At 30.5% G+C, this 65,520-nt stretch overlaps 4 protein-coding genes across 6 annotated transcripts; 2 read left to right on the top strand and 2 right to left on the bottom strand.

Annotated features, from left to right (window-relative positions):
- Positions 1-19,631: 19,631 nt before the first annotated feature.
- Positions 19,632-20,727, bottom strand: LOC107929210 (ethylene-responsive transcription factor ERF027). The gene has a single exon (XM_016860587.2). The coding sequence runs from the start codon at positions 20,581-20,583 to the stop codon at positions 20,053-20,055; it is 531 nt and encodes a 176-aa protein (XP_016716076.1). The 5' UTR covers positions 20,584-20,727; the 3' UTR covers positions 19,632-20,052.
- Positions 20,728-38,652: 17,925 nt separating this feature from the next.
- Positions 38,653-40,713, top strand: LOC107929234 (protein DETOXIFICATION 49). The gene has a single exon (XM_016860610.2). It carries the CDS (start codon positions 38,897-38,899, stop codon positions 40,457-40,459), a length of 1,563 nt encoding a protein of 520 aa, XP_016716099.2. The 5' UTR covers positions 38,653-38,896; the 3' UTR covers positions 40,460-40,713.
- Positions 40,714-51,196: 10,483 nt separating this feature from the next.
- LOC121202942 (scarecrow-like protein 28) lies at positions 51,197-54,400 on the bottom strand. The gene is made up of 2 exons (XM_016860703.2): positions 54,255-54,400; positions 51,197-54,007 (listed from the first exon to the last, which is right to left on the bottom strand). Exon 2 carries the CDS (start codon positions 53,440-53,442, stop codon positions 51,514-51,516), a length of 1,929 nt encoding a protein of 642 aa, XP_016716192.1. The 5' UTR covers positions 53,443-54,007; positions 54,255-54,400; the 3' UTR covers positions 51,197-51,513.
- A 5,776-nt stretch (positions 54,401-60,176) lies between these two features.
- On the top strand, positions 60,177-65,147 carry LOC107929212 (putative disease resistance protein RGA3). Of its 3 annotated transcripts, XR_005911530.1 has the most exons (3): positions 60,177-62,949; positions 64,213-64,281; positions 64,437-64,794. XR_005911530.1 is itself a non-coding variant. In XM_016860591.2 (2 exons), exon 1 carries the CDS (start codon positions 60,386-60,388, stop codon positions 62,942-62,944), a length of 2,559 nt encoding a protein of 852 aa, XP_016716080.1. In that variant the 5' UTR covers positions 60,177-60,385; the 3' UTR covers positions 62,945-62,949; positions 64,213-65,147. The 3 variants fall into 3 exon arrangements, 2 of the variants coding, with proteins under 2 accessions (XP_016716080.1, XP_040946436.1); XM_016860591.2 differs by having other exon boundaries at positions 64,213-65,147; XM_041090502.1 differs by lacking the exons at positions 64,213-64,281; positions 64,437-64,794 and adding an exon at positions 63,375-63,511.
- Positions 65,148-65,520: the final 373 nt, after the last annotated feature.

Raw genomic sequence — 65,520 nt, 5'->3', positions numbered from 1 at the left:
TGGCGGCCGTCGACGGTTGCGCGCTGGATTTCTCCATTCTCTAGCTTCCGGCGGTGGTTGTTCTTCCTCCGGTGGTGATTGTGGTTCTTCCGATTCGGCATCTGGTTGTCGGATTTGGGACGATGATCCACCTTCAAAGAATAGTGTATGTAGAGGTTTTTGTATCATGAACGGCGACGGTGTTTGAAAGCCATACGTTGCTGGCGATTGGTAAAAAGGAGAGCTCCTTGAAGGCATGTACGATCCCTCCTGTGCCGCTGGCCTAGATATCGACGGTCCGCTCGGCATAACAAGAAATGGAGCTGAACCGGGCATTTGGCTCCAACCTGGCATAGTATTTAGAAAAGGAGAGCTCTCCAACGGCCCCCCTTGCGATCCCTCCTGTGCCGCTGGCCTAGATATCGACGGCCCGCTCAGCATAACAAGAAATGGAGCTGAACCGGGCATTTGGCTCCAACCTGCCATAGTATTCGGAAAATGATACATGTAAGGGTTATGGTACATATAAGGGCTAGGCAACACACCTGGCATCATAGGGAAAGGCGGTTGCGTGGGTATCATCTGTTGAATTGCTGCGTCAGGTGACTGCGTCGGTGCTCTCGTTGGGGCCGGTGATTGCATGCCTGCTGATGATGAGCCGGGTGACTGTCTGGGCCTCGTTGAGGGGTTGCCTTCGAAGTCTTCTCATCTTGGATTTAGAGGCCCGCGTCTTTCTCTTCCGAGTCGTAATTGCCGTTGCCTCTCCTCTGGCATAAGTAAATACGGCTTGCCATGGATCCTAAACCATGGCATGTATTCTGGAACGCACGCTAACTCCGGAACAATGATTTCTTCCCGAGTAGGTAGATATTCATGCCGATTTTCCCACATTTCCGTGTACTCAGACCAGTATCTAGGCCAATCTGTACCTAATAGCCAAAGGTCGATTTTGTTGTGCTCGTCAAACTCCTCAGGGTCCGCAAGAATCGGTTGTTTACATCCAAACTGTAGTAGCACCCTGCCTGTCTGGTGAGGCTCCACGGTTGCATAGTTGATCAACACCACTTTCACGTGCCAAGCGTTCGGATTTTGTAAAAACTCATCCGGGATTACTGCCCGAATTGCCGGATCCTCATATGGTGTTCATTGAAACTATATGAACATGATAGAAATAGTAGTTATATACATAATACTAAATACTAAATATCAATCGACTAGCGATTGTATGGAAATATCTATTTGCAATAATACTTACTTCTGCTTCCGACCGTTGGTCCAATAGAAGCCGTATATCTTCAAGTTCAGACGGTAATCCACGATAACTTGCTGGATGGTTCCACCTAATTAAATAAATTTTTAGCATACTTTTATTCTTACAAAATCTACATTATAATTCTAAAATGTAATATAAAATTTACCTCGTTACGAGTGGGAATGTATATGGGTGGTTCACTCGAGGACGTAGAAATGGAAAGCGAAACCGTGCCCATGATTGCAGTAGTGACAGGCAACCTCTGATGTTTGCTCTCCTCGGCCGCGTCGCCCCACAAATCTCTCGATATAATGTTGCTAAGACGGTAGACCCCCAACTAAATTCACCGGCTCTTCTAAAATCAACGAGTTTTAGCAGCCACCTTAGATGTACACGGCTCCGTAACGTGTCCGGCATCAGATAACCTCTAATTATTTGAAGAATGTATGATTGAACATATCGGATTCTTTGGATTTCGGTTGAATTTGCATTCGGATCGGGGAAGGTGGCACGTAACCAGCCCATCTCGACCTTACCTCCATCCATTTTTTCCGGAATAGCGCCCAAAAGCTCGTAGCTCACCACCTCCCAATTGCTAGATTGGGCAGACCCGGTGACTGGGTGCCCGTCCACCGGCAATCCCAACTGCATGCTGACATCTTCTAGAGTGATAGTGCACTTTCCACATGGAAGATGAAATGTGTGCGTCTCGGGTCTCCACCTCTCGATCAACGCACTAATCAGTTTCGGGTCCAACTTGCATCCTCGGCCTACCGTCGCCACGTGCCAAAAACCCGCTTCCCACAGGTAGTTCTCTACTAACGGTGATGGAGGAGCATGTATATTTCGGATATGGCATTCCAATACCCGATCTTCAGACTTTTATAACAAACAATAAATTAATAATTATCTAAAAATACATAAATAAAAAAATCTTAAATAATAATTACAAATTAAATTTAATACTTACCATTTTCATTTGCTCCACCGATATGTGATTCCTATCAAGACGAATCAATAATCCGGCCATTGATGAAAATATAAAAAAAATTAAAATTATTTTAAAAAATGGATTTGAGAAAATTTTTGAAGGAAATTGAGAGGAAATTGAAATTAAATATGGGTTTCAGAGAATTTTGGAAGGAAATTGAGGGAATTTTGGAAGGAAATTGAGAGGATTAGAGAGGAAATATTAGATAGGATTTGTTTGTGAAAAAAGATAAAGGGGTGGGGGTATTTATATATATATTTTGACCGTTGGGGGGGCAACGGTCAAATTTTTGACCGTTGGGGTACTGTTCATGCGCGGAGGACATCGCGTCCACGTCAGCAGGTACCATGACATCGCGCTGACGTGGCCGCGATTTCCCGAAAAATGGACCATTCCGGTAAATAATCAAAAAATTAGCCCATTTCGGTAAATTTTGAAAAAAAAGGGCTTTTTCTGGTAAATTGCCCGTCAATATATATCATGACATTAGTAACATAATTTGTCTGGTTTGGAACCCAACCTTGACAAATAATAACGTGGATGGGTTTGACACCTTCTTTAACATGGTGTAGAAGCCCAAATTTGCCCGGGCCCGCAACAAATGAACCAAACCATACAAAAAATAAAAATAGTCCATTTAGCCCAATTACAAAACCCAAACACTACAACCCAAATCAATTAACAATCAAACCCAATTCAGCCCAAAATAAACCTAGCCCATAACCTAAACTAGTGACAGAAACCCTAACCTACCCTAGCCACCAACTGTTCTGCTGCCACCGCTCCTTCAGTGCTGCCACCATCACTTCATCAACGTGAAAGACATCCTCTGCCCACCTGCTCCAGCCAGCTTGCAAGAAAAATGAGAAAAGACAACAAAGAACACGCAACAAACAGTGCAAAACAGTAAAAAAAACAAAAAAAATACATTGTGAATCGGCTATAAAAGCCTAGAACGAATGCTTGTAGCTTCTTCTTCCTTTTTTACAGACACATTAGAAAATAAAAAAGAAAACAAAACTTCAAAGGTGATTTTCGGTTGTTATTTCTATTTATTTTGTTCTTGAGTTGTTTTTTTTTGTTTATTTATTTTTATTTCTACCTACAAAAATAAAAGAAAAAAAAGAAAGGCTCACCTGAGACGTCCTGCGGCCACGTCATCGGAGGTCTTCTCTCTGTCGAAATCGGCCTTAAAAGGGGGGTGAAGACATTTTCTTTTGGTTTTCTTCTCGTTTGAGAAGGCTTGGCCCTCAGATCGTTGAAAATGGGTTCAAAAACACGACTTTTGGGTGGCTCCAGCCACCCCCCACGGAGGGGCCAACAGCGGTTTCTCGCCAGATTCTGGGCAATGCCCGGAGAAAGCAGAGAGAAAGTGGGGGAAGAGTTTTGATTTTTTTTTTAAAAAAAAGAATGGGGGCTGAATGAATTTTTCAACAAAATTTGGTTTAAATACCTAAATGAAACGGCGCCTTTTTGGCCTGTTTCATTTGGCCTCAAAATGATGCCGTTTTGCGTCTAAACCGAGATTTGACCCGCGACCTAACCCGTTTAGCAGGGGATCCGCGCGTTTCAAGACCGAATGGGTTATTTGCGCTATGGATCCCTTCGCTTTTATGATTGGCTTCAATTTGGTCATTTCCCTTTTTTTTAGTATTTTAAATTTGTCCCCATTTTTTTCGCGTCTATTCTATTTCGATTCGGCGCAAAATGATGCGTATAAGAAATAGGGATATTGTCCGATCGGTCCTTCGTGCCTTCAACGCATTCTATTTCAGTCTCGGGCCACTCTTTTTTAATTTATTTACGATTTATAGCCCCAAAGTTCTGTTTTTAGTTTAAATTAGTCCTTTTTTTTGTATATTGTTGCTATTAATTAATTTTAATAATGTTATCATTATTTTTACTACTATTATTATGTTTAATACTGTTATCACTATTATTTTTTTTATTTTATATATTTTTACTACTATTATTATTATTATTATTCTCATTTATCTATTTAATATTATTGTTCATTTATTAATGCATGATTATTTATTGTATTTCTTATTTATTATTATCACCATGTATTTATATATATACTTTTGATCCCAAGCTTCATTATATATACATGTACATACAAACATGTTTGTCTTTTTATGTTTTATATTTATATATATATACATACGTATATTACTACCCATACATATATCTTTTGCATTTTTTTTCTTTATAATTTCGAAGTACATGTATACATATATTTTTAATATACGTTCATGTGAAAATTTTATATTTCATATGTTTTACCTATTTTGTAGCTTCAAAATACATTCATATAATTTTTATATACACACATGCATTTTTATAATATGTCTATATAAACATACGAACACATATTTTTGTAACTTATTTATATTTGTATGTGCATTTATATATATATATTTAATACATATCTACATATATTTAAATACCCATTTTATTTTAATAAACACTTACGTATATGTACATATTTATATATCTTTTTATATTTTCATATTTTTATTCATTTTCTTTATTTACATTGTCATTATTATTTTGAGAGAATGTTTAAATTTTATTTGTTTATTTACTTGTTATTTTATATGTAATCGATTTGTCTTTTTTTTTTCTCTTTATTGTGGTTGCTCGTATTATATATGTTCACATCGTCGTATTCATTATTGTCATTTTTAACATTACATCGATTTTTTTCTTCAAATTCGTAAGGAAGGAAAATTTTGAAAATAAAAATAATACTCAATATTTAGAATCTTCGAGAAAATCGAGCCCTAACGTATTGTGTTTCGATTTCTTTCGTTGAATCTAAATAATCGAAACTTTTTATATAAAACATAACTAAAAGCTTGTTATTGGGAATTCAACACATAGTGTCCTAATTATTGGATATGACGCGTTGTTTTCTCGAGGCGAAGATTTTCCTTATAAATACAATATTCAAGGTTTAATTTTTTTGAGAAAATTGTACCCAACGTGTTGGGTTGCAATTCTTTCACATGACTTAAACAATTGAACACCATTTTAAATTTTATTGCGTAAGTTTTTAGACAAACTCATTTCGGAATAAGTGAAATATCGTGCTCTAACGTATTGGGTGTGATATTTTCTCTTTCTGAAATGAGAGAGTCTTAATGAGTACTTGGATTTTTAAAAAAATTAATAATAAAATAAAGGATAATATTTTAAATCTTTTCAAAGTTTTTTTATTTTCGACACTAAGACATTCAACTAGGTACCAATTTTGGGCGTTACGAGGGTGCTAACCCTTCCTCGTACGTAACCGACTCCCGAACCCGTTTTTCTGAATTTCGTAGACCAAAATTGTTGTTTTAATAAAATTAAATTGTTTATTAAAAATAACCACTTTTCAAGGTGGCTCGATCACACCTTATCAAAAAAGATTGATGGCGACTCCTTTTTCGCTTTCATTTTCAAAATTCAAGTCGACCCCGTTTTGTCAAAAAAAATGGTGTCAACACATGGAATGTGACTTTTACTCTCACTTTAGGATACATATATTTGGGGCGAATTAAACATAATTTTTTTTAATTCAAAGTGAAATTTTGTTATAAATTAAATTATTTAATAGGGACTTATTAATCGTAATTTTCTTTATTTTTAAAGTCAAAGCGTGGTCGAAAAAGATAATTAGAAGTTGAATGACGGTGTTGGAGCTTAGGTAGCGAAGGTGTCGATGGCACAAAGGAGAGGCCAAGGTTTTCAGTTGAGAGAAGATTAAGGGAATTTTTAAAGGTAATGATTAATTCATATAATTATTTTAATTAGAGTGACTAAATTAATAAAAAAATTAGAGTAATTAAAATAAGACAAATTCTATTTTAAAATGACTATGGGGTAGTTTACCCTCTTTTTAAATTCATCATTTTTGAAGGAATTAAATGTAATTTCTTTCATTTTTAAAGATCAAATATAATTTAATCATAATTTAACCATTTAATAGGGAGTTATATAATAATTTTGCTTTTGAGGGAGGGCAAAGTCCCTGTCTGCCCCTCTCAAGTTGGGCTTATAAAAGTCCAAAATGATTGCAATTGGGCTTATTAAAGTCCAAACTCTTGTACCACATTTCAAGTTGGGAAATAAAACACAATAATATGTATATCACTAATTATATAATTTTAGATTCGTTTATGGAATTATTTACTTCATCTATATATTATATGAATCATAATTGACTTATGTACATCATTGTAAAACTAAACTAATTTTATAAATTTTCATAATTTTTTGTACAATAAATAGTTTAATAATTAAATTGTTGATCAATTTATTAATATTGATTTAATTATTATTTATATTAATATATTTAGGATTAGTATTTGGTATGCTGATAGTGTATTTTTTATTTCATAAGCAGTTTTAAAAAATTATCATGTCTCTTTTTTTAAAAAATATTTTTTTTTTAATATTATGCTATACTTATATAGGACACTTGTTAATCTCTTGATCATGCTTGTGACGTCTAAAAACTCCATTGGCAATGTACTAGATATTTTCTCATATATTTAATGGTTAGAAATTTTTTTTACATAAGAAATAGTTATAAATTTTTATTTTACTCCAAATATGACATGCATGATATGTGTAAATGAAAAATGGAGTATTATGATTGAATTGTTAAAACATTAATTGTACAAAAGAAATTATGAAAGTGTGTAAAATCACTTTAGTTTTATGGCTAAATTCTACTATTAGTCCTTATACTTTGTGAAACATGTGGATTTAGTCCTACTTTTCAAATTTTAAAATTTCAGCCCTCACCAAAGGGTAACTGTTAAAATCATTCATGTAAGTTTTTCTATTCCTAGAATCTAAAGCGGCAAATGTGTTATTAATACATGTAATGCTATGTCAGCTTATCATTTCTACATATTACTCACTAAAAATTCAGTTAATGGATTAACGACGGTCATTTATGTCAAGACTAATATTATAAAATTCAAAAAGTATTGGGACTTAGAACGATCCAATTGGAGAACATGGACTAAATCTACAATTGTATGCATAGTACAAGAAATTGAATTTAGCTAAAGGAGTTTAACTACTATTATTTGGGTCAAGACTAAAATTTCAAAATTTTTAAAAAGTATAGGAATAAAATTGACTAGTTTGAAAAATGCAAAGTCTAAAATTGATGAAGTTTAAGCATAGGGATTAAATCTATAACTTTTGCAAATTACAAGGACTAATAGCAGAATTTAACCATTATAAACTATGCTTAGATCTTGACGCTAGATACTAAAATTGTTCATGGGCCGGGCTCATACTTGAACATTCAAGGCGCGAGCTCGGCCTAACCCATTGTTAAGTTTATAATATTTATATTATGTTATTTTTATATATTACGTAATTTAGAACACATTAAAAAAATAAACTTATACTAAATATATAATTACTCTAATATAAACGTTAAAATAATGTTAAGATAACTATATAAAAAAATATAAAATTATTAAATACTAAAATAAGATAAATATTTTTTTAAAAAATTTAAAAGATAATACTAGCGGGTTTAGAATGGGCTTAAATTAGTCTTTGACAAATATAAACAAAATAATAGACTCATATTTTAGGTCAAATTCCAAACAAAAATAAAACATGTTAATATCATGATTAGACTAACTCGATGCATAAACACTTATACTTAATAGTGTTCACTCACCATTGAAACTGGACAACCCTGCTACAAAATTTGAAGCTGCTTTCATTTTCCTTTAAAAATCATTTTAAAAGCAGTTGTCAACTAAAGTAAGATTTCAGACATGCATTCATGATGCATATATTTTAGTTCATGCAGTTCTTTTTATTGCAATGTTTGATATAGATATACATTCATATTTTAATATCCTTGTCCCACACAAACACACTTTAATTTATTTGCTTAATCAATCAGTTAATGTTAACAATCAATTAAAACAAAAGAGAGTAGAGAGGGGAATTTTTTTTTTTTTTTTTTACTTTTGGGAAAACAACAATCAAATTTACTAAATAATTAGTAAGTCTATATTTTAATTGGTTAACTTCAAAAAGTTACAAAACGATTATTAAATTATTCAATTAGTTTTATTTAAGTTATTGGGCTGTTAAAATTATTATTGTATGGCCTTCTTTGTTCATACTGCCTACTCCAGTCGGAAGCTCTCATCCCCATTTTCTTCTATAGTTCATTTTTTTTATGAAACAACTTTGGACCTCACGAATCTACGAATCAAAATTCAAACAGTTTTTTCTCCGATCTCCGACATTGACCATCAAATCAACTTAGATTTAAGGTATGTTCTTCTACTTGTCAATGGGTATTAATTCACCACACCAATCGTCGAATTGTCCCTTGAAGCTCGCTAGCCAAATTTTTTTTTGAAAAAAACAACTTAACAATTTAGTGACTAAAATAACTACTTTTGAATAGTTCAGTGATGTTTTATAACTTTTTGAAGTTAAGTGACCAAAATATAAACTTACTAATAGTTTAGTGACTTTGGATATAATTTTACCCTTTATTTTTTTTCATGAACATATAAAAGGAAATAATAAAATTAAAGAGGATTAAGAAAGTTTTTGAACGTACAGCCACATTGGATGGTTGTTCGTCTTCATAGGTCCATCTTTTTGTGTACGTCGTACGTATATTTATTTTAAAATTGATTGTTGATTATTTTAAGTGAATTTAATTACATTGTTACTGATCTCTTTCTGGCATTAGAATTATATTGTCGATGAACTTTACATAAAGGTAATAATTTTATAAAATTGAAAATTAAGATCCATTTTGATCTTATTCTAAGTGCTTAGTACTGAGAAGTGGGGTCACCATCTTGAAATTAACTTGCTTAAAATGGAATATATATATGTTATGATTACGAAGTTCAATTTTATTTAAATGTCAGGGTAATGAAAAGAAGTGAAGGACCACAACTTTCTAAACCTTAAAAATTATGCTAATTAAAAGTTCCAATGAAGTAATTTCCCAGAAATTAGTAACCCTTCTTAACTCGTAAAGTTGTACAAGTTGATTCACCAAACATGCTTCCCTCTGTCATGGTACTATTTAGTAAGAGCTTAGGGAATATTTAAACCAATCACCTTTTATAGGTAAATTGTTTCGATGGAATGATTATCACTTATTACTTATATATGTTATAACCTAGTAATGTTACGTCGCTCATTTGATAAGGACTTTTGAAAAGACCGTTGGACAAAACACGTTAGCGAATAAAATATTTAATATTAATAAATATTTATTTATATATATAATAAAATATAAATAGAATAAATTTATATTTAATTTGTCAAATATGTAAACTTAATAAAAACCGTAACACAAGGTTGAAATCGAAAAGAAGAGAAGAGATTTACTAAACGTTGGGGCCTGTTTAACACAGTTTCTTTAAGACAGATTCGACCGCTCTTACGGTACTTGGAGAAACGTTGGTCGAATGTCTCCTATGATACAACAACAACAACAATGATCAAAGAAGTAGCACCTCTGCAACAATCAACGAACGAATGTTGCCTTTTTCTATCACCGGAACGTTGGAAAATATGGAGAGGAAAAAAAGAGTTTTTAGAGCAAAATAAATTCAGTGTGAGAGAGTATGAGAGTCATACAAATTCTACATAATTCATAACATTTTATAGGAATTTAAAATGGTGGAGCCAACAAATCAATTTAATTAAAAAAATAAATCAAATTGATTGGAATCAAATAGATAAGATAAATGTCCTTATAAAAACAGATTATGTTTGCTAAGGAAAATAATTTCGTGCTAGGCTAAAATATTCATAGGCTCATTTTGGACTTGACTAGCCTAAACATTTCACATCGCCCAAGTTGTGCGGGTGTGCCCTAGCTTCTTTGGGTTTGGACCTGCACCCCTTTGCACATGAGGTAAAATTCCAAGCTTAATCATTGAATCATCTTTCAAGAGGGTTCTCATAAATATACACATTTCACACTTGGTATTTAACCAATGTGAGATCTAAGCCTTTACTTTTCCTCAACAAATATTTTCAAGTAGCTTACTTTGAGCATCAACTTCTCATTCATCACTCAACCATTTTGAGCATATGAAACCATAAATTTATGATTCAACTCTCCAACTTTACCTATTGAGAATATGACTCAAAGTTCCCATAAAATGCAAAATTTCCAACAATGACTAGTTGGCTAATTAGAGATAGTCATATGTCTCATTAATTGGCTAAACTTTCTTTCACCTTTGAGAGAGGGGACAAACTCTCTATTAACTAACTCAAACAATTGTATCCTCTATCTTTTCCTTCGACCATCTTCCTTACTTACTTGCTTATCCCAACCTTAGTTTCACCATCACCATTGTACGACTCTCCACCCTTTTAGGGTGAATTGACTATGATCTCCACCATAGTCACCTCTACATCATCTCTTTGTATCAGCAATTGGTACGGTGAGCATAGACAACATGACTCATTCAACCATTGGCATTCTTGTCAATGCAGAAGAAGGAACTCAAAATCAACAATAAACCCAAACCTTACCAGAAACTCAAAATCAACAATAAACCCAAACCCTACCACCTTAAACTCAACCTCAGAACAACACCAGATAGTATACCCGACAACAATATTAGTCAGATCGCCCCTAAGATCCTTATGCTACTTATGATTCTCATCATCTTTACTATGGAGGCTATCCTTAGTGCTACTAGTGCCTTCACCAATATACTATCCCCTATATTATCAAGGTAATGCTAATGCTCCCAAAGGTGAGAAAACTTTCCAAAATCCTTATTCAAATTCCAACAATTCCAGGAGATGGAAGAAAAAATGAGAATGTTAGACAAATAGCTTTCAGCATAACAAATGTTATACTAAGAGTAGCAATAGCGCTAACAAGAGCTCAATCAGAGAAATAAAAGAAATGAAAAAAATATTATTAAGGAGTTTAGATCCTCAGTAATAAAACCCTATGCTAGTTGCCTATAAAGAGGAGACAACTCAGCCTTTTCACAATTGGAGATGAAAATCCCACGAACCTTTTGGATCAACCACAAGAGTAAAACCCAAAAGTGCAGGGAGATTTGTTTGAAGAACAAATGCAAACACTAGGGAAAAATGATGATTCAAACAAGCCTCTAACTCCGGAAGTGGTAGTGCATTACATGTCTTTGACATTTAAGCTTTCTAAAGAAATGGACAATGGTCATAGAGATCTACAATACCATCTAACTCCGGGCTGATTAATTGAAATCTCATTCTAATTAAAACCCCTATTATTGCATTAATTCACTTTATGGGCCCCTTATTAGATTTGACTCTGTAACACCCCAAACCCGTATCCGTCGCCGAATTAGGGTTACGAGGTATTACCAAACAAACACAACCATCTCAAAATCAATACATATATTATATATATTTAAAAATAATACGCTTGGTCTAATATAAAACAAAATGCAAAATTTTAAACTTCTCTCTTCTAACCATTTTTAAATTAAAAAAAACATTAAAATCTAACTAATAAAGACATTGCAAACTAACAAATCCATAAGAAAATAAACCATTTTAGTATGGCTATTATAATCATATAAATACAACCTTCAAAATATTTATCTAGTCTATACATGCCATAGTTAGAATTTAATATTTTAAATACCAAAATAATAGAAAGGGTGATGAACTTGCTGACAATCCTTGAGCTTGAAGTTTGATTTTTAAGTCTATAAAATAGGAAGACATAAGTAAACAAAGTAAGATTTTATAGCTTAGTAAGTCTATAGCATAACTACAAATATATATATATATAAATTAGAGAATTTCCTGGTACACTAAATGAATTCACAAACACTGTGTATATTAACAAATACTTATAGATAAATGCATACATAATTATCAACAATTTAAACCGAATGTATATACACATTTACATAAATATCCGATTGCATATATATATAAACATATGTTTAACAATTTTTATAACCGAATGTGTATACATCTTTATTACCTGCATACATCCGAATGCACATATATACCAATCACATTATATAATCATTTGTTTGTATATATATACTCATTATAAATTTATACCTGAATGCATAGCTAATATCTACATTCGAATATATATATTCTTCATATACATATAAATGAGAACATTTATATATATATATAAATATATATATCTCAAATGCATACATAAATAATTATGAAACACATAGGCTCAATATATATATATTTAACAACCGCATATCACCATATGTAATTATAAATTCAACAATCGCATATTACCTAATATACATATGCTTTTATTAATTGTATATACCGAAAGCATACAATTATATTTAACCAATGCAAAACCCGAATGTAGGTGTATACTTACCAAGTATGTAAAAACTGAATGTTTATGTATTCATCAATTTCATATAATCAAAATCATAGATATATCAATTGCATATTCCCACATAATTTAAACAGATTCACCGGCACTTAGCCTGCTAGGTTTTAAAACCTGATTCAGTACACCGGCTCTTAGCCTGCTAGACCTATAGTCCGAAATGTATCACCGGTATTAAGCCTGCTAGACGTAAAGTCTGAATTATTTCACCGGCATTAAGCCTGCTAGGCACATAGCCTGAATAACTGAGATACAAAGTTAATCTTTCATATAAATCTTTATAATACACATAAATCTTTCTCAATAACTATATCTCGATAAGAATTGTTTTATATTCAACTCTTCATAGCAACCTCATTCGAACCACATATACATGATTCATAACATTAAATTCAACTCAAGAAACTCAAATCCTATTTTCGATTCACATGTATAATTATATATAATTATTAACATTAAATTCAGCTCAAAGAAACTTGTATCTTACATTCTAACCTCTTTTATATATATATATATATTTCATAACATTACATTCAATTCAAAACATTGCATCATTTATTCGAACCACATACATACATACCATTTATAGCATTAAATTCAACTCAAAGAATTTGTATTATACATTCGAACATCATCATATATTTATATAATTTATGCTATTAATTTCATCTTATTAAACTCAAACATGCATGATATAACATATACAATATTTGTAAAATAAAATTTCAACCTACCAATTTCAACTTGTATATTCGGCTAACAATATGAAAATAACAAAGTTAATTCAACTTATTAAATGAATGATAGATTTCCATATATATATATTCTAGTTTAATAACATTATTTTGCTAATAGACTTACCTCGAATGTCGTCGACCATTAAATCAACTACTCGACCACCTTTGTCTTTCCCCGATCCAAATTTGTTTTCTTTAATTCTTGATCTAAACATATTCAATTTAAGCTTATTTCAACATCATTCTATTCAATTTAGCCTAAAAACGCATAAATTGGCAAATTACAATTTTACCCAAACATTTCACACTTTTTACAATTTAGTTCTTTTTGCTCAAAACACAAAATACACAAAATTTGACTACACTCCTTTAGGGTCGAATATTCCTAGTATCTTTACAAGCCCACACATTTCATTTATTTCACATTTTATCCCCTCAAAAATTTATTTTTACAATTTAACCCTAATTTCTCAAATTCATCAAAAATTCAAAAACAAAACATATTAATCTTTCACATATCTTTCATATTTCATCATCAACTATCACAAAGCTCAAGCATTCATCAATGGTACATTTCAAAATCATCAACAATTCATAAAATTAAGGCATGGGTTTTAAAGTATTCGAAGCAACGATCTCAAAAACGTAAAAATTATCGAAAACCAAACAAAAACGAACCTTGAATTTAAGCTTGAATATGGCCGAAACTTGACTAAGCTTTAATGGCTTTCTTCCTTCTTGGTTTCGGCTAAGAAAGATGATAATAATATAATGTTTTTATGCTTTTAACTATCTTATATTATAATATTTGTTAATTACTAATTTAGCCTTATTTAAATAAATATAACTTATATATAATAAGGTTAGTTTTGTCCTTAGCCATCCACTAACTATTTAGTGGTCTAATTGCATGTTTAAACCTTCCAAATAAAAAGACAACAACAAATAGATACTTTTAGCTTTAACCCCTAAATTTTTATTTTTACGCGATTAAGTTCTTTTTATTTAATCAATTACTCAAACAACAAAATTTAAACACGAAAATTTCACACAATCAAATTCACACATAGTAAACTACCAAAGTAATATTAAAATATTTTTTTGACTCAGATTTGTGGTCCCGAAACCACTATGTCCGATTAGGGTCGAAATCGGGCTGTCACAGACTCTAACTCAGTAGATTTATGTCGTCCTATTTCTAGAATTGCATGCAAATCCATTCAATTATGCAAGATTTAATCACAAGAAAGGTATATTCAACCTCAAACTTATGCACATCAAAACATGGATTAGTACTCTAGAATTATCAACCCAAGAACAATTAAGCATTCATAAAAGTAAACAAAGAAACTAAGATTTTATTGCACAAAACTAGAAATCAAACAATAAAATCCATCATAGGGTTCATCTCCCCTAGATATTTAGAAAATTAGTTCATACTTGCAAGAACTAACACCAAAAATACAATATAACTACTAAAATAAAAGAAATCCATGATAACTCCCTTGGAAATCAACTTGGGCTCTTGAATCTTGATGGAAAATCGCTTGGAAATCGGCTTCAATGGTGTTCTTTGAGTAATTTTCATGCTATTCTATGATGGCTCCCTTCTCCTCTCTTTATTTTATCATTTATACCTTCTTAAAGTTTCAAAAAATCTAAAAATGAAACTTTTAGCTGTCAACACACATGGTTCCTGAAATCCACACACCCGTGTGGTCTGGCCGTGTGAAACTCTATTGCCCGTGTTTAGCTTTCAGACTACTCTATTGTTTTAATTTCCGCCCGTTTTTCACTCTGATTGCTCCCCAAGTGCTCTATTAAGCATCAAAACATGGATATAAAGGATTGGGAGTATAACAAGCATAATTTTTTTTTAAAAGAGACCCAATTTATTGTTTCGTCTAGGGCCTCAAAAATGTCAAGAATGAGTCTGATTTCATACACAATATATTAATCCAATGTGTAAATAGATGTATGTATATGTTTCTTTAAATGTATAAAATTGAATCAAAATTAAAGTTGTATGTATACATATAAACCACAATTCAAATTTCATGTATACAATAACATCAAATCAAAATTTACGTATAAAATCACACATTAAACTAAAATTAATGTATTTATCCCTAATTTTTAAATTATTGAAACCTAAGGAAATATAGATAAATGAGAATATAGATTGGAGGTCGGCAAATCTTCATGTTGCAATTGCATTCATGCAATGCTCATTAATTGAAACACCGAATACTTTTTTTTTTGTTCTTGTTAGGCTTTTTGTGTTTTATTTCAGACGTTAGTTTCACTATTGGGTGATTCTAATAAAAATTTTCAAAGAAAAATTAATACATATATATATGCAAACTAAAAACCAAAATTCATGTTGAACTCAGAGATAAGAAATATATAGAGAGAGAAAGACATATTACCAACCAGGGGGGAAGAAAGTGATTGTGAAGGGTTAACAAAAAAGCAGACAAAGATGGCTATGTCGGCCAACTTTGGTCAAAAAAACTATTTTTTTTCCTTTCAATGAAAAGAATTTCGGCTACTACATTTTTTGGCCGTAGAGAATATATACACCCACAATCGTATCTATTGTTTTCATTAGATTATTATTATATTTAAAGGTACCAATAAAAACTAAGGACTTTTATTCTTTTTTGTTCAATATTGAGGGCAGCTCTATAAAGGGGTGTGGATTTTCTCGGCCGACTTCAAAATTTAACCACGTTATTGGGCGTTTGCTCTTGCAAAATTATATCATATTGAAGACCCAAAAAAGACAATAAGGAATCACACTTGATAAGAGCAATGAATCCAAGATAGATTAGTTGATTAGACTCATTAGATTAAGAATTAGTTGATACGTTAGTTTAGAGAATAAAATTCAATCAATTGATTCACAAACTAATAAAAATTAAATTAAAAAATTGATTGAACTGAATTTTTTAATAAAATTTTAATAATTTATTTAATAAATTAATTATTTGATCGATCGATACAACCACTAATTCAATTAAAAACTTATTTTATTTTCATACAATGAGTTGAGCAATGATAATTCTCATGAATGGGGAAGTGGTAATTGGTAAGCACTAAAATGCATTTAAAAAGAAAAGATTGCTTAGTAATGATAATTCTTTGAGTGCTAGCTTGAACATACCATTAAGGACCCACTAGATATTCCATGAGATCTTTGTCTCCTTAAAGTGGAGAAAAAGTCATGTAGCCCGTAATAGTTATATGTGGTTAGAGGTTAATGATCCATCATCATTATATCTTCTTTTCTTTCCATTTTTTCCCTTAATTTAACCTCTTTTTTTCTACATATACATGTATACTATCGTATATCAAATTTATTTTGCTACTATTCAAATAATAATTTTGTTATACACCAATGATCATCGACCCGAAATCCAGATGAATTTGAGTTGCCTACTCATGACCTAGATAGACTTCACCAGGTGGACATGCGCGAGGGGTACAGTGAGAGGACATCAAGGGTAGCTCGCAGTATCAACTTGTTCGAACTAATGAGAGTTCGCGATCTCAGTTTGCCTTACCTAAGGAGCTCGTGTGTAGGGAAACTCAAAGTCTGGCAAACGACCCAGAATGATACACATATCTGGCATGCTTGAAGTATACTCAAAATGTTAGTCCTAAAAATAGTGAGGTCGAATCCATGAACAGTGAAGTCAAATTATAAACAATAATAATATGTATAAATCTCGAATATTCCCTTAATGGGACACGAGATAAAAATTACTTAACAAATTTCCTATGATTGCATTGCTATTAATAGAAAAAACTTTCCTACATGATAATATATTTTATATTAAGATACCTAAATGCTCTGAACCCACCATCCCAATTGCGGTGGAGAGAAATTGCCATACTTGTACACATTAATTATGTTATGATAATGTGAGCTATCCTAGCTTCTATATATGTAATTATTTTTTAGGTATTAATTAAAAATATGTTACTTCATATATATATATAAAGTAACTAATACCATACACAACTAACACTACATCAGTTCTTAATAATAATGTAATGCTAATTACCCTAAAATTTTTGTGTTAATTAATTAAATGAAATTAAACGATAATAATAGTAAGCAATATTTAAAATTTAGTGTTTAGGGTTAGCATTTAAATATTAGAGTTTTAAGGTTTGTTTGAGTTAAGGTTAGGATTTAAAGTTTACAACCTTATGACTTAAAATTGGGTAAGATTTAGTGTTTGAACCCCATAATGTAATTGTAAGAAATTATAATTACTACGGCTGTAATTAGATCAACTTGCAATTATAGGAAATTTTGATTCTATAGACATATTTGCTTACATCTTAAAAAATGAATAAAAAATTAAAATTAAAATTAAAACATTGAAAGTCATTTTAGCTAATTACCCGTACAATTCACTCAATTCTCAACCTCTCTAAGAATTTGATATTTTTATTAGATTACTTTAATTAAACTCAATTCGGTATTACTCATAAATTACATTTGTTATTTAAACATGTTGCTCACGTATAAATATAATTAATTACACTTAAATTCAATTATTAGACGACTTTCTAAATAAGTATTTCAGGTTTAAAGATAGAGAAATGATTGTATGAAACTATGATTCCATGTCATTCTTATCTCTTTCCAATAAAAGAATAACAAATAAGACTTTTCCTCCTAATTTTTAGCATTTTTAGTTGAAAGGATTGTACGAAATAGGGGCGCCATGTCATCCTGTATCGCTTTCCAATTATTTAATTACATTTCAATAATTTTTTTCATGTCATTGGTACGTAATTTTGAAAACTTTTTAACCTAAACCTTGAATCCTGAACCTCGAACCTCAAATTCAAGAGCTAAAACCCTAAACTCGAACATCGAACCTTGAACATTAAAGTTGGCCTTTTGGTTTGGAGTTTAAGGTTCAGGATTCGAGTTCGAGTTCAAGTTTAGGTTTAGGGTTCGAGATTTTGGGTTCGAAGTTCGGGGTTCAGGTTAAAAAAATCATCAATGACATGGAAAAATTTAATGATATGTCAATCAAATGAGAAAAGATTATATGAAACTGTGATTTCACGTCATCCTTGTCCCTTCCAACAGGAGAGTGACAAATTAGATTTTTCCTCCTGATTTTTAGCTTTTTTCTCCAAAAAAAATTCAAATCCAACTAAGAAAGTTAAAAATTAAGAGAAAAAATCTGATTTGTCATACTCCCATTGGAAAGGGATAAGGATGATGTGGAATTAAAGTTTCATACAATCCTTTCTCATCATCAAATAATTGAAAAAGGAATACAGGATGACATGACACTCTTATTTCATACCATTCTTTCTCTATTAAACTATTCATATTATTGAATGGTTAAAGTAATTGACATAAAGTACTGGAATAAGTTGAAGTGATTAAAGTGACTCAAAGTTGTTACAAAAGCTTCTCATCAAAATCATAGCATTCCCTCTCCTATTAAATAATAAGTATTACATAGGTAGGGGAAATAAATAAACTAATTATATAAAATTTGTAATTGGAATGCAACTTTGCAGTCAAATCCCATTTACCAGAAGGGTTAGAAGAACGAGTCCAACAACTCGGCAGACACAATCCATTGCTATGTTCAATCCTAATAATGTGTTATATATTTGGTTATGATGAAAAACAACATAAAATTCAAAATACAAGTATAGTTGAGACGCCTGTAGACATTATTCATAATAAAGGGTCCCCCCGACAATTTAACAGTGCCACTGTTTAATGAAATAGACATCTATCTCATAACCTGTATTTTCATTTTTAAACTTTCAATCTTTCATCAAATGGATATATATTGACATTATGTTTGCTGTGCACAATAGGTCCCCCCCTTCTTTCTCTATCTTAACGTTTTGACTCATAATTTCTCTCGAATTCCAAAAAGTTTTAACAAAATTTATGCATCATTACTTGGTGACTAACATGATTAAAGAAGTACCCTTTTGTCTGTTGGCTCGAATTCGAAACATGACTTTTATATTAGGATTTAATTTGTATGAATTTCGAATTTAATATCTGGACCCATGTAATTATACAATCAGGACAAAAATATGATTAAGTAAGCATCATCTGATTCTTGTCAATGTTGCTTAAAATGAGAGGAAAATGTTTAAAATACACATTAAAAGGGACAATATGAAGAGTCCGAAACTTTGAATTCATCTTCAACAAATCAAAATGGAAGAGAACTCGAAACAGTCACATGAAAGAGGGAAGAAGAAGACTAAAAAGAAGAAGATTAAATCATTTCATACATACATACATACATACATACATACATACATACATACATATGTATAGATACCTACCTACAACAGCACTCTTAAGCAAAGAAATATCGAAACCCTAACCAAAGGCACCTTAAATCCAAAAATAAATTTACGTGCTGCAAAACACTAGTGTGCTTTTTTTTGTTTGTTTGTTTTTTGTTTACCAAATTTGTCTTCATTATATATATTATTTCATAAGGAGACAAGTTAATAATGCTCAAAGCTGCAACTTAATACCACCAATGGGCGCTTTTTTTCTTTCTTCCTTTTTTCCAAAATCCTAACATGTCCTTGTTTCCGGCCCACATTTGATGAAAATGAAAAGACCAAAATTATGTAGCAGCTTACAGCAGCATTATTAGAAAAATGGATCAAATCAATAGCTCCATAAGCTTCCTCCATTACAATTATCCGGCGAGTCATCGTCGTCATCGGAAGGTATCAAGCTAATTCTCGGCGGTGAAACCAGCAATCCCTTCGCCATATCCACCAACAAATTAGGCATGTTCAAAAATACATCCTCATCCACATACTCTCCTGTAGTGAACCCTTCATCTTTGACCACATGATTTTGGACTGTCCCTACTAGGTTACTGCTCTCACTACTTTTGTTTTCACCTCTTTGCATCGCCGCCGCCGCCGCCGCCGCTTTTCGTATATCGGCTGACGACGTAGAACCCGGGATAGGATACGAAGCAACGGAATCCGGGAAGTTCACAACAGCTTCACTACCTTTTAGGGCTAGTGCAGCTACATCATATGCAGCAGCAGCCATTTCCGGTGTCGGATACGTACCGAGCCATATACGTGTAGCTTTACGCGGTTCACGGATTTCAGACACCCATTTGCCGCTCCGGCATCGGATTCCACGATACATTGGGTGTTTACCGGAGGAACTAGTGGCCATAACTAGTGAAAAAATAGCTCACACACGTGCTAGAAGTACTTGTTGTGAAGGGATCTATGTGGGACTTGGATGTTTGGCTTGGTCAGCCATACTTATATATATTGAACTGGTTTATAGTAAAATAGAAAACCTGAGTTTACTCTAAAGAAGGAAAGGGGAAAACGTGGGGATTTCGTGGGACAAATCGTGGTATTTTTTTCAATTAGGGTTTTTTTTAAAAGTAGAAAATGATGGCCGAAAGTTGATACTGTTTTTTTTCTATTTTGATGAAAAATAATTTGTGGTTTATGATTTCAGCAAGGACGCGTCTTATTCGATAGCTAAAGTACTTTCAAGGCTATATAATACTTAGCTGTTTTCTATTATACATTTTTATGGATATATATATTTGCTATTAGATGCATGCTTGCACACGCATAACACACGAGCATAAATGGCTTTGTAGATTTTTAATTTACAAATTAGAGATTGAGAACAAACGTGGGTTGGCATTAGGTTCATGCTCCAAATGTTGGGTTAGTTTGTAGAGTTTTGGAATCGGAGGATTGGTGTATATTTATTGGGTACATGCATTTGGTGCAAGCCTAGCTAGCACTAAAAGTATATATAGCCATATGTGGGAAAGCAAAAATTGTAAGAAAAGAAGAATAAATGGAATTTTCATTTATTGTGATTTTAGTATGAAGGATGAACAATGGGGAGAAAGAAAGAAACTTCAAATAAAATTGTTAATTTAAATTAAAGTGGTGAATTGGGTTAATTATGGGTTCATTTCTTTTCAAATTTTGATTGTTTTAAGTTTGGATCATTTCGAGTTTGGATTGTTTTGCGTTTTGATTATTTAAATTTTGATCACTTTAGGTTTGGTTCATTTTGTGTTACTTCGTTTAGATATTTTGAGTTTAAGTCATTTTAAATTCAGGATAGATGTATTTTGATTCTTGAAATTTTTAAATAAAGTCAAATTTAAAATCAAATTACTAAAATCGAGTTTTTAAATTGAGGTTAGAATTGACAAATTGAATGTAAACATGAAAATTGTTTTCCCTCGCTGCTCTCTATACAATCAATCTCAAATACCCACAAATTTCTCAATCCCCTAAATTAAAAGATATCACGAGCTTAATCACACTTAAATCCATATTTTCTAAATTATTTTAGCAACCACTTTATTTCTCTTTCACCAAATAACAAAGAAGAAGAAAAAATACAATAAAAGTTTGTGTACATTTTAACCAATTTTGGACCCAAAGAAAATTCCCATCCTTGGTCAACAAAAAACAATCATTGTGTGCTGCATATATTAATGTGGAGTAAGAAAATTATTTTGAAAATGTAATAGCGCTCACACATGTCCAATTAAGAGCATGCTTTTGATGAACAAATATTTGACAAATCAGAACACCTGATCCAAATTTTACTTATCTTTATAGGACTATAGGGTCCTATGTTGAAATAATTCCCTAAAATATTGCTTCAAACCTGTTGTCAAAGACTTAATAGTTGGAAAAAATAAGAAAAGATTTTGACAAAAGTTCTTGACTTATAGTCTTATAGTTGCTTTTATTTTAAGGATAATGATTTAATTGATTTACTACGGTGGGTTTTTTTTTAAATTTTATATATGTATTGAAAAATTATTTTACGTTTTAATTGTATTTAAAAAATAAAATAAAATAATTCTCATATAATAATTATTTTTGAAATATATATTCCTTTATTTGACAAGATTGACAAAGTAGATTTTCTTGTTTCTATTTGATTGATCACTTCACCTAAGAGCGCCTATATGATGAAATTCCATTTCCATCCTAGAAAGTGGGCAGTTTTTATATGAATGTCAGAAAAAGGGTTAATTTTACATTTCCAAAAAAAAAAATCCCCTATTCAAGTTACAATCATTGTCTATTACTCCTATTAAAGGTGCGTGAATTATACCAAAAATATATTTTCTTAAAAATAAATTAGTTTTTTAATTTCAACCCTCTAGTAAAAAAAAGAAAATTACTTTCACTCCAATTAATGCATCAAGATTTTGCCACATTTTTGTGAATAAGATGAAATGAATGCTCTCACTATGAGGTCCCATTTTCATCATGTTTGAATCTCTTGACCCAAAAAATATGTTTGATTTTTTCTTAGATATGGTTGTTAATTAAAAATTAAATTAATTTATATATATCAAATGGAATCACTTATATCAATGTAAAATTAAAGATATCAGATTTATTAAAATAATTTACATATATGATAAGTATAAATATTTAGTAAATTTAACGAATAAATTATTAAAATATTAATGATATAAATTGATTTTAATTTTATATCGATATAAATGAATTCCATCTGGGTGATAAAATGTATATATTCCTTGGATGAAATCATGCCAACAAGGATTGGTGGAAGTGCCATGCATGCTTGTTTACATATACGAGAGAGAGTCCACAATGTGTCCTTGTCTTTATTTGTCTACCTACACATGGTTTTGCTGTTTAAATTCATAATTTTAGCCCACATTTTATTGTCCAATCTTACATTGTTTTCATGGTCCCTTCATTAGATCTTTATATATATATATATATATCTTTGTAAGTATCGGAAAATCCTATAAGAACTTTCACTTTTCTTTCTTTTTCTTTGAAAGAAAAAAAATTGATTTGAAATATTTATGAGTTATTCAGATGAACCTATTTAAATCCCCCCCGTTTTGTTTGTTGATTGGTATCTCTGAAAATATGGTTACTTTTTCAGTATGAAATATGTTTGAGAGATTACAAATAAAGTATGTAGGTTTTAATGATTTTTTAGTCCCTTTATTCTTTAGGTTTTTTGGAATTTTGTCCTTTTGCTTTGTAATCTAGGAATTTAGTCATTTTAGAGGTGCAATTAAAGATGATAATGAAGCGGGGCAAGGGTAGATGTTGCTAAATACATTATTGCTCTATAGTTGGCACACGATCTGCTCCATAATCCATCTTGCCCCATTATAGTTGTATAATCTTGAAAATCATTACCACCTTCAAAAATGTTAGATGCATCCATTTTTGCCCCACCTTACTCTATAATATTTAAACATAATTTTTCAAAAATAATATTTAAACATAAAATATATGGATTTTTTTCTATAATATGTTGTTACATTTTTACCATTTTAATAATTAAATAGATATAAGGATAAAATGTTAATCTCACAAAATGAAGAAAGATTGGGGGAGACTATCAATTATCATAACAACTCCATACCAACTGTTCAAAACAAAAAGCCAACCTACTTTGTCCTCCATCCATTTTTCAAAAAAAAATCCACTCCATTTTGAGTGGAGTAGTCCGGTATCCATCAAACCATTTATTAATAAACTTGATTTTAAAATTAAAACCTAATCAATAAAAACACATTCAAATTTTAACAGAAATCAATTAATAGTGTTGTCAATTAGATTTTGTTTTTAAATCCGATAAATAAAAAGAATAAATTATTAAAATTAAAATCCAATATACATATACATGTATTCTATTTTATGATTAAAGTCAATTCAAAAGTAGGAAGAAAAAGTCTATCGCCAGCTTGCCACTACTTCTAAACGATTGTTGGTTATTTAAAAATATTTTAACAAAAAGTATACATACTATATTTTCCCTTTGAAAATGCAGTAATTTCCCTGTAAAAAAGAACTCAAAAGTCAAACCTCAACTGACACAAACGTTGACAATACAGTAGATAGGATTAGAAGAGTCGGCCACAACTGTACAAAATTTAAAGCCCATCTCGTTTCGAATTAATTCACACGCAGCGGCCCCCAAATGTTGTATGATTGTGTGAACCCTGAAGGCGAAGTATGTACGTGTGAGGTGTAAATGTGCGAAGCCTTGTAGGCAAAGTATAGACGTGTGAGGTGTTGCTGAAAGGGCTATTTTCCCATGCTTGAAAAAGCTTGATTTTTATAAATTTTTTATACAAATGTGTTTATAATAACTTAGGATGGCTCACTCAATTGGATCGAAAACCATAAAATAGCTAGAGAATTTTGTTTAAGATAACATTTCGATGTTTGATGCCATAAAATGACTAAATCTTTGGGAATGCTAGGTATGCCTAAAGAGACTTATTGCTTACAAAGGCTAAAGGTTTTTATCTGAAAAAGTGGATGTGCCTAGAGAGGTTCCATGTCCTCGAAGGCTAAAGGTTTTTATCTGAAAAAGGTATGTTTGGGGAGGTTTTGCACTTGAGATGACTTTGTCTTTAGAGAAACCAGATGTATGAAGAGGCGAGCTGTAGTTGAGACTGTATAAACTCAAAATTTAGTGAATTGTACTCGTGAAGATGTAAGATCGAAGTTTAGTGAATTGTACTTAAAAAGGTTCAAGTTCAAAATTTTACAAGTTATTATTGCAATTGTGATTGTATTAATATTAGGGATCAAAATATATTAAAATGAGGGCTATAAGTAAAAGTTGATTTGAATATATTCGCCTTAAACTGAATATTTGATAGTTAAGAGAGACTACAAATGATATTATTCCATTAAAAGAAAACCCAAACCTCATCGATTGTATGTGTAACTTGTAATCTCTTAAAAAATAACAGGGTTTTTCTTTCTTTCTTTTTTTATTTTTTATGTTACACCCATTTCCATATAACTTTCCATTTCTGTTTCTGATGAGTGATCTCCTTAATTTGCAGTAAACACTGACTGGTGCAGCCGTGCTCCTGATTCAAGGAAAAATAATTTTCCTGGAAAATTTATGTCCAATGTACTTTTCACCCTCATTGTTGCCATTGTTGGTGATTGTATCTTTGGTTATAATGATTTGGGCATTTTGGGGGTAAAATGATTTTCTAATATTAAGTTGCTCTGAATATTGGCTTAATTTGCAGGTAAAGTTACATGCATGAATCCTTGACTGTGGAATGGCGATGTTTTTTTTGAGTCGTCGCTGTATTTGGCTGCTCCTTTGTTGTGACCGATTTATTTGAAATTTGAGAGAATTTAAATAAGTTTAAATTTAACTCGGTTATAAATAAATATTTAATATTTTCTAATGTTTGTGTTAAATTATCATAATGATTTTTTTTCAGTTTTTTTTAATATTTGATATCTATTATTTTAAATATTCTATTAAAAAATATTTTAAAACATTTTAATCGATAATGAATTTTTTGGGACTAGAGAGTATTTCATTTTTTAAAGGTTTCTCCACCACAAGGTTTAAACTCTGGACTTGTACAGGTCAATTTTGGGCCACCCCAAAACCCAACTAACCTACCCTAACCTAAACAGCCCAATACCCATAAGCCCAACTAATACATCAGCCAACCCAAAATTCAAACCCCATTTACAACCAAAACCCAATAATACAATACCCAAACCCAATTTACAAACCCTAACAACCCAAGCCCACTATCTAAAAAATTTTCAGCAGCAAACCCTAGCCACCAAAGTCTTCAACTGCTCTCCCCTCTTCAGCCTCCTCCACTCCTCTGACACCAGCACCATCCCTGGTCACTCCCATACCGTCTGCCACTGCATGCTTCTCCTCCACTTCCCTGACACCTCCATACCCTGCAAAGACAGAAGCAGACCAAACAGAATAGGACAAAAAATAAATAATATTTTCCTAGTTTTGTAGTCGGCTACAAAGCTGAGAAATAAACATTTGTAAAAGGGGGGGATTGAAAAAAAAGAGAAGCAAATTTAACCATTTCGGAATAACAATATTAGCACTAGATTCAAACAACAAATAGCATACATCGAATACAAAAAGCAGAGGAAAATACAAAAAAAGGGAAACAAGGAACGAAAACATAAATCGGAAGGTGATTTTGTTTTTTTTTTTTCTTTATTATCTTCTTAAATCCATTTTTTTTCTTCTTTTCTTCCTCATTTCTAGCATATATATACACATATATTCGAAAAAATAAAAAAAAACAAAAAAATAAATTTTTACCTTTTCCGGCCACCGCATGCACCTGCAGACTTTCGGCGGCCGTCCGGTGACCGGCCCGTGGCCGGAGCTCTCCCCTTTCCCCTCTCTTCCTTCTCCCCTCTCTCCCTTCTTTCTTTTTTTTTTCTCTTTCAGCTGTTTCAAATGAAAAAAATAAAAAATTCAACTTATATAGGGGACCAAAACGGTGCGTTTTGGTCCCCCCCTTTTAACCAATAAAACGGCGCCGTTTCAGGGGTGGGTCGGGTCGACCCGACCCGCCCCAGCAAGGATCCGCGTGTTTTTAAAAGCGGAAGGGCTATTTGCGCAATCGGCCCTTCCGCATTTTCAGTATTTTAAATCAAGTTCGGTTTTAATTATAATTTGGCTCTGTTGTTTTGCTCCGCGTCCGATTTGGTCCCCCCTTTGCTACGCAGTGTTTTAATAAACGGGGATATCACGCTCTTGGCCCCTCAATGTTTAGTGCGCGTTCGAATTAGTCCCCTTCTTCTATTTTTCATTCCGAATTCGCCCCAAATTTCATTTTTAATTCGAATTTAGTCCTTTTTTGAAAAATTTAAGTTGTTTTATATTACCTTCGTCGTTTTACTGCATTTTAGATATTATTTGTATTATATCTATTACTATATTTTATTAACATCATCAATATTTTGTTATTATTATTATATGATATTTAGCTACATATATGTGTATAATTACTTTAAAATGTCACATTTTTACTATTACATATATATATATATGTATTTGCTATTATTATTATATTCATTATTAATGTTATTGATTTTCACTTAGTATTTATACATGTTTCTTCATGTATGTACTTATATAATCTACGGATGCTTTTCTTTTTTCATATTATTATTTTAATATATATATTATTTGTGTATATTATTATATATATTTTTAATGTTATGTATTGTATATTCCTTACTGTTCATATACTTTTATGTCGTTGTATGTATATTTTTTATTATTAGTTATGTTTTCTTATATATACTATTTCATGTATGTATTTTTTATATGTTATCCTTATTATTTGTATTGATATTAGTATATGTTTATATATATATATATATCTTTAATATATATAGGTATATATTTATGTAACATTATTAATATTCGTTTTCCACATTATTATGATATATATATTATGTAAATATTTTAACATTATATTATATATGTATTTATATATATTACGTATGTACATATACCTTTTAATATTATATTTTTATATTACGTAAATATTATTTTAAATACTGTATTGTATATATATATCCTTAGTACCACGTTACATATATATTGTGTATATACTTGTTTTCTTACCCCTATTATATTCATTGTTAATACATTTATTTTTTTTATACATGTATACATACCCTTTTTGTAATATTATTTTTTACACATATATGTATATATTTTATTTTACTGTTGCTAGTTATGTACTTTTTTTACTATCTTATACGTACTTCAAACACTATACGTATAGTATATTTCTAACACTACTACTATTTATATAAATATTTTACGTATATACTCTTAATTATCTTCATATGTGTATTCATTGTATTCTTATTACGTTCTCATATTCAATGCTAACATTGCATTTGATCTTGCATGCACGGTTATTGTTTTCTAATATTATTGTCACCTCGATTATTTGTTTCAATATATTCCTAGCTCTTTCATTTATTGATTTTTATTTCATATTATTTTACTTTGCATTATTTCGAAAATCGTATTCTTGTTTTGCTAATTAATTTCAATAATCAAGGCAACGTATCGATTTAACATTAAGTCATCGAGTTCATCGCTACGTTGGGTGAACGTCAATTGACTCGTGTTAAAGCGATATACCCTTCTCAAAAACCGGAATAAACTAAATTTCTCGTTTTTTTTCGGATCATAACTAAACTTTACATTGAATTCGCATTTTTGAAAATTAAGACAACATGTGTTTATGAGATACCAATTTTTGGGCGTCGCGAGGGTGCTAATACCTTCCTCGCGCGTAACCGACTCCCGAACCCTAATTTTCCTCTGGCTTTTAACGTAGACCTAAATCCAGCCTTCCTTTTGTTATAAAAAAATGAATCTAATAGGTGTCCGATCACACCTAGGAAAAGGATTGGTGGCGACTCCCTCTTTATTTTAAAATCAAACTTCAGTTTTCAAACTTTTTCACTAGATTGCCACAATTAGCGACCCCAAACCAAAATTTTTACGTCGCTACAGGACTTAATGCTAATAGACGAGAAAACCATATAAAATCTTGTCATTCAACCAATAACTTATTGGTGGGAGTATTTTATTCTAAACATAATAATTATAAATGTTATAACTTCCCTCTAATAACAATACATGATAAGTCAAAATAACATTCAAACAATAAATCAGCTAACAACAAATCGAGAAGTCATCCACAAACTCTCCTTTTCGAAGACAATCATTCAGACATGTTCAAACCATCCATCACTTGGATTCCCAATTATCATTGAGAATATAAAGTTGTTGGTCACCAAAAATCACTCAATGGTCATGTACCATAAAGTCAAAGTAATGACAAAATCTATCTCATCACATACATCTTAGTCTTATCGAAGATATCCGCATCACGTATTCCGTAACGATGATTATATGATAAGTCTAACGCGCTGACATCATCTAACAAATGACCCTTTAAACTTAAATTTTAACTTTTTAAATACAGGAACTAAATGTTAAATTACGTTAAGGACTAACAACTATTTTAACTTTTATATTAAGGTGATACCGATAGTGATATCTAAACCTAAATCTTTTATTATATTACAATAACTATAAATAGTGTAAGTTCGATTGTTAATTCCATTAAATGTTTTTTTTGTTACATGACTGCAAAGTGAATATTTTTTAATTTCAAAATGCTATATCAACGAATTTGACAAAAGAAATTTAAAATATGTTAAAAATTAGACCTAAAATTTAAAATCTAAAAATTAAATAGACTAAATTGCTATAGTAAAAGCAAAGAAACTGAATTCTTAAATTAGAATATATATATACATATTTTAATCTATCTTTCCTTTTAAATATAGTTTGGACATTTAATGAGCAAATTGGGGATTGTAGTGTGGGTTGGTTTTGTGTTCATAGTGCATTCTAAAACCCATTTATATTTGGGTTTCTACCTTTGAGGATTCCATGGATTTATGGTTCTAAACATGGGCTCAGCTTTTTGTGTAGGGATAGCATAAGGTTTCACATTTTGAATCTGCAAATTTTCTTTAGATTTTTAATTTTTTATTATTCGTATTAATGCCAATTATTATTCAAATCCAAATTAATAAAATTTGCTTGATATCCAAATCCGTTAAAAATTCGTATATGACAAGTTTGAAAAATAAATAAAAACTAAGGGTCTGTTTGATTGTCAGTAAAATATTTTCCGTAAAATGATTTCGGGAAAATGTTTTACTTTTCTGTAAAATGATTTACTGAAAAATATTTTCTGGTGTTTGATTGAATCTGTGTAAAATATTTTCGGCTGTTTGGCAGATTTCCTGGAAATATTTTTCGAATTTTTTTTACATATATTGATATATATTAATAATTTTTTATATTTTAAATTATTTTTACATATATTGCAATGATTTATTTATAATAATACTCAATTATTAAGCTACAATATTAATCGTTATAAATTGAAAAAAATTAATATCAAATAAATTATTTGTAATTGTGTTAAAAAAAGTATTGAATAATTAAAAAAACTGGAAAATCGATAAACATAAGCAATTTTCTACCGGAAATGAAGGAAGGAATGAAGGAGACGATAGAGAGGAGAGCACGGAAAATGTCTTATGGAAATTGAAAGGGTAAGACATTTTCCCTAAAATGTAACCCATTTTCCCTTGTTTTGGAGTTCATTTTCCAAATGAAAAATGTTTTCCGCCAATCAAACGCTGGAAAAGTTGGAAATGATTTTCCGGAAAATCAATTCCTTCAATCAAACAGACCCTAAAGGAGATAATAGATATTTGAATTTGAATCTTGCAAAAGTAAAAATTAAAATTGTGGGGTGTGTCTTGTATTTTCAGCCGAACAGGTGATAACGTCACGACGAGAAGTTTCCCGAAGTTGCGACGACGGACGACATCGTGATGATGTGAATGGAGACGTTGCGATGTGGCAATGTGTTTCCCACATAAATTGGGTTTATTCTCCCAGTTAAACTCTACTATCCTTTCTCGTTAAACTCTGATTATTTCAAGGATATTTTATTATGATTAGACCTCTAATCTTAACTTATTTTAAGGGACCTTATATCCCTGTTTTGAGAGACCAATTAAAAAGCAATTAAAGTTATAGTACTACATGACTTTTCTTTTGGGGTGACAAGATGTAGTCGCAAATGAGTTTTGGTGAGAGTTTTTGTGGCAACTATGAAGAAAATTTTGTTTTCAAGTCAGGGCTTTGTTTTCGGGCTTTGGGTTTGTACGTTTAGTACATTTAGGTTCATTTTATCCATATTGTACTCTCATTTGTTTACTTATTTAGTGAAAAGCTGAAGCCTCCTTTACTCATGGTTTTTCTCATTTTATCTTCTCTACCTTTTCTATTTTGTTGTTTATACAAGTCAGTCCCCAACAAAAACTCACATATGACAACAACACAAATTAAGTATCGGAATAATTTAAACTAAGATTGACTACAACCAAATTAAAAACATACACATGATAGAACTTGAAGATTGACACATAATTATACATAACAAATTTCAAACCTAAATACTTATGACCCAGACGTTACATATACATCAACTGTACCAAAACCTCAAATATTCACATGTGTAACAAGAAAATTTAAATTATTCAAACCCATATTCAAATTTAAAAAAAAAACAAACATTAACAAATATCTAAATCCACACTATTCGTTAATCTATGTGAACACCTATATACCTAAACTGGTCAACTTTCTTATCATATCAAGCTAATTAAGCCATAATTGACAAAATCAAAACTTAACATCAATTGTAGCCAATAGATTTAATTCAATGAACTTTTGCCTCACTAAAAACAAACATAATCAAATTTGCCGGTCGTTGCACGTAAAATTATAATGACTTAAATTCCCTCTATCATCGCAGCAAAAAATTGAAGTAATTTTCCACTCCTTGGCTATTTAATCTAACTTATTATCCTCTAATTTTGAATGAAACTAATCATGTTTGAATTATATGCCAAATCTTTGACATGTTCTTCATTGTACTCGTCAAGGAAATTGAAAACCTTTGTTTCTAAAATTACATTTTGCCTCTTGTCAACCCATGGGTCTTGCCTTTCACATATGATCATATGATAGGGTTATTAATAAATGGTTATTCGTTGACATTATAAATTTAATTTTGGTTTAATTATGCTTTTACTCATCCTATTTTTTGCATGTTTGAAAGTTAATTTATCTCTCTATTCTTTTAATTTAATAATTAAAGTCTAATTATCACACCATCAAATGAATTCAATTAAATTAGATTATGTGGATTTTTTTAAAATAAAAAATTTACTCACACAACCAATATTTCAGGAGTGAAGTGTATAAGCAAATAAAAATGTTAAAGCTGGGGTTGTAAGGTTTTTAATTCTGTATCCGGGTTGTAAGGAACACTATTTCAGAGATAAAGAGTGAAACTTTATATATGAGAAAGATTCACTTATATCGGTGTAAAACTTATTTGATTTTACATCCTTCTGTAATTTTTTATACAATTAATATTGTAACAATCCAACCATTGAATTTATCAATATATTTGTATTTGTCATGCATATAAATTTTTGAATTGATATGATATTTCTATCATATTGATATAAAATATTGTCTATATTAATATATTTTTAACAGTTGAATTTTTTTAGATAAAATAAATAGTTAAAAAATTTTAATTTATGCCAAACTTGATATGCATGATCTATATGAATAAAACATGAAATATAATAGTTAAATTATTGAAATATTAATTATGTAAAATCACTTAAATTTTAAGTTAATATAAAACTACATAGCCTATTTTAATGGTGTTATTAATATACTTTAATTATTAAATAAAAAGTACAGAATTTTTTTTTTGAAATAAAATGCAAATAGCTTTAATTTGTGAAGAATAAAACATAATTGATTCATCTTAACATGCTTATAGGTTTGTGAATGAGACATCTATTCTTTGACAAATTAATATTTGAAAAATTATTTGATACATTTAGTGGAGTCTTTTACGTTCTACAAACAGGTTGAGAGTTTGATAAGTATATTTTAAGGTGTGGTGAAAAATAAAAGATTAATTATATAAACAGATCCTCAATCCGCTTGTATAGTCTAAAATTTTACTAAAATTATAGAACTAAATATGTCAGCTAAATTAAAAAAGTACTCATTTGGTAGCGATATAATAAAAAAGTTGACTTTGTAATAAACTTGAGTTTAATCAAATTTTAACTATGTTAACAATTGGACTTGCTAAAATTAATTAACTCAGGTTTATTACAACATTATTATTATTTTTTTGTTACATGGCTATCAAGTGAATACTTTTTAAATTTAGTTGACATATTTTAACCAAAATTGTTCGGATTTTTCTCGGTGAACGATAAGGATTTTTAGCTCCTTATCAGCCTATTCTTAAAAATATTCTTGCAAGAATCAAGTCGATTGAACAATACTTTCAATATACTTGATGTCCCATGTTTGATAATGAGATCTCTCAAGTTATATTCTTTATTAAAGACTGGAATGCTACTTTTGGGGACCTTGATTGTATTTCTACAAGCCTTGTGTACTTTATATATAGTGATCTAGGTTACGATAGACAAGTGAATATTAGCAACTGTTATTTGAATGCAAAGTTGTAAGTAAATTGATTTGTTTTCATCAATTTATATCTAACCTTTCGTGGAGAAAGTATTTGCGGGTAAGTAGTGTAGTTCAGATTGCAACTTACTTAAAATAGTTAATCTTTATATTTTAATTTCTACCATAATTTGGTCTCTATATTTTTATAATGTTATTAATTAGTTAAAATAGTTAATATCGTTCACTTTTCAATTAAAATATTACGTGGTTATATATGATTTGGAAATGGGTTTTTAAATTTATAAAGTAGATAGATTAAATTCTTGAAAATAAAAGCATGAGCACTAAATTTCAAATGTACAAAATGTAGAGACTTAGAGTCATAGTTGTTTGGACTGGATTGAACTGATTGGCCGGAGTATCAGTCTGAATAGATGCGTCAAACCGATTGATCCATGAACCGGTACAAGTTAGTTGAACCAGGCTAAAAAATTTATCAAATTGGTTTTTATTTTTTTAAAACATTTTTATGATTTTTTAATAATTTATTTAATCGAATTGTATGAACTTGTGACTTAGGGCTAGTTTAATAGATTTAAATTTTTGGTGTTGCTATCGAAAACTGCTTTTAATAAATAAAATGCTCTTTTTAGATATGGTACAGTAAACTAAAAAAAGCATTTAAATACTATTTAAATTTATTATATTACGGTATTTCAGTAAAATATAAAAAATAATTTATTGTAACTCATTATTAATATTTTGATATATGAAATACAAATTTTGAATATTTTTAAGTAATTAATATTAATTATTTGTACATTTTAATTTGAAATAAATAAATTATCTTTTAAAGATTAAAATATAACCACTATAAATTTAAATATATAATTTAAATATCTGAAATAAATTTTATATTCGATATATTAAATTATAAATAAAGATTAATTATATCATTTGACTTAAAAAGCACTCTTCTCAAGTGTAAAACACACAAACGCTAGAAAAAAGTGCATTTATGTTTAGGTTCACAAGCACTTTTGATTTCAAAAACGGTTTGTTTATCGTTATTTATAACTTCAAAAAGGCACTTTTAAAATAAAAAATTTAAAAGAAAAAACATAGTTTCTCAAAATTTTAGGAGGTCGGCCCTAATTAGAATTACAATTAAAGATTTAATTAAAACATTTTAAAATTTAGTTTAACTACATCTAATACAATTAACACTTCAATTAAATGTATATATTTTCAATAGTTTAACATTCTTATTTAAAATGCCAAATTGTTTAACCTGTCAGAGCTATTGAACTAATGAATCAATCTCCTTACCAATTTGACCTCCAATTTTGTTATGGTGTGATTAAACTAACCAATGTCTTTTTATTATATTAAAGTTCACAAATTGCATACTAAGATAAGAACAGAAATTAGAATTAAGAAATTGAACCCTTAATTAACAAAGAAGTTCATCATCATCATGTGACACATAATTCAAACAACAAAGCTCATGTTGATCTTGGGGCCAATACAAAAGAAAAGACTAACATCAGAACAGGGAAAATTAGTTTAATTCGACACTTTTTAGGCCTCGATTTCAGGATTTGGAACTTCAAAGTGGGGGGGACCTTCAAAAGCATTAAACTTGTAAATATCTCGAGCCATGAGCTCACTTCCCTTTCTCACATACAACAAATAAATTTGATGTTGATGAGTTTGGTCTGCATTTATTTTACATAAAATTCTACCTCAACATTTCTACTTTGGTGGCAATTAGACTAATCATAATATGCTTATTTCAATATTGGTATAATAATTTTCTTAAAAAAATTCATTTTAATTCTTCATTTATTTTTTTTGTTTCCTTTTGTCAGTAGCAAAGTTAACAAAGGTCAACTTTTCCATTTATTTTGGGGTGATTTGATAAAAAAATACAAGTTTAAAGGCTAAAAGAGACAAATGACTAAATAGAGGGCTAAAGTGACTTTTTCTGTAAAGTTGGAAGATCAAAAAAATCATTATGCCTTAAACATAAACTTGTTTTCGTTTTTGTATGAGAGTGAGAGAGAGAGTTTATTTTGTTCAAGTGAGGAACTTTTTAAGTACAAATTCAAGGTAAGTAAACGACTTTATTGATCAATTTACAATTAAGTTTTTAGGAAGAAAGATTTCATGGGGTGGGTCTTCAATTTGACTTATATCACGTATTATGTTTGTTGATTTATAATAAATTATTGTTAAAGTCCTACTAATATAAGAAATTTTCGAATTGCGTAATCAAACTTATTTATTCATCTCTCTTATAACAATTAATTTATCCAATTGTATATCAACAACAATTTAAAAAGTAAATCCAATAAATTCACAAATCACCCAACAATTTATATGATTAAAAGTAGGGAAGAATTCACAAATAATTCACCAACTTATATGCTTAGAAATAATAAAAATTAATAATTCAATAATTTAAATAATTTATATGCAAAAGGATAAAATTCATAAAATCTTTTTGTTTTTACCATGTTTATAGGAATGGTGAAAGAATAAGATTTTATTGCAGAATCAAAAGTAGAGTCAAGGGATTGCCAGGAATTTCAACCTCCGTAAAATGAAAAGTTTTAATTATTTATAATTTATAAAATTTTTAATTAATAATAAAACTACGTTTTAACTTCTGAAAATAATAAAAATTTACTTTAATTTTTTAAAATTATAAATATATAAATATATAAATTAATAAAATAATACAATAATATTTTTATTATGATAAAAATATATAACTTAATTTTAACGTTTTAAAAAAAAATAGCTTCAACGCTACTTATAATAGTGGAACTGGATGCTAGCCAAAGAAGAGACGTGCAGGAGGCTTGGTAACGGCATGTAAGCGACCGCGTGCCACCGTCCATAGTCCGTAGGTGGTCAGTGATGGGGTCAGTCACATAGAGCTTTTTGTATTTAAACTCAAGTGTCCTTTGGACGCTGCCATCGTCGACATCCGGCCGACCCTTGCTTCAAGACAAAAATCTTAGGGATAATGTGGCAAACCACCCCAGCCTCATATTTTTTATTAAATCCATTTATATTTTGAGTCTGAATTCATCCTTTTTTATATATTTTCTTTGAAGTATTGGTCCATTTATTATTGTATGGATCAATTTAATCTCTATATTATTAAAAAATTTAAATAAGTCTAAATTGTGACAAAGTTGGCATATAAAAAAAATTATTTATGAAATCATAAAAATTTTCAAAATATTTATATAGTAAATGTTAACTCTATTCTAAATTGACCTTATAATAAAGAGGCCTCTTAGGTACATTCACCAATATCCAACCAACACAATGTACAATATATAAAGAATAGGAAAATAAAAGATAAAACCCACACAAGATATACGCACAAAATAGGAAGGAGGCTTGAACTCAACCAATTAAAGTTTGAAATCTTAACTTTTACCAATCGTGTCAAGACCTCATTGGTAATATCAAAATTGTTTTTATGAAAATGCAAAGTGTATTTTAGAGAAAATATATTTGTGTTAAGGTTGTTAATTAAAGTTAATACTCACACACTTATGATAAGAATTACCCAACTTATCACTTACTTTTTCGAGGATTCAAACTCTAATAAATCTTAAAAATGAATACTCTTAACTTTCGAACTAATCACAAATCAACACAAGTATATAAAAGAAATAGGTGAAAACCCATCATAAAAAATCATTAAAGTAAAAATGATGTGACACCATTTTTAAAGGCATAGCCCATGCCATACATATAAGAATATTTATGTCCTTTTATTATCCAACATAAACCAAAATGGATTTAAACACTTCTATTAAAACAAAAGCAACCAAACCAATCCCATTAGTGGTGGAATAAAGTTAGAGAATTAATTAAGGTTGAACAACAAATAAGTCAAGCTCCATGTGTGTTGCAATTTGGGTCCACTTATAACCGTCCAAAACTTTTTATTTTTGTTCCCTCGAACCTTAGAAACATAAAAACAATACAGCATTAACCATTCCATCAAAACTTGAAACTTAAATTAATATGTTTTTGTTTTTGGTGAATTATAATAGGAGGGTAAAGCGCTAACAATAATATGACTAGCGCGACTTAAATTAAGGCTACACTTAAGATAATAAACACCCTGACCAACAGGCCAACACACGGGTTCAAATTATAATGTGTTTTTAATTAATGATTAAAAGAATAAAAATAAATAAATGGAATTCATGGTGGATTTAAATTCCACAATTTAAAAAATTTCATTGTCAATATATCAAATATAGAACTATCCATCGGTAGGTGGGTTGCGGCTTGATTTTTCAAAAAGTTTTCCAGATCAAGCTTGTTTCGGGCTGGGCTGACACAATCATAAACTCGTTTTACTATTAAAAAATTAAAATTAAAATTAATATATTTTATAATTTAATTTAATTTTTATAATTTAAATTAAATTATGGATCCTTATGTTTACAAATTTTAATATATTCATGTATTCATATTATATATGTATTAATTAATGTATCATGATATTTTTATATTAGGGTATTTTGACAGCTCAAGAAGAAGTTTATCAAGTGTCATTTGTTGAAGTCCAACAAACTTCCTCAACATGTCTGGTATTGAACCCGAGTAGATCTATTCATGTGTCGGTCAAGCCAAGCCATGACCCTATTCCAAAAACTTTTCAAGCTTAAGCTTGCCTAAAAAACCCACTTCACTATTCAATTTGTTTTTATATATTTTTATAATTAAATTTAAATTTAAAAATATTTTTATTATTTGAAGGAGACAAATTAATATTCTCTAAGCTCGAGCCAAGCCTACCAAGTTTGCCAGGCTGTCTGGCCCAAAGTGTCTATGTTCGATTTTATTTCCAAAGTTGCCTCTCGCCTCCACCAAGAGCCTTAAAGGGTTCAGAAAGAGGATCGTCTTCACTCACCAAAGAAATCTTAACATTTCAGTGGGCAGCTTAAGTACATTTTACGCTAACTATGACATTATCAAAGTAAATGATTAAATTATACTAAATTAAGATATAAATACTAAATCTTAAAGATAAGAATAGTAGAAGAGGCAAAAGTAGAAATTGACCATGTTTAGAACTTTATTAAACAAAGTGAAATAGTTTAAAAACAGGTCCTCGCATAAATACATGACACTTGTAAAGCATATTTGAGATTTGATGTAGAAATGTTTAGAGATAAATAGTTTCACACATTTGCAGGCCCCAAACCCAACAGTAAACATCTCACGGTCGGTCAGAAAAGGAAGGCTTGAATTGTGTTTCCCTTAAACCAATTTTCAATTAGACTTTGAAACCCCTAATTTGTTATAATCTCTTTTTCCATCCCCCTCGTTATTTTTCTTTTGTTTATAAAACTGCCGTCCTTGATTGTGGACTGTTTCCCCCTCTGTCTCTAAAAACACCATAAAAACCCACCAAAGCTCAGCAGCCAATCCCATCATCACTTACCCTTCTCTCTTTCTCTCTCTCTCATTCGTTCGTTAACCCCAAAAAAATCCTCTCTCAATCATGTGCTGCAAACAGGGTTTGGACCATGGAAAGGTTACTTCCATTGAAGTACAAGAAACAGACATGTTAGCAACACTTTTGAATCCCAAGAACCCAACACCACAAAAGACATGTCTGTCTCTTGTTATTGAAGAAGCAAAGTGTATATCCAATATAGCTTTGCCTATGGTATTAACAGGTCTTTTGCTTTACTCTCGTTCCATGATTTCCATGTTGTTCCTTGGTCGTTTAGGGGAACTAGCTTTAGCCGGCGGTTCGCTCGCTATCGGATTCGCCAACATCACCGGTTACTCGGTTCTTTCCGGTTTAGCCATGGGAATGGAACCCATTTGTGGCCAAGCTTTTGGTGCTAAAAGATACAAACTACTTGGCCTCACCATGCAAAGAATGATACTTGTGCTTTTATTGACTTCAATTTTGATAGCTTCTTTATGGTCCAACATGAAAAAGATTCTGCTCTTTTGCGGACAAGATGAAAACATTGCCAATGAAGCTCATTCTTACATTCTTTATTGCTTGCCGGATCTTTTAGCACAATCTTTTTTACATCCTCTGCGAACATATTTGAGGGCTCAATCTATAACTCTGCCTCTCACATATTGTTCTACTTTGGCTATCCTCCTTCACATTCCGATCAACTACTTGCTCGTTTCGGTCTTGAATCTCGGGATCAAAGGCGTCGCTTTAGGATCGATTTGGACAAATTTCAACCTCGTGTTGTCGTTGATCGTTTACGTTAAAATCTCTGGCGTGTACAAGAAAACGTGGGGCGGGATCTCGTGTGAGTGCTTGAAAGGATGGAAAGATTTGTTGAATTTATCGATCCCGAGTTGCATTTCGGTTTGTCTCGAATGGTGGTGGTACGAGATCATGATTTTGCTTTGTGGTTTGTTGTTGAACCCGCAAGCAACCGTGGCTTCGATGGGGATTTTGATTCAAACCACTTCGTTGATATACATTTTCCCATCGTCGTTAAGCTTCGGTGTATCGACTAGAGTCGGGAACGAGCTCGGAGCTAACAATCCAAACAAGGCTAAACTGGCTGCGATCGTTGGTCTTTCCTCGAGCTCAATGATAGGACTTTCGGCATTGCTGTTCGCTATACTGGTTAGGAAAAAATGGGCTACAATGTTCACCCAAGACCCGGAGATCATTGCTTTGACATCAACGGTGTTGCCGATTCTCGGCCTTTGCGAGCTCGGAAACTGCCCGCAAACAACCGGGTGTGGTGTTTTAAGAGGCACCGCGAGACCAAAACTAGGAGCAAACATCAACCTAGGATGCTTTTACCTCATCGGGATGCCGATCGCGGTGTGGTTAAGTTTCTTCGTCTGGTTCGATTTCAAAGGTCTTTGGCTTGGGCTTTTAGCCGCACAAGCGTCGTGTATGGTGACCATGTTGCTGGTTGTGAGTCGAACCAACTGGGACATTCAAGCCAAGAGAGCTCAAGAACTGACCAGGGCCGTCCCTGTGGATGATAATGACAACAACAAAGCTGATTCGGATTCCAAAGATTCTTCACCCTTATTACATGACATAAACCACGACAAAGAACTTGTCTGATTTGGATCAGACGTGAATGATTTTTCTAACCATTTTTTTTCCTTTTTCTTGTGAATTTTGTCGAAACATTATTACCTAGAATGTTATTTAGCTCCGATTCATGTATAGAATTGAAATTCAGAGGATAAAACAAAATTTGGCACATGGTACTTTATTTCTTAATTTAAAATAGTACTTCACATGAGTCTAAATCTTTTTGAGATTCATAGCTGTCCCTCCCTTATAGTCAATGAAAACAAAATGTTTTTGGAGTTTACGGCTATCCCTCTCTTACAAATCATGAAAATTAAAATATCTCGAAGTTCAAGATTATCCATAAAAAAGTAATATTTTTTTATAGTTTATGATTGCTTACATAAATTTTATTTAAGGAGGTCAAGTTAAAATTATAAAATTTTTGAACAACCAAAATTAAATATTGTACTAAAATGCTTAAATTACATCCAAAAATATAAAATTTCCATTTATTCAAAAGCAAATTATTTATATTATAAGAGAGGGTAAATGACTGTTTTCCCATTTGACCATGGGACCAAGGTCAGTTTTACTACCTTCTCTCATGATCCAGGAAAATTAATTCCCTCATTTATAATTTATAAAAATTAAATCAATTTCATCTTCTAAGTTTGAAATCCAAACTCTAGATTTTATGGCTGAAAATGCAACATAGACAGTGGTGGGGAAAAGTAGAAACTTCCTTTTTGGGGGCAAAAAATGATTAGTCAGAAAATCAACATCGTAGTTGGCGAGTTTATAGTGGAAAAGGGCACGTGTAGAGTTGGGATTTACTGTTTATTTTCTAATATGTTTCCAAAAAAACATTGTTGTCGGTTACTTGGATTTGGAAACGTGCCACTTCGTCTGCCCCAAACCGGTCACCATTTGCGACTGCCGACTCCGTGGATGACTATCTTTTTCCCTTCCATGGGTTATTTGAACCAGGTCACTTCATTTCCATCGATCCACTGAACAAAAGTAAATTTGAACTTTGATGACAAATCCAACCCCCCACCTATTCACAGTTTTATTCAAAATTTTAATTTTCTTAATCTATTAATTAAAATTTTAGTTAAAATATAACATTATGCATTTAATAATATATTTCCCAAATTAAAGTCATACAATACCTAAATATAATTGTCTGCTATCACATACAAAATTTCTTACATCTAAGAACATTCTTTCACACTGTCAACAAAAACACATGTGAAATAACAGGGTTTAATAATGTGAACGTAGTAGTCTTTCATCATAATTATGACGTAAGAAAATTGTTGGTTTTATTTTTAATGAGTCGACCAAATCCGCTGTTGTCTTTATCCACTTTTTAAAGAGAAAAATCTTGAAGAAGTGTATAAGCAACTGAATTATGGGATGCTGCAACTGTTGTTGTACCGGCATTTGGCAGTTTTTTCATTTTCTAAAACTAAGTGTGCGTAATGCCATTATGCCTTGCCTCATCCTTTTACATAAAATTTAAATGTTTTATTCTTTTGTAAATTAATTTTATTATTTTTTAGGGTATAAATTATAATTTTAAATTTAATTATTAAATTATTAACATTTTAAAGAAACTAAAAATATAATTGTGTGGGCGAAATTAGAACCTGATTTTATCTTTGACTGCATTCAAATCTTATGAGATGAATAACGTTACAATTCGAAGAAATACCCCATTTCAATCAAACTTGAGTTGGGAATATTTTTTAACTATTTCAATAAAAATCTAGGTTCTAGAGTTTGAGAAATTTATTAGAAATTTGATATATCAAAATCAATCATTATATTATTTTTGAAAGGGACAATTATGAATAGTAAAACAAACATGAACTTTAAATATGAAAAAAAAAAATCTTTCATTACATTCATAAAGCATCAAATAACCAAGGATTTTCAAAACTGGATCAATGGTTAAATTGGTTACGTCGATAGTTTGTCGATCTGACCGTTTCGTATAATTTAATTAAATAAATCATTAAAAACTTCATAAAAATATATTTTTTAAATGTTTAACTAGCTTGTATTGGTTCGCAAGTCAACGGTTTTATGTCTCTCTCTGAATTGATATCTTGATCGATTTCTGATTCAACCGATTCGACTGACCGATGCAATTCAAACATTCATTTAAATAACTGAATAACTCACTAGAACAAATCATTTACTATTTAGAAAATGTCATTTATTGTCTAGTAGAATTAATATTTTTAAAATTTTTATGATTCTATAAATAAAATCTTTTGTTTTGGAATTAAACTGTAATTAAAAAACTAAAAAATTTCAAGACATATTTTATACGGTAAGTATTAATTCTATTACAATTTGAATTTATTTAATTATTTTTAATAAGGTAAGGAAGAAATTAATCTATTTAATTAAGGGATTAATTTAATCTAGTCCCTGTAGTACAAGGACGTTAAAGATAGTTTTACCCATCGATTTTGTCATCCACCACATGTTTTTAAAATGAATATCACACAGCTTTATTTATAAGCTTATATATATATATATGTTTTTGTTGTAAGGAATCCAAATGACAACCACCCAAAATCCCTTAATTAAATTAATTATGTTTAAATTAATGAAAGTCAATTAAAAATTTGATTCCTCTCCCAAAATAAAATGATAATTTTAATTAATCAGTCACCTTTTGATATTTGTAGAAACACCCATTAATTAATTAGGTTGACCCTATCTAGTTTTAAAATATTGAGCCAAATTTTAGGATTATTTATTTATTTAATTTATTCCAAGGTTGACAATTGATTGCATTTTCAACAACTATTTTTTATTACTATAACTAGCCGTCTAATAATGCTAAATTAAGCACTCACATAATCCTGTCGGCGCAATTTGCACAAAATTTATTTCTAAAACATTTTTTTTAGTCCACTGTATTACAACATTTTGCAGCAGAAATGTGGAAACCTTACCAGCCAGCAGCCGTCGAAGCCTCTGATTAATAACATGTAATAAACAAGAGGGTGACGCCGGCTCAACAAACCTTCGATCTTTCTATTTTGTCCCAAATCCTGGTTAATTAAAGATTAATGGCTGTTTTAATTTAATATTACTTATTCACTATAAGCAAAGCTTCTATTAATGTCAATGTTAACGGTGGTTTGGATGTTTGCTAAGATTTCAACAGAAGCAAACAAAGTGGCTGATTTTAGGGCAAAGATTGAGTCTGTTCAAGATGGAGCTGTTGATTGTTTTTAGGAATTTTGTCTTTTTATTTTTCAGATTTTAAATTAGGTCAAATTGCTAGTATTGTTACATTTTTATGTTAAATTTGTTGATGTGATATATTGAAATAAAAAAAAATAGTGTTGTAATTAACCTAAATTTAGCAAAGTAGTTTTAACAGTGTAATTAACAGTTAGACTTAAATTTTGAAATCTAAAAAATAAAGGGACTAAATTCCTAAAAATAAAAGTAAAGTGATTAAATTCTAAATTTGTGAAGAGTATAGGGACTTATGGCATATGTTAACTTTTTTTTTTGTATTCTCCATGTTCATATTAAGGTTTATGTTCGGTGTTTGTGATTGCTCCTTCCAACAATGTCATAAGTTACAATATTATTATTATTTTGCTTCTTATTCTAAATTTAGAGCTTAATGGTATTTAATATGGTTAAAATATGTTGTTAGTCCTTCTACTTTCATGAAATTTGAGATTTAATCCTTGTACTTAAAAAGTTAAAAAATAAGTTCTACTTTTTTTATTTGGAAATTCCAATCCAATTATTAAAATTGTTGGTATTTTCCATCAAAATTTGTCAACTTCATATGTTCATTAGGCTACCCTTATATGACGTGGCATATAATTGATAAAAATAAACATGTTAAGTTGACAATTTTGACAAAAAACTATTATTGATGATAATAGTTGGACTAGGATTTTTAAATTAAAAAAAGTGCAGGATTATTTTTTAACTTTTAAAGTATAGGGACTAAATCTCAAATTCTGTAAAATTTGGAGTAACAAAATATTTAACCATTTAATATTTATTAACTTCATCTTTACCTATTACTTTTGGATGATATAACTATCGAGTCGTTAAAATATCAATCATATAAATAGTTACAAAAATATGTAAAATTACTTTAATTTTATATTGTATAAGCATATCTCCCTCTATATGCATGTGTATATATATATATAAGCCCTGCAAACTACTATACCATGTTTAAACAAGCCCTTATGCTTATTTTTATTGTTAAATAAACCCCTAATCTATATATGTTTACCCATTACAACCCTTAATTTTAACTAAAACATTTTGTTATTATTATCTTTAAATTTTTTACAATAATTTTATCAGTTACAAACATTTAATCTAAATATCTTATTAAACACATATGCTGAAGCTTTTAACTGTATAATCAGGGTTGAGATTGAGATTGAGATTTTGACATATGCCCTATTTATTTATTTTTAAAATTTTTTAAATACAACTTAAGAATACATGACAAAATTTCAAATCTACTTGTGAAATTAAAAATTTCCACCGCTAGTGTACTAAATATATTATAATAGTTTAGGAGCTTATAATTTATCTATAAAATAAATATAAGGACTTGATTAAATATATTATAATAGTTTAAGGGCTTTTTTTTTTCCTCTTAAAAACTTTTGAGAATAGATTCCAATCAAAATTTATTGCCATGAAGAATAAAATACATAATGATGTTTCACAAAAGATAATGCTAAACAAATTAATTAGGAATACTTATTTCTTCACCACGTTTTAAAGTATCAAATAACAACTTCTGAAATTGTGTATAGAATTAGGTACCCAAAATAGATTTATATTTTTATTATAATTTTATTTAAATCTCATTAATATGAAATATTATTGTATTTTTACTAAATTTTATTTATTTTTAATCACATCATATTTACATAAAAATAACACTTTAAATTAAAATAATGTTGAGCATATTAAAACGTGAAAGAAGAAAAAAAATTCAATACACACATATATTATATGCATGTAACGCACCTTTCTTAACACCAAATTAAATATCCAGTCGGCGGTGGATTAAGCATAATCATGCCACTATTTCTTACATTAACTTGACATGCTTGTCTTTTACAGAAATAATATAATAATTAATGCTTAAATCAATTACTACATTTGTATAATTAGGATAGGGGTAATCAAGTCTGGTCATGTTCGAATGGTATCAAGTTTTAATTTAAAATTTGACTTGAAATCGATCAATTTTTTTTAATTCGAGTTTGCCTCAAGATATAATCGAGCTATTTGTCTTAAGAAATATTAAGGGTGATAATGTAATTTAATAATATAAAAATTTGAAAAGTTCGATAAGGCTCATGAGTTGAATTCGAATTTTTTTTAGTTAAACTCGAGTAGCTTGTGAGCACTAGTATCTCATTTACACTCCTAACTAGACCTAACCCACATATGGTATGTTGTAGGCCAATTTTAGTCCATTTACATCAAAACCCAATTTAGCCTTACCTAACCCACTAAAATTAAACCCAAAACCCAAAATCTTAACTACCCAAAGCCAAATTTACATCAAAACCCCAATGGCCCAAACCCTAAGCCCAAATCAAAATAAAAAAACCTAGCCCACAACTTAAACTTTTCTCAACTAGCCACTCCTTTTCCACCACCAACTCCACTAGCCACACCTTTTCCACCACCAACTCCACTAGCCACTCTTTTTCCACCACCAACTCCACTAGCCACACCTTCTCCACCACCACTTGTACCTATAAATGAAGACATAAACAATAAAAAAATATTTTGTAAATGGCTATATAAGCCTTCTCATATTTTGTATATGGGGGGGGGAGATTTTTTTCGAGAGTTTTTGGGAGAGAAAGTTATTGTAAAGGATTTTTGTAGATGTTTCTTTTTAAAGTAATCAAGGAGAAGAGTTATTGTGAAGGCTAGTTTTTGGAAAAGCTAGTTTTTTTTTTAAGATTAATTAAAGATCAAAGCAAAAGAGGTTTCTTTGTCTATTCTCATTTTAAGTTCTTTGTTTACTTATTGTTTTCCTTTCAATCTTATTTTGTTTCTTTTATACGAAAGTAAAAAAAAATAAAAGGAGGAAGCTTACCCATTTTTACCGAAAAAGTTTTTTGAGGTCCGGCTGCCGTGTACGGTGGCGCCGGCGGCGGTCCGGCGACCGGACGATGGCCGACCTTGTGGCCGAAAATCATCCACCCTCTCCCTCTCTCTCCTTTTTGTTATTATTATATTTCTTAATATTATATTATATATATTCTTTTAATATATTAGGTATATTTTAAATTCTATATTACGTATATATATATTTTATACTATTTTATGTATATATCTTTAATATTATATTATTTATATATATTTTTACATGTTATCTTATGTATATATCTTAACTATATTATGTATGTATTTTTAACACTATATTATGTACATATTTTAATATTATCACGTATTTATTTTTTATATATGTACATATTGATGTAGTATTATTAATAGTATTGATTTTTAAACATCATTATTATTTCTAATATATATTATGTACATTTTTTTATTTCTATTTTATTTTTTATTTGTCAATACTAATTATTATTATTCTAATATTTTGATATTTTAATATTTTATATTTTATATATTTTATTATTCACATTTTTTTGACAATAATATTCTTGGATTTTTTTTACTATCATTTTAAAAAAATTTTACATTTTAATTTTAAGAATAAGGCAATGTACCGATTTTAACATTAAGTCATCGATTTCATCGCTATGTTGGGTGAAATTAATCGGCTCGTGTTAAAAACGGGACGTCCTTCTAAAAAAACAAAAAAACTTGCAACTTCTCATTTCCTTCAATCGGATCACACTTAAATGTCAAATTGAATTCGTATTTTTGAAAATCAAGACAACATGTGTTTAATAAGATACCAATTTTGGGTGTCGCGAGGGTGCTAATACCTTCCTCGCGCGTAACCGACTCCCGAACCCTAAATTTTCTCTGAATTTTAACGTAGACCTAAACTTAGCCTTTTATTTGTTTTAATAAGAGATCTAATAGGTGTCCGATCACACATAGGAAAAAGGATCGGTGGCGACTCCCTGTTTATTTTAAAAATCAAAAGTCAAATTTTAAACTTTTTTTCAATAAATCGCCACAATTAGCGACCAAGCTAAGCTAAAATTTTTACGTCGCTACATGGTAAGACTTAAATCAAAATAAAATTTAGATTGAAACTCCCACACGTGATAATTTATGCATGATGAAACTCGAACCTAAACATGCATATAAGCTCAACCTTTACCAATACAACGGGGTCGGAAATTAAATATAAATAAACATTGAAGATAAGAAGAAGGAAATTTTGTGATTGTTACATGCATGCATGGATTATGATGTCCACATATGAATCATGATCCATGTATTTGGCCGCCCCATGCACATTTTTTATACAAAGTATAATAATATAAACTATTATCTCCCCCAAAGTCAAACTAATTAATTAATAATCTAAATCGTATTAATTTGTCCTCGACTTATTTTAAGTATTTTAATTTGAGAGAAAAAAACAAAAATTAGAAAAATATGAAGAAAACAACAGAGAGCCAGATATGCTTGATTTCAGAAACATAAATAACTCCGATTTTCACCAATTAAATCATTTTCAAAATGAGCTCAAATATAATTAAATAGAAAGTCAAATGAGCCCCATAAATATTTTTATAGATATTTTACCCTCTTAGTTTTATTGAAGTCACAACAAATAATAAGAGTTTAGTTTTTAAGCACAAATAAAATTAAATCATGTTATTAATTTTTAAAGTGATAGAAATATGAATATACACGCATCCATAAGCAATCTTTTCTCTAACTCAGTTTAACGAGAAATTATTTTATGGATCATTCCTACCACATCATCCATGATCTATTTTCAATTATTTAATATTATTTTAATAATTTTTTCATATTATTGATCCATAAATTTGATAATTTTTTTTACTTTAAAATTGGAACCCTGAATCTCAAACCCCAATCAAGTTTGAGTTCGAAGAGTTTAGGGTTTAGAGTTTGGTTTTAGGGTTCAAGGCACAAAAAAATACCAAAATTATATATCAGTGACATAGGAAAATTGCTGAAATATCGTTAAATACTTGGAAATAGATCATAGATGGGAAGGGTGTATAAAATAATTTCTCCAATTTAACTTTAATTAAATTATTTAAAAAATAAATAATATTATATAATACAATAATTTTCTCCTGTTAGATTTTGCTTTAAGCTTAAATTAGTGAATAAAGTGAAGACTATTTTTTCTTTTTTATTATATGTAGTTGCTTCAGCTTCTAAATGTCTGCTACAAACTTTGTTGAAGTTTCATGAAGAAAGGAATATTGGAACATGAAAAACGAAAGTTGCAAACTTTTACAAGAATTGATTGGTTCAACACCCTTCAATTGCATAAGGAAACGGTTTAGGCTGCGAATACAATTATGAATACATTAACAACGTAAGTCATACAAACATGAATTCGTTGCTTCAATGGTATTTTGTGGATCAAAATGCCAAAACAGTAACTATTATTTTCAAGAATTCAAACAACCATGAGAGGGTTGCATGAGGAAAGGAATCATCTCTATTCTGGAATTGAATTCTTAGGGTGGGTTTGGATGAGTGGTGTGTTTACTTGTAGTTAGTGTAAAAACAGTAGTGACAATGAGATTAGATACTGTAGTGTGAGATAAAAAGAAAACTAAACGCACCGCACCCCACCGTCCATCCAAACCCACCCTTAATTAAGTTTGATTTTTTTTTATTTTTTAAATAATTTAATCTTCTGGCACATTAAAGAAAAAGAGAAATCAATATAATATTTACCTAATTGTACAGAAAATTCCAAAGCGTAGCATTTAAAAAAGAAAAAAGAAAGCAACATCAAATCTTTTAACGAAACCAACGACAAATGTTGAAAATACAGATTTCGATAAATAAAGGGATTAGAAAAAGATGAAATTAAGCAGAGAGACTAAATGTAAAAAAATGCATAGTACAAGGACCTCGTATAAAATTTTCCTTTTGATTTATAATTAGTTAATTTTTGTTCTAATAATGTCAATTTGACTTAAAATCAATGTAATTAAAATTGTGATCGTACAATTCAAGGATTAAAATTAGAGAATCTAGTATGACTCTAATTAAAATAGACAAATATGTGATTTACACTAACTCTTTTTTTTTGTTTTATAATAATAAAAGTTGTACGAAATATAATTATATTTAAGTGTAGATTTAGTACAAATAAAATTAACTACACCATAAACAAGAATAAATTCGACTTTCACCAACAATTTTAAAAAAATTGGAATCTAATGCCCTACAATTTTCTACCTTACAATATCAAATTCCTTAAATTGAATCTAATCACCTCATGGATTAAACTACAAAAAGGGTGCCATGGAAATTTGGTTAATTAATATTATGTTTCCTTAATGGATGATTATTTAGATTGTCATGTACTGGACAGGATTTTTCAAAGGTTATGGATTCAATAACATTTAAACCTTTTCTCATAAATTAAATAGATATATAAGAGATTGAAGTTAATGATATTAGATGAGTGAAACCAGAAAAAATTCTAGGGGTTGGAATTGAATTGTAATTTTTACAATAGTAAAAATGTAATTTCACCATTTTAATAGTCCATATCTTTATAGTTTTTAAAGGATTAAATCAAAAAAATTTTATCATTTTTAAGAGGCTAAAGTACAATTTTACCTTTATTAATTTAAAATTTTATAAAGCTTAAATGAAAAATTTTCTATTTTAGAGGTATCAGCCCCTGCTAGCTCCATTAATTATGCCCATAATATTAGAATATGTTATTGCTTAGCTTCGGAAAATCGAATATTATTATTTTTTATAAAAATAATATCATATTTTTATTAATGTGTGATAGTTTAATTTTTGAATAAATTAACTAAAGCTAAAATTAACATGAATATGGCATATAGATATAGAATGTTGATATATGAATATTCATGCTTTGAAGTTTAGAAATCATCAAAATTAAACCAATGTGTATGTGGTAATGGGATATACGGGCTGGGCCTATTTGAGCCCTATAGCAAAATGAAGAGTATGAAATGAGAGTAAAAACTTCTAATCATGGTTTTAGTTCATATTTACTATTTAACCTCTCTCTTTTTCTTTTAGAATGTTGGTGACGGATAATCATATTGAGTTTCGATTTAAATTCCGAATAAAACTATGCCAGACCTCTAAATGATAGGTTAAGCTCTAATCACAATATTCAAACTTAAAAACCTTAGTTAATGGACATCAAGCTTCTTACTATTCGATCCAATGAGTGCTAGTAATCTCTCTATTGTAATTTGATATAATTTGATCTTTTAACTTTATCATATTATTAATTGCTGCCCTTAAAACTATTGTTAGTTGCTGTCGTTAAAGTGACAACATGAATCTTCCTTTTATTCAGTCACATAGTTAAGGTTACATGGAAATCTAATTAATCATATTCAACCAAAAGATATATTACTATCCGAGTTATCAATTTAGACTTCCTAATAATATTCGGAGGCATAACTAAAGGAGGCAAGCAGCAGCCTTGCCCCCTAATAAAATTTGACCCTCTGATAATACTAAAAAAAAAAAATCAAATTATGTCAAACTAGACCAAAATAAGAATTAAATATCATATAAGCTCTGCCAAGATAGAATGAAGGGTGAACACAAAACAATGAAATCCTTTTTTATTCATAATTTGATGATGAAATTTCCAACTACATTGTTCACAATTCTGATAAAATCTTTCAACAAAATGAAAATGAACATATCTGTATAATGAAATTTCCATGGTTACATAAAAGAATCAAAGAATAATTAAAAAGCATCAAACTAATTGACTGACTCAGTATGAAAAAATAAACTAGACTGTAAGACCCAATTCTCTTATCTGCAACAAAAGAATGAAAGAATAATGACAAACATTTCTCTACTACCTGCAAAGAATTTCTATGTATGAAAATGTAAGAAAAAAAATATTAACTTGGCTGAGAAAATGAGGATGAACTGCCTGCAACATCAATGGGGGTCCATGCTGAGACTGTGTAAAGTGGTTCATCTAGCCAACTTAGAGTAAGTGCCCCATCATCACCATCTGGTCCTTGTTTCTTCACACTGTAGTTCTCACTAGTGTACATCTTTAACAGCATTTGGCTTTGGACCAGTTCCCTGTCAGTAATCCCCATGCATTTGAACCCTCCTTGCTCCATCAACTTCCTCCATTTCTCAAAACTCGTGTGCCTTTCAAACCGGTCGCTTCCTTCACAAGCAATTAAGTTCCTGATTTCCCTTGCAAACATCTCTTCTATTTTGATCCTAACTGGACTCTCTAAGGGAAGGGTGAAATCAATTGAGTCAAATATAGCTGAGTAGTATCTTAATGAATTGGCAACTCTTGCTTCTAAGTTGAGGATGTTGTTCTCTGTTTCTTGCTCTGCGATGATGACTGCTATGGGGTTTATGCTACGAATGAGTCCTAAAAAGTCCCGAAGTACTCCTCCGTTTCCATCGTAAAGTGTCTTGTGAAGTTGAAACACACAATTCACGGCTATGCTTTCGTTTTCCTTTGCATGAAGCATCCACAACCTTACGTCTTCTAACCTGTCTACGACTGGATGGAACTCGAACGGTAAATTCAATGCCTCCGCAAATCCTGCTAGCCTGTCTCCTGTTTCGTTCAGTTCTTGCTTTGATTCACCGATTCCGGTAACTCTAACGTGGCTCGGTGGATTAGTCCTAGAAGCTAAACTTTGGAACAAACTAGGCCATTGAAGCCCTTGCTTGATGTCAAAGTCTACAATGTGAACCCTGTCCTTCCCCTCAAAGGCCCTCAACAATATCTCATTCGATGTGAAATGAACAAATTTCAGAATCGGGGTTACCTGATTCAATAGCCTCAATGCAGTACCATTGTCATCATCCAACCGGTCGAGCTCTCGAGGAGTTGTGATATGAAAAATATGAGGCCAAACCCTTGTGACTCTAAGAGCCAAAGCTTCGGTATAGTAAGCAGTTAGACGGCTTATAACAGTTCCTTTTGGAGAAGCAAGTTCCCCCAACTTTGATATGAAATGATTGATGGCAGCAATGTTCTTTGAGCCAATGGCTTCAACACAAGCTGCAAGTAGGCGGATGAGCTCGAATCCCTCGTGCTCCCTATGGTTGATCTCTTCCTCATTAGCCCCCAAACGAGCACCTTCATGCGGGTAGGGATTTCCAGAACCATTACCCCTCTCATGTTCCTGGGCTTGCACATTCAGTGGAGGTCCCAAACTATGACTCTCCGAAGGAGTACTCGTTGATCCCGAACCTGAAGCTTCCTTTCCCGGCCTGTGGATCGTCTCAACATCCTTTTCTCCAACATCAGTGAGTTCAGTTATTACTGAATCGATCCAAGGATTGTTAGACAATGGCAAAGGGGGTGTCCCCCTTTCTTCATCCCCTGATAAACTTGGTTGAAACCAAAAATTCCCAGCACCTAGTTGGCCTAAACTCAAACCTCCATGATCATCACCTGGTTTCTCATCATCACTGCTACCCTTTTTCCTCTTTGCCATATTAATGACCGTCTCATCATCAACTAGACCCTGTTCAGCATACCTCTTCAAACTTTTACCTTTGATCTCTATCCTCCCTTCGAATGGATTTTGTGCGCTAGTCGTCGTCAATGGTGGCAGCCTGATGTTCTGCTTGATAGAACAACTGCTGGTCTTGGCCTTGGATTCAACTGCTGGTCTAATGGTCTGTGATTTCGATGTTTCCTTATGAGAAAAATTACATGGCAAGTCCAATCTTTGTGTGCTCATTGAGGTCTGGAAATGACAAGCTTGGAACTGTACTGCTGATGTTTCACTCCTCAATCTATGCCTTGGTGACAACAATGTAGAACTAGAACACCCTGCCAACATGTCTTTACACCCTTCCTATATATGTTCTTTCTTTTCTCTTTCGCTAATTCAATTTCAATTCACTAATTCACCCACCCCCAAGCCCTTTCTCTGCCTATTTTCTTTCGCTATCTCTTTATAAACTATGCAATGTATGAAATTTCTATAAATTTTCTATGTGTTCATGTGAAACTTTGCATGTAAATCTATAAGTTTCTAAGTGAGTGTGTGAATTTTCAAGAAACCAAAAGAAACAAAACGAAAAGGAATCCGATGAAAAATTACAAAAAGAAACTGAAAGAATATTGTTCCTAATATGAACAAATGTGTGTGTATGCAATGAAAGAAATAATAAAAATAAAATAGAATCCCACCCCCAGAAAGAATCAAAGAATTTCTAAGAAAACTAAAATCAAACACCTAACAGACAACAATCATCGGATTCCCAAACATTCACAAACAACTCATTTCAAATATCAAACAAAAACATTGGAGACAAAAAAAGAAGAAGCATACTTTGACAGCCCTCAATAGGCAATAACTCCATGGAAGCAGAAACTGAACCCCAAACACATCGAAATCCAACCTAAACAAACGGAAAAAAGATCAACCAACAAAAGAAAAACATGTTTCTCTAAAGTTCATTACCCCCCAAAAAACCATAAACCAGAAAAAGTTTGTGTTTTTATATACTCCAAAAAACTAAAAGCTTAAAGCTTTTTTTAGACTAATACACTAATTTTTTTTTCTATGGTTTTCATGTTACTCTTTTTAACTCTGTTTTGTACAATTGCAAGTACTGGAAGTATAACATACACATTACACACTCTCACCTGAATACTACCTACTTTCGCCTTCACGTCTCTATCATTGCTTTTTTCTTTTAATTTTTTTTTCATTTAATTTTGGTACTTGGAATTTATTCAAAGGGAAAAAAAAGAGCATACGATGGGAAGAGGTGAGATATTAGCCGTTGGATATTGAGATCTGACGATGGAGAATAATAGTCTTACTGACCGTTGGAGTCTTGTCGGGAAAATATGGCCGTTACAGAAGGGAAAGGGAGTTGCTGTACTGAACACTGAATTTTCGCGACAATTTTTTTTTAATTTATATATATTTATTTTTAAAATGCAAAAAAAAAAAATTAATGGGGGAGAGAGTGTTGAAGTTCACGTGGAGAGCACGTGGTTGTCTCCTTATGTCCGTTTACTTTACCGTTGGGTCACAGCCCAATTTATTTGTTTTCTCCACCACTTTTTACCATCCTATTAGTATTTATTTATTAAATATTCTTTTTTATTTAAAAAAGTGATAATATACATTTTTACTCATTCATATTTATATTATTTTATTAATGATTTCATTTATTATAATTATTTTATCTACTTTCAATATTGATTTTCTTAAAAAAATATTTATATAAACAATGCAATCGCAATTTATTAGTGTTTCAATTTGATGGGTTCTAAAAAATTGAATTTTAAAAATCTTTAAAATTTTAAAATTGCACTCTTATATTTAATATATTTATTTTATTAAATTAAAAAAATCATTTTTTTTTGTTATGAAACGAATAATTGACGTTTGTTTGGTAAAGACCCACAAATACCTGAAGGATCTGGAAAAGTAGAGACAGACAAACATGTTAGAAGAACATTAAAGAAAAAACTGGAAAAGTAAATCAAAAAAAATTAAATTAAATTAAATTTTGATTAAATTCAAAATCGAACATAAAAAAAATTCGAATTTAAAACCTTTTCTCAATTCAAGGTATGATGAAAATCATGCTATATTTCAGCAATTTCTAATATAATTATATGTTAAACATAATATATTGTTGAATTACTATATGTAAGTTTATTTTAAGTATAAGTATAAGGAATATATCCAAATAATTATAACAAAAATTAATCATTATAAAGTATAATAAGATCTACAATTAGAATATTTTCGGACTTAAAATCATAATAAAAAAGGTAAATTATCAAAATAGTCATTTTTGTTTACCTTATGTTATCTTTTAGTCATTTATATTTAAAATATTACGTTTTAATTACTTATGTTAATGTGTTGTAACATTTTAGTTACTAAGTCATTAATTGTCATTAGTGGTGTAACGGTAAACTGACGTGACACTTTAAATCATAATTTCAAACAAAAAATTTAGGTTAAATTATACAATTGATCCCCCATATTTTTTTCGTTTTGAGCAATTTAATATTTTTTTATGTTCTTTTAACTTTTTTTCCTTTTCTCTTTTGCTTCTCCCTCTATTTTTCTCCCTTCTCCGTCTCTTTTAATGTAGTTTTTATATATTTTCCATTTGTTAATTTTTTTTTATATTTATGAAAAAAGAAAAGGCGAAAGTTAAAACTAAAATAAAACTTGCTTCGTATATTCTCACCCCACAATTATAAACTCTCATTGTCCATCATCGCTTTAATGAATCAATTTGGATCTTTCAATGACCTAGTCCACAAGCACGCCTCACTCGAAGACCTCGTCAGTTGTGATTTATGGTAGTCCACCCTCAACAAAGTTTCTTGAGTCCGTTCCCTTAACCTCCTAACCAACCCGCACGACCACTTTATCTATCTTACCTACAACATTCTCGCCCTCTCGAAACTACGTTATTTCATGAATTTTTCAAACGAGCTCTACACTCTAAATGACTAAAACGACCACCATACAAAAGTTACCCTCAACTTTACCCAAATCAGTTTGGTTCCATGCTCCATTTCTCTCTTTAGTTCATCCATGCTCGGCTTACAATCAAGCTTGCTTGGGAATATTCAAGAAGGTTTAGATCAATTTTATCATTTGTTTAATTTTATTCATCAAAAAATAAAAGAAAAGGAAATGAATAATCTACATGATTTTGTAAAAGTTTGGAAACAGAAATGTTTTAAATATAAAGTATTCAATTTATGTTTAGATTTGATTAATGATAGATCTAATTTTTGTAACAGCCTGATTTTCAGTGGAGTCGAAAATAGTAGTTCGAGGCCACCAAATCCGACGAGTAAGCTCATAAATTTTATTATTTAATAATTACGAGTCAAATTTAGTTTTAAAAAGATTTTTGAATTAATAATTTATGTCTTATAATGAATTATTAGATTCCAGTGATAAAACCCTAGTTCAAGTGATTTTAGAAAATGAGGTATCGGGACCTCGTTTCTATAAATTGAGCTGTAAATATTTTTATAAGTATTTACGGAGTGTCATTAAAGTAGTATTAAAGTTTCGTTGAAATATTTTAATGTTTCGATAATTTTTTTAATTAATTAAAAAAACTAAATTAAAAAAACTGCAAAACTTACTAATTATAATAATTAAGTGACTAAATGATTTAATTAATAAATGAGGGAGGACTTAAGAAATAATTATACCCAAATTAAATGGATGAGGCGGCATATGAAGGAAAAATAATAAAATAAAATGATTCAATGGCATAATTGTAAATTTGTTGAAATTAAAATAAGATAAAGAAAAGGTGAAAAAGACATCTTTTCTGGAGATTTCTATTTTTTTATTGACGAAAACCAGGGGAGTTTAACTTGGAGGTTCTGCCATATTATATTCTTGCGTGTAAGTTTCAAGTTAGTCTTTTTTTTTTTTTTGTAATTTTTATGTTTTTAAAATTGTTACAATTAAGTCTAATTAAACTTTACTTTTATTTTTGATTTTGTTAAAGATTTTGGATGTTGCCATTGATGAATATATATGATTCTTGGTGTTAAATGATGAATTTGAGATGTTGGTTGATATTTAAAAGTATTTTATTAAGTAAATTTGATGAATTTTTCGATTACAGACTAATTTGTTGAAATAGTAAAAAAATACAAGGGTTTGTTGTGAAATTATTGTAAAATTGGGCTGTACTGAATGCTATGAATATTCTTCTAGAATGGGTTTGCATTAAAAATGGTTAGTTTGCATGATTTGGGCTCAGGGACTAAATTGAATAAAAGTAAAATTTTAGGGGCAATTTTATAAAATGTCAAAAATGACCAAATTACAGGAAATGAATTGTTTTATTTTCTAAATTAATAAATTTAATGAAATATTAATTTAGATCAAGATTGGGTGGAAAATTGAGGAAAATGGAAAATTACGAAAATGTCCCTGTATCTTGGTATTTCTGCAATTTAGCCTGGTAAGTTCGTATGAACTATATTTTGTATAATTTTGATTAAAGTGAATGTTATTTGGTGATGGATATTATATATGTGTTCTATTGTTGGAATTGAATTATTATTGGAAATATATTATCAAATTTAATACTAAGTTTGGATTGAACGCGGGATTGAGTACAATCATTCTGTGGAAAAGGTTGAATTGACAGATAAGACCATAACTGGGTTATGGAACTATGAACGTAAGACCATAGTTGGACCACGACAGTGTTTATATGTAAGATCATAGTTGGGAAACTCGGTCTAGATTATCGGAAACTCGATCGGGTTGGAAGCTTGTCAGAGTTTTATCACACTATCCATTGGTTCTATCCGTAATTTTGGATGATTTGGTTCTAGTTATAATGGCATGTATAAGTTAATTTGGCCAATGTTGGCTCATTAATGTTTTAATTTTGATTGGTTTCAAATATGAATGCTAGATGAAATAAAATATCTGATAAATAATTTGTAAACTCCAGTAATACTCCGTAACCATGTTCCGACGACGGATTTCTGGTTAAGGGCGTTACAATTTTATTTTCAAAATTAGGTTATATTCAAATCGAGAGTTGATTAAGAATGATTGATATTTGATTTTGAGTGAAATTCAATTTAGGAATCATGTGAAAGAAACCAAGACTTGGCTTATTTGGTGGGCAAAGATTTTGTTTCTGTAATGAAGAATATGAGAATTTTTTTAAATTGTAAAAAAAATTATTAGATATAAATATGTTAGAATTTTTTTAAATTGTAAAAAAAAATTATTTAGAAACTATCAAAATTTAGAATCATTACTAGAAATTGTAAAAAAGAAAAAGAAGAAGAAAATTTATTAGAAATCATAAAAGATTGTAAAACTTTTTTAATTAAAAATAGTAAAAAAGTACACATTCACTAATCGTATTTAAAATATTAAAAAATTGATATAAAATTGTATATAGTAATGCAATCAAATTTTATAAAAATTTTATTTCAAAAATATTTTAATAAAAATTGAATAAATTCTATATCAATTTTTAATATTTTAAAATACATTAATTTTAGTACTTTACCAGGGTCATCATCTACAATAAGTTTATTTGACTCGACTCCCTATTTAATGTTTATAGTAAGATTTTTTCATCCATCATCGTGCACATGCTTCTTCCTTTTTTGTATCAAAATTCTTTAGAATGGTCAAACACTCGACAATTGTTCTTAAGATATTGGTCTAAAGATAAATAATTTGTCTTGAAATAATAAAAAAGTATTTGGAATAATCCAAAATATTATTTAATTGAAAGAAAGTTATTTTTCATTAGCTAAATAATTTTAAAAAACTTATCCAAATTTATTACATAAAAATATCTACTAATTATAAATTCCTATTGACTTATAAAACAAGCATATTAAGCGGTATCCTTCCAAGATATAATTATTAATGTTCAAACTCTAGTAGATGGTGATTTAGAAAATTTTAAAATGTTAAAATTTCTAATATTTTAAAAATTGTTAGTAAAATTTAGTTATTTTTATATTGTTTTTGTAATTATATATATTTTAGTTTTTGATGATTTTAATAAATTTGTAATTTTTAAATATTTAAGGTTTTTTTAATAATGATGCCATTGTGACATCATTGTATGACACTTAGGAACATATGACTGGTCGGATATCTCACCCATTAGTTTTTAACATCCGAAGGACTAAATTAGGAACATTTGATAACATTAGAGATTGAAGTAGATAAAAAAATTGTAAGGATCAAAGTGGGAAAAACAATATACTTTAGAGACTAAAATGTGTATTAAGCCAATATAAAATGATAAAGAAAAAACCTTTATAGCAATGATTGTTATTTTATAAAAAAATTGAGTTTTCGGTGATTTCTTAATCGAGTTGAGACCCGATTGATGGATAACAACAACTTAGCCAATTCTTTAAAATTTAAATAATAGTATAGATAATTTTATAGTTATTCAATATGTAGCTACATTTTTCTTATTTTGCAATTTAAAATAGAGAAATGAATAAAATAAATTGATAAAAAAATCCTATACCCTAAACCCTATATAATTCTAATGTTTATAAGATTTCTTCAAAATTGATGAGGGTAAGTAGATAATGCTCAAACTTAAGTCTACGCGTACTAAATTTGAGAGGATAAGTGTTTTTTTACCCTATATAATTACTTATGTGATATTACGTGGCAATCACGTGTTTACCATATCGTAAAGTTAACACACATTAATTTTTTTATTTATTTTAAGATAATTTACACAAAAAATGTAAATTTAAAGATTAAAAGAGATGAAAATTTAAAATAGGAGATTAATTGATTTTATTTTAAAATTGGAGGATCAAATAAATATTATGCCAAGATTTTAATTCAAGGAATTTTAGTTAAGAATTTCTCGAATAAATTTTTATATTTATAGTTACATTTACTCAATTAAAATCTTGAAGTGTCTTCAAGCAGGAAAGCTTGATGAATAAAATCTTATAATTTCATGAATTCAGGATTTTGTAATTTTAGGATGCCCCATCCTCACCAATGAATAAATCCCTTACCCAACCATCACTTCAAACCTTATTTTGCACCAAAAGGAAACATTAAGAACATATACTTCACTTCACAAACTTGCAATCTATGCTGCAACACACGCAACCCAAATCATTCCTTTTTATCTTCCTATATATACCTTCAACAATGGCCCCATGTCCGCTTTTTTTACCTTTTAATCCCAAATTTCATACCAAAAACAATAACCCATATTACTTCTTTTCCTCCACCTAACAAAATGGCTCAATCCTTTGCATTCGGGATTGCCGGAAAATTATTGGAGAAACTAGGCAATGTTGCCTACGAAGGAATTTGCTCCGCATGGGGTGTTCGAAAGGAGTTCGAAAAGCTTAAAGACACGCTAGTTGCTATCAGAACTGTGGTCCTGGATGCTGAACAACAACAGGCTCGTACCCAGGAGCTGAGTCTTTGGCTACAAAGGTTCAAAGATGCTTGCTACGACGTGGAAGATTTGATAGACGAGTTCGAGATCCAAGCATTGAGGAGGCAAGTCCTGGAACGGGGAAGCACTGAAAGGAAGGTACGCCATTTCTTTTCTGGTTCAAACCCTTTGGCATTTCGCTTTAGGATGGGCTATAAGATCAAAAAGGCAAACGAGATGTTGAATGAGATTGCAGCTAACAAGGCCAAGTTTCATCTCACTGAAAAACATGAGACTAATGTCATACATCGTGAGAGGGAAACCTACTCCTTTGTTAAGACATCTAGTGTCATCGGTCGAGATGAAGATAAACAACACCTACAAAACTTCTTAATAAATCCAACTGATGGGGAAGATATCCCTGTCCTTCCCTTAGTTGGGATCGGAGGTATCGGGAAAACTACCCTTGCCCAATTGGTGTTTAATGAGGAGAGTGTGAAGTCGCATTTTGATTTGAGAACTTGGGTGTGTGTTACAGAGGATTTTGACATCAAACAACTGATGATAAAAATCATTAAATCTGCCACTAGTATGAAATGCAAGGACATGAATAAGGAGGAATTACATAAAGTGTTACAAGATTGTTTGAATGGTAAAAGATTTTTTATGGTACTAGATGATGTCTGGAACGAGGACAAGAAGAAATGGAGTGAGCTGAAAGATTTGTTGTGTGGGGGAGCCCAAGGGAGTAGAATCATTGTCACAACCCGTAGCCGCAAAGTGGCTACAATCACAGGCACAATCTCTCTGTATGATTTAGAGCAGCTTTCTTATGACAATTGTCTATCATTGTTTCTTAAACTTGCCTTTAAAGAAGGTGAAGAGAAACAACATGACAATCTTGTAAGAATCGGGAAAGGAATTGTTCAAAAATGCAAAGGGGTTGCTTTGGCCGTGAAGACTTTAGGCAGCCTACTCTGTTCAACTAGGGTACAACATGATTGGGAACTTGTGAGAGATAGTGAGCTATGGGAGTTGAAACAGGAGGAAAATGACATATTGCCTGCCCTAAAACTAAGTTATGATCATTTGCCCTGGTATTTAAAGCAATGTTTTGCCTTTTGTTCTGTTTTTCCAAAAGATTTGAAATTCGGTTATATCTTTTTGATCTCATTGTGGAAGGCAAATGGCTTTTTGCAATCACCATACGAAAATGAAGAGCCAGAAGATATTGGGTATCGGTACATACGAGAGTTACTATCAAGATCTTTCTTCCAACAAGTTGAAGACGGGGCTTTTCTTTCCATCTTGGAAATGCATGATTTAGTACATGATCTTGCATTATCAGTGGCGCAGAATGAGGTGAATTCATGTAACCATTATTCGACTGGGAAAGTTCGACATTTATGGTTTGATCTATCAAAGAAAGATGCTTCCCAGTTACCAAATAGCTTGGGTTGTCTGCAATCACTTTTCTTATTTGATCGAGAAGGCAAGGGTGATAGCGAATCTCTTGTTGCAGAAGTCATCTCAAGGTCTAAACATTTGAGGGTGTTAGATTTGGCTAACTGCAGTTTAGAGCAATTGCCAAACAACATACGTTATTTAAAGCAGTTGAGATTGTTGAACCTAGCCAGTAATGAAAATATAAAAGGACTTCCAAATTCCATTTGTAATTTGCAGAGTTTGCAAACACTTATCCTTGGTGGATGTAGGGGAATTGAAGAGTTACCAAAAGACATAAGGTACCTGATTAGCCTTAGAGAATTAAGGGTAACAACAAAACAGACGCGTTTGCAAGAGAATGGAATATCGTGCCTCACTTGTCTTCGATGGTTGATCTTTTTTGAATGTGAAAATTTAGAAAAATTGTTTGAAGACATTCAAAACCTAACAGCTCTCCGAGAATTGCACATATATGAATGCCCCAACCTGGTTTCATTGCCACAAGGTTTAAAATACCTACGTACATTAGAAAGTTTGGAAATTTTAAATTGTGGAAAGCTTGATCTCACTATGGAGGAGTTGGAACTTGAGAGGGAAGAAGATGGTAGCCTTCGAAAATTGTTGATCGGAGGAGTGCCAAAGCTGGAGTCACTACCCCAATGGATTCTTCTAGGATCCATCAAAACTTTGCAGGATTTGAACATCCGCGACTTGAAGAATCTCTCGACGTTACCAACATGGTTCCAACATCTCACATCGCTTCAAAGTCTTGAAATTTCAAATTGCCCAAGGTTGTCGTCTCTACCAGAAGGGATGCAACACCTCACTGCACTCAAAAGATTAGAGATTAGATGGTGTCCAAAATTAAACAAAAGATGCATTAAAGAAACCGGTGAAGACTGGCCTAAGATTGCTCATGTCCCTGACTTTTATTGTGATGACTTGGAGACAACAACAAATGAGGAATAGATAAGGTAAGTCACCAAACACTGCTCTATTTGGTAGCTTTTAAATTTTAATATTTCTAAATCAAATTAGGCACTAAATATGACTCTATTTCTCACTAACATAATTGAATTTTATCTACTCTGAAGCAAATAAAACTTCACTTGAAAAACAACTTGTGAAATAAAAATACTTCAAAAGCGAATCTAACAGGATGCTAAATATCTTTTTTAATTATTTAATGGATTAGTATTTAGTATATTGTCAGTTTTTTTTATTCTATAAGCAACATTAAAAAATTATCATATGTATAAGATATTATCCAAAACGTTAATAGATATATATTTCCAATTTACTTTTCTTCATTTTATGAGAGAAAGATGAAAAAAAAAAGTATAATGCCTCAATTTAATATTATGCAGAGATTTTCTAACACAACTTATTTATTGATTAGAGTGGCAGGTCAAATTTAAAGAGGTTGAAATTATCTTTGGAATGTATGTATGTTTATAATTTGATTTGTATCAAAGACAATAATGTAATAATTTGATTTCTTTGGTTTGTAAATGTAATCATCACTGCTTTGCTTCTTATTTTCTTTATTATAATTAAATAAATAAAATAATGGGTAAACTACAAAAATAGTCACTTTTGTTTGCCTCAGGTTACATTTTAGTCACTTATGTTTGAAATGTTACGTTTTAGTCACTTATGTTATTATTTTGTTACGAAGTGATCACTCTTCCGTTAAGTTTCGTTATCTCCCTAACGGTAATCCTACGTGGCAGTCCAACTAGATTTTAAGTGTCAACTTGGATTTCCTAGTGGGATGAGAATAGATTTTTAATTAAATAAATTTAATTAATTAAAAATTTTAAACTCTAAATCTTAGTTAAAAAACAGTTCATCTTCCCCTTTATTTTAGTTTTCTGTTTTAGTTGACTAAGAAAGCTATTATCATCAGAATTTTTTATCCACCTACAAAAACAAAAGAGGATTCAATGGAGGGTCCAGGTATGTCTTCTTCACCGACAAATTTATGTTCTAAGACTTAAATCAAGTGGTTGTCGACAAATTTATGTAATAAGATGAACTGCAATGACTGCAGCATGTGAAAAAATGATGTTCCAGTTAACATCCTAGAATGAAAAGCCAAAACAGTTTATTTCAATGGCTGAACCATTTTTGTTCAACTTCGGGCTTTTTCCATTTTTATTTGACATGGGATTGTTTATTCAGAGAAAACCCAGAATTCCTATGTTTTGTTAATTTCCTACTTGATTTGGTTTCAGGTAAAAAAAGACAGAAATGGCAAACCAGCTTGGAGTTCTTAATGCGTTGGATGCAGCAAAGACACAATGGTACCATTTCACTGCAATTGTGATTGTTGGAATGGGTTTCTTCACTGACACTTATGACCTTTTTAGCATCTCTCTTATCACAAAATTGCTTGGTCCTATTTACTACTTCAATTCACTTTCTGAAAAGCCTGGAACTTTGCCTCCTCGTATTGTAGCTGCTGTTAATGGTGTGGCCTTTTGCGGAACTTTAGCTGGACAACATTTCTTTGGTTGGCTCGGTGATAAATTAGGCTGAAAATGAGTTTATGGACTCACCTTGATGCTTATGGTGATCTGTTCCATTGCCTCTGGACTTTCCTTCGGAAAGTCTCCAGATGGTGTAATGGCAACCCTTTGCTTCTTCAGGTTTTGGCTTGGTTTTCACATGCTGCAGTTATTGCAGTCCATCTTATTACATAAATTTGTCGACAACCACTTGATTTTAAGTCTTAGAACATAAATTTGTCAGTGAAGAAGACATACCTGGACCCTCCATTGAATCCTCTTTTGTTTTTGTAGGTAAATAAAAAATTCTAATGATAATAGCTTTCTTAGTCACCTGACAAAGAAAACTAAAAAAATGGAGGAGATGAACGATTTTTTAACTAAGATTTAGAGTTTAAAATTTTTAATTAATTAAATTTATTTAATCAAAAATCTATTCTCTTCCCATTAGGAAATCCGAGTTGGCACTTAAAATCTAGTTGGACTGCCACGTAGGATTACCGTTAGGGAGATAACGGAATTAACGGAAGAGTGATCACTTCATAACAAAATAATAACATAAGTGACTAAAACGTAACATTTCAAACATAAGTGACTAAACTGTAACCTTAGGCAAACAAAAGTGACTATTTTTGTAGTTTACCCTAAAATAATTTTTTTTTGCTACTAAAAAGCGGCTATATGTTTGAGGAACAACACCAATTTTTTTTTTGGTATTTATATTTTTTAACTTTTGCAAAATAAAAAAAATAGGATTATAAATGTTAGAAACTCTATTGCATGTGAAAATTATGCATGTAGAGCACAAATTTTTGAGTAGAAAATTTAAGATCTTGTCAATTCAATTGACATGGATTTAAATTTTATTTTATGCATATTTTATTATCTTTCTTGAAATAATATAAATTATTTTAAATGTGAAGAGACATTAAAGTAATTTCCTTAATTGAGTTGGGATCCACACCAACTCAATAAAGAGCTTTATAAATCAAAACAAAATAAAGTCTTGGTTAAGTGGTAAATTTAAAGCTTTTT

The sequence above is a fragment of the Gossypium hirsutum genome, chromosome D03 (genome assembly GCF_007990345.1).
Source record: "Gossypium hirsutum isolate 1008001.06 chromosome D03, Gossypium_hirsutum_v2.1, whole genome shotgun sequence".
Lineage (NCBI taxonomy): Eukaryota > Viridiplantae > Streptophyta > Magnoliopsida > Malvales > Malvaceae > Gossypium > Gossypium hirsutum.
This window is presented reverse-complemented; position numbering and strand designations above follow the sequence as displayed.

Bases quoted from the DNA above. Each gene is read 5' to 3' on its own strand.
- LOC107929234 (XM_016860610.2), top strand. From the start codon at position 38,897: ATGTGCTGCAAACAGGGTTTGGACCATGGAAAGGTTACTTCCATTGAA.
- LOC121202942 (XM_016860703.2), bottom strand. From the start codon at position 53,442: ATGTTGGCAGGGTGTTCTAGTTCTACATTGTTGTCACCAAGGCATAGA.
- LOC107929210 (XM_016860587.2), bottom strand. From the start codon at position 20,583: ATGGCCACTAGTTCCTCCGGTAAACACCCAATGTATCGTGGAATCCGA.
- LOC107929212 (XM_016860591.2), top strand. From the start codon at position 60,386: ATGGCTCAATCCTTTGCATTCGGGATTGCCGGAAAATTATTGGAGAAA.